We start from the raw sequence: 72,089 nt of genomic DNA on the forward strand, positions 1-72,089 counted from the left end.
TGGGGCACATTAATTGTACTCCAAACTATGTAGAACTCTGGTTTTATCCATAAATTAACTAGACTCTTCTCTGTGAAATAATGTTTTAAAAACATTTCACATACATTATCTTATTTTCAAAACAGTCCTTTAAGGTAAACAATCGTGGCAAAGACTGTTACTTGTCCTCTAACGTGAATTTTTCTCTTTTCCTCAATATAATCCCCAAAATGTCAGGCTGCTCAAAATAAAGACTACAACATGTTAATGTTTCATTAATTTTTGTTACTCCACGTTTATTACAAAATTCACGTATATTTCTTTAGGCTTGGGTCTTATATAATTCTTCCCTGCTATACACTTACGTGTTTTAAGCTGAATCATTTTCCAAGCATAAATTAGTCCTTTGAATTTTTCCTGTCATCATAGGCTTTCATAACACCTAATGTCCTTTGCAAATTTAATTAAGATGCTATGCACTTCCTCTCACAGGTCATTAAGATGTCAAATATAACAATGCTGTTTATAAGCCACTGTAGCAGATTTATTTTATTTTGTATTATTCTCAAGGAAGGTTTCTGTCTGTAGGCTATTTTATAGAGATTAGACTGAATTTTTATGTCAAACTTTGCGTGATTACTCCAATTCTACGGGGGTAAAAATACACCCGAAGTTACTAAATTTGTCTGGCAGGAGTTGTTTGCGGCCATTGTTTGCTGATAAAAATTCTACCATATGAACTGCTTAATTTTTTCGTGATCCCACCAAACCATTGTTTGCTGATAAAAATTCTACCATATGAACTGCTTAATTTTTTCGTGATCCCAATTAAATCTTAAATCTCTTTATTAAATGTAGAAGAAAGTAACAGTTCTCATTTTAGATATGTGTGCCACATAATTTTGTATTGTCATGGATCTGACAGTCTGCCATGTAAATTGATCTAAGGTCTACTGATTTTCATACCAGATCATTGGTCCACATTCTGTCACCACAAATATGCATTTAGATTATCTATTGCAATATGGACCACTACCTCCCCAACTAATCCCATATCTACACTGAGTTTAGGGGACTTTTTATTTCATTCTTAAAATATTTTCTATTATCACATTCTTACTCACCATCTCTTCTAAATATCAGAGTTGTGATGAAGCAAGTTCAAAGCTGCCCACAGAAAGTCCCTAGACATATACACAAAAGTCCTAAATTCCTGTAATGCATAACCTGTAGCACAAGGACAGAAAAAGTGACCACATAAGTAAAGTGCACAATGATTTTCAAGAAGCAGAACCAAAAATTAGGGCCGAGTGACTTGCTGAGTAACAGAATTATTACTTTATATAATAGCATAAAGTGTTTCTCTTCTAACCACTTCTCAGAATAAAAGCTTGGCACTCCTTTATTTGGGTTCCTGAGATGGGCAAACATCTTCATGACTTGGAGGTAGGCAAAAGTTTCTTATGACACAGAAAATAATAACTATAAAATAAAATACTGGGAAATTAGACTTCTTCAAAATTAAAAACTTCTGCTCATTAAAAGACATCACTATGAGTAGGTAAGCCACAGATTATAAATATGTGCAAAATACATATTTGACAAAGAATCAATATCCACAATATATAAAGAACTCCTACAACTTAATAATAAAGAGACAAATACAACAAAATATGGGCAAAAGGTCTGAACAGACACTTCACAAATGGCCAATAAGCACACCAAAAAAAGACATTAATCATCAGGGAAATGTAAATTAAAACCATAAAACCCACAAACCACCCACTGCAAATGGACAAAATTTAAGTGTTTGACAACGCTAATCCTTGGTAAGGATGTAGAGCAACTGCAACTCTCATACATTGTTGTGGAGTATAAAATGGTACAACCACTGTGGAAAAAAGGCCTAGCAGTTTTTATAAAACTAAACGTAATTCTATTCCTAGGTATTTGCCCAAAAGAAATAAAAACATGCTCACCAAAAGACTTGTACAAAAATGTTCACGGTAGCTTATTCAGAACATCCCAGGCTAGAAACAGCCTTGATGTGCAATACGATAAACAAAATCTGTCATATTTATATAGCAGAATGCTACTAAGCAATTAAAAAGATGCAACATAAATGCAACAAGATGAATGAATTTCAAAACATTATGCTGAGTTTGAGAGAAGTCTTATGCAAAAGAGAATATATTGCATGATTCTATTTATATTCAATTTCGGGGGGAAAGGGTGGATTAAGTGGAAAAAAACTTCCTAAGGTGCTGGTAATGTTCTTTATATTGATAGGAGTTTGTTTAGGCTATATTGTTTTATGTATTTGTCAAAACTTTTTAAATGTACACTTACAATTTATGCACTGCATTGTATGCAGATTTTACCTCAAAAGAGAAAAAAAATTGTAAAAAAAAAAATAAATTCTATTAAAGAAACATGTCTGTTAAAAACTACAAGAGTGAAATTGTACTTATAAGAAAAATAAATCCAAAAATTTTTGAAAAAAATATATAATCTAACCCAAGTATATGAAGAAACAGCATGACCCTTGCACTTATCCAGATGTCTGCCTGGCCTGCTCCCTCACATCCTCAGGTCTCTGCTAAAATACAATTTTAACAGAAAGCCTTCTCTAACAATCCTATTTTAACAAACACCCTCTTACTTTCTATCCATGAGTCCTGCTTAATATTTATTCATAACCTTTAGTATCACAAGAACAAATTTTATTAATGTCTCTCCACCAGCGGAATGTAAACTCCAAGAGAGCAGTAGGAGGAGGGAAAGCATTCTTGAACACATTATTCCATTTCCAACATATCACTCAATTGCAATCAACTTGTGCTTTGAGGTAGATTTTAATGGAATGGTGTCTGGCCTTAAAGGAACAGAAAAAAAATACAATAAAGAGACGATAATGTCTCCCCTCTTCTCTCATCTCTCCACTTTTTGGTCTCTGCCTACAGGGAAGCTGGAATTTCCACTGAAATCTACCACTCCACTTATCTGGTCCCTCTCCAACCCTTACTCCTTCAGTAAGGAAGAGTGACTAATCTGAAAAATCAGAGTTTGATATTTATTTGGCCACATTTTACTAGAGGGTGAGATCACTGAGTCAAGCCAGCCCATGTTCTTGCCAGCTTCTTGTCTCCTTCTACTTAAGGAGATCTATCAGGTCTTGACTCTCTCAGTGCCACTTATGACTGTGTGAAGCAGGCCCACAGGCCTCCTTCATGCTACATGTTGGGTGAGGACAATCTGCTTCGCAAATCTAGTAGTCTGTAGGCAGCATGTGTAGATTCAGGGTGGGAGGTTCAAGTCTAAGCCGTGTTCTCCAGTAGAGCTTTTTCCTAAGAACCTTGAATTGAAGGTTATAGGATGCTTGCTTAGATTAATAAAGTTTGTACCAGTGTCCAATCTGAACAGTAATCATTGGATATCTATCAGTCAAAATGCCAAAATAGAAAAGAAAAATCATTAAAATAATGTAACACTCCATTGGTGCTAAATAACTTATTTTAATAAATTTGTCTTTAATACAAGTGTAAAACAAGACTCCTATCATTTCAACTATAGTTAAACCCAAACTTCAAAACCAAGTCAATAATTAGTAACATGTAAATTTTGACAGGTTTTTAACCACAAGAGTATCAAATATAATACAGAACTCTTAAATATTTAACACTTTTTGTCACAATATTAAAAATAAACTTCTTAGCATCCCGAGGCTATCAAAGGTCCTCCCCACCAAAATCTCTTTTCTTTTAACAAGTAAAAGTATAGTACCTGCTGGTGTTTGTATTTGTTAAAAATTTTTAAAAACCAAAAACTTCTAACTTGAATGTGATTTGAGTACTTCTAAGCCATCCCAAAACGCCTGAAACATAACTAACTCTTTGCAGGTAGCAGGTTTATGGTCTTGGTAGAAGAAATCATGTCAGTCACAGCGTTTTAAAACTAAAACTGGACTTTTAAACTATAAAATAAACCAAGAAAAATTAACATTATTTAGTACCTCTTTGTTTTTTTGTGTTTTTTTGCCAATAAGGAATCAGATTTAATGTCATCATTCTTCATTCAAATGGACTACCATATGAGATTTTAGTTTCTGTTTCTTCTTGGTTAGCTGGTTACTATCGAATGCCGAAGGACAATTCTCATCAGAGCTGAGCATTTTCATAAGGGTAATTAGTTTCAATTTAAAATAAAATTAGTAACATATGTACACATAGATTAAAATATAACATAAACATATGCAAACTAGCAAGAGACATTCAACTAGAGAATGAAGGAATTCAATTAGAAAGGAGACATAGAGGGGAAGTTTTTAAATTGAAATAACACTTTTGTTGAATCCTTAAGATGATACTACCATCAATGTATCCAGATCATCTAAGATCACAAAGAAGTTAAGAACATATGAAATGCTGAGAAGAATAATTTCTCCTAGAGTCAAAATGAATGTGTTTTAAGAAGAGACAAAAAAATAAGCTCCTAAAATGAAAACTTACAAAGCAAAACATGGGTTTAGGGATTTATTAAAAATTACACCCCTGATATTCTTTTGAGAAAAAAGAAACAGTATAAACAAAGACATGAAATAGACTTCAGATTGAGACTTACACTAATATTCTGTTCTCATTGAAAAACACTACTAAAAAAATTTTAAATAAAATTTCAGATATTTTCCATTTAATGTGGGTAAAAAATACAATGTTTATATCTGAAATATAAACTAGTAATTTATTTTCACTCATAATGTAAAGTGATTTAGGTTAAGTTTACTTTTCCCAGTGCTCAAAATTAAATAGGAATTGTTTTCCATATCTAGGAACTATAAGGGTAATGTGAAGTAAAAGTTTAATTTTGCTGAACTAAAGCTCAAATAGATTTAAATAAAAAATATGTATGAAAATACCTGAAGAAAACAAAAAAGCTTTAATTTTTGTTATTTTACAATGATAGTAAGTTTACTTTTTCTAACATTAACAAGTATCTAGCCTTTTATCAATCTAAAACTATTAATCGCAATAGAATCTTTTATATATAACTTAGAAAAACAATTTCACATGATACACTCATAACACTCAAGAATTACAATCCAGAATGGGGTAGTCTCCCTGAAACAGAAACAAGTTTTCTTTTTGTCACCTCCATTCCTTATATACAATCTTTATTTCATATCATTTACATAGAAATATTTATCACAATCTGAAAGGCAGATAATAAGAAAAACTTTTTTTGCCTTCTAGAGCTCATCAAGTAAATTTACTCAGTCTTCTTAATATGTTTCTTTTTAATTTTATCTGAAGCATCAGCTATAGGTTTTGAGGTCGATGAACCAGTACCATTAAAAGATGATTTTGTTTCACTTTTCTTTTCACATGATGAAAACTGCTGCTGCCAGCCAAACAGCATCCGACTCAATGTATCCTCAAAAGGAGCAAAAGACACAGTAGGAGTCTCTGTAATCATCATGGTTATCTGGAAAAAAAAAAGTTTAATTTTGAATTTAAATACAAATGTTTTCTGTTTCTCAAAACTGAGAGGAGAAAGTAAATAAAACAAGAAAAAGATTCAAAATGCATTCTTTTTTCCCCACTTTTTTTAAATTAAAAAAATATATATTTTTATTGAGGTACAATTGACATATAACATTATATTAGTTTCAGGTGTACAACACAATGATTCAATATTTGTATATATTGCAAAATGATCACCACAATAGGTCACGATACATAGTTATAAATTTTTTTTTCCTGTGATGAGAACTTTTAAGAACTATTCTCTTAGCAACTTTCAAATACACAATACACTATTAACTATAGTCATCGTGCTGTACATTACATCCCAATGACTTTATTTTACGACTGGAAGTTTATACCTTTTGACTCTTCATCCATTACCCCACCCCCCACCCAACCCTTCACCCCCACCTCTGGCAACCACCAATCTGTTCTCTGTATCTATGAACTTAGTTCTTTGTTTGTTTGTTTTGGATTCCACATACATGTGAAATCATATGGTATTTGCCTTTCTCCATCTGACTTATTTCGCTTAGCATAATGCCTCCAAGCTCTGTCCATGTTGTCACAAACGGCAAGATTTCATTCTTTTCATGGCTAAATAATATTCCATTGGATAGATGATAGACAGATAGACAGATAGATAGATAACCACATGTTTATCCACTCATCCATCAATGGACACTTAGGTTGTTTCCATATCTTAGCTATTGTAAATGATGATGCTGCAATGAACATAGGGGTGCATATACCTTTTCGAGTTAGTGTTTTCATTTTTTTCAGATAAATACCTAGAAGTGGAATTGCTGGGTAATATGGTAGTTCTATTTTTAATTTTTTGAGGAATTCCATAGTGTTTTCCACAGTGGTTGCACCAATTTACATTCCCACCAACAGCACAGAAGGGTTCCCTTTCTCCACATGCTTGTCAAAACTTATTTCTTGTCTTTTTGATAATAGCCATTCTGACAGATATAAGGTGATATCGCATTGTGGTTTTTTTGTGTGTGTGTGTGTGTGTGAGGAAGATCAGCCCTGAGCTAACATCCATGCCAATCCTCCTCTATTTTGCTGAGGAAGACTGGCTCTGGGCTAACATCTGTGCCCGTCTTCCTCTACTTTATATGGGATGCCTCCACAGCATGGCCCGACAAGCGGTGCATCGGTGCGTGCCCGGGATCCAAACCCGGGCTGCCAGCAGCGGAGCACGCACACTTAACCGCTACGCCACAGGGCCGGCCCCTCATTGTGGTTTTGATTTGTGTGGTCTCTGATGATTAGTGATGTCGAACATCTTTTCATGTACCTGTTGGCCATCTGTACATCTTCTTTGGAAAAATGTCTATTCAGATCTGCTCATTTTTTAATCAGATTGTTTTGTGCTATTGAGTTGTATGAGTTCTTTATATATTTTGAACTCATCAGATATATGATTTGCAAATATTTTCTCCCATTCAGTAGGTTGCATTTTCCTTTGCTGTTCAGAGCTTTTTAGTTTGATGTAGTCCCACTTGTTCATTTTTGCTTTTGTTGCCTGTGCTTTTGGTATCAGATCCAAAAAATCCTCACCAAGACATTACCACAATGTTTTCTTCTAGGAGTTTTATGGTTTCAGGTCTTACATTCACGTCTTTAATCCACTTAGAGTTAATTTTTGTGTATGATGTAAGATAGTGGTCCATTTTCATTCTTTTGCATGTGGCTGTCCAGTTTTCCCAACACAATTTATTGAAGAGACTACCCCTTCTCATTGTATATTCTTGGGTCCTTTGTAGTAAATTAATTTTACCATATATGTATGGGTTTATTTCTGGGCTAAAATGCATTCTTAATTTGATCTTCAGGAGAAGCAAACTAAGCTAGGATCTAGGAAATCTCTGTTCTCTACAAGCTTATACTTAATTAATGGAAAAGAACATAACTCATTAACAATAATAATGGTACAAGGTACCATATTTTTGGGTGCCAAATGAGCAGTATAACCACAAAAATACATTTAGTATTCAAAGGCAATAGAAAGATAAAATATCATCTACAGTCTGCACCAAACAACCAATAACAGCTATTACTATGCACTTAACATACACCAGAACTGTGTTAAGTGTTCTACATCACCTTATTGTTTTTAACTTTAATCCAACAGCTACTCTATTATTACTCTCATCACAGAGATGAGGAAACGAGGCTCTGACAGGTTAAGTAACTTGCCTAAAGTCACAGAGCTAATAAGTGGAAAAATAGTTTAGAACACCCAGATTTTGAGTCCAGTCACTAAATACACTGCATTCTATCATTATCTGGTCACAGACTTTCAGGGAATTACAGAATACTGCCCCTAGGAGGGACTGTAGAAAATCTCTATCATCTCATTTTTTCCATATGTATATTTATATACAAGGAACTGAGACACTAAGAGGTGGAATGGGGAGTGCTACCAAATCTTTATCTGGCAAAATGCACAGTGTTCAGAGATGTTTAGATTTGCTCAAGAAATTAGACTGACGCCAAAACAGATGTGGGGGGAGAGCTTTAAGGACCAGAATGGTTCCAAAAGCCCATGATTTTCAAAGAGTCGATTCCTCCAGCAGATCTCAGATAATAAATCAAACTAGAAATTTTGGGAATCAAATTTCCATAAGAGGCCCCTACCTAATCCACTTGTTTGAGGAAAATGAAATCAAGAATAAATTTTTATTAACTGCAACATAGTCTAGGTAGTGGAGAGTTGGAGAGAAAGTAGTGTCCATTACAAGAAGAACGGATAAGTGAAATGCATACTGTGCAGCTATTAAAAGTAATAAATACAAAAGTAATACGGAAAAATTCTTAAAACATACTGTTAGGTGAAAATGAGACAAAGAACAAGAGCTATAGTGTACTATCATTTAAATAACTTAAAAATGTGATGCACACACAACATTGTGAATGTACTAAATGCCACTGAATTGTATACTTTGAATAGTTGATTTTGTTATGTGAATTTGACCTCAATAAAAATAAACAAACAAAATAACAAACTTTTTTTTAAATGCATGCATACAGGCTTCAGGCCAGCCATGATTAAATACCTTATATCAGATTCAGTCTCTCACCAAAATCAATATAAAAGACAGAAATACATAAAACAACTGTTAAAAAGCACTGGAGAACAACCGATACAGACAGAACTTGATGGCAGAAACTTACGATCCCTAAGAGAAAGGAAACTGAACAAGGTGAGCTCCACATTCACCCTGGCTTTTTCTTTTAATGATAAATGTCAATTCACAGCATAGGGGAACAGCAAGCAACCAAATGGGCTAAGGAGACAGAGGCTGCATTCTGAGCATGTCAAAGCATCTAGGACTTGAGGGCAATACAGCTCAAAGACGAGGCAACCACATGGAAGTGAGCCCAAAAATCCATGCATAACCTGCCCTGGAGGAGTTTACCAGCCCTCAATGGGGCAAATATAGAAAGAGATTTCAAAAACCTAGCAGAGAGCAACAGCCGGGAAGCCAAGAGCTGAGTAGACACTTCAGCAGCCAGCTGCTTGGTGCTGGGAAGAGAGGTTGGAGTTCAAGGCCAGCCAAGGTAGAACTGCCCAGGAATATACCTCAGGCTTAAATTGAAACCCCAAAAGGGTCACATTCTAGAAAAGCAAACCTGAAATAGAACATCACTAACAAAACCTAAAACCAAGCATCAACAGAATTAAAATAATCTGCTTGTGCATTACATCTGGCTGCCAGAAGAATGCCGAATGCCGTCCCTGCCCTCAAGGACCTTACAAACTAGTCAGAGACAGGCAAGTAAATCAGTAATTACAGAACAGTAAAGAGTATATGCAGTAACAGAGGTTTGCCCAGAAACCTCTGTAAGGGATATAGATTTGGAAGTCATTACCACATAAGTAAAAGGTAAAGGCATGAATATGAATGTGGTCACCTGGAGAGAGAATATAGAGTGAGAAGAGTCTAAATATAGTGTTAACCTCCAAGTTTATGCCATTATTAGGTACAATCTAAGAAGAACTTCCTTATATTAAATTACTCTTTAAAATAAATAGTTACAATGAAATGTACTAGCATAATTATCTCGGTCATAGCTTGAATTCATAGACTGCCAATAAAAGATAAAAGAATTCAGATAAAAACAATGGTCCACTGTCAGGGAAACAGCAATGTCTTTCTACAAAATCCAAAAGAGAAGACTGTCAGGATCTAAAGTATTTCCTGAGAACGTGAACTATAGTATTTTTCAAAGTCAAGAATTTTAATAGAATCTCCACTCCCAGTAGACTCATCACTCAGCTGAGGAGTATTGCTGGCATCAGAAATTACTGCTGAGATAGACTTACGAGGTTCAAGGACGGACTTCTGTGAATTCAGCCTCTTATCAGGCCTTGATTCAGCAAGGTGACACAAATATAATGGTGACAAATGGAATGAAGCCTTATTCTTTTACAAATAAAATATAAAACTGTCTCTTTATTTAGCAAACTATTAAAAGAAAAAGTATATTACCTAAATTAAATAGCATTTGACTTACTGGTCTCTTGCATAAAAAGGGAAGGAAACAAAAGAAAGTAGAAGCCCTAAGGATAATCTCATATTTAAAACATATCCTAAAATATAAATTTATTCAGCTAAAGAAATTTCTTGAAGCTCTGCCATATTATTTATATAATATCTCATGTTATACCATTTCAAAAATACTCAGAAAAATGTGACTTACAATATAAGTTCTTTAAGTGCACAAATAGTACTTATGAACTTTAATATCCTCAATAGTGCCTAGTATTGAATAAATATAACTTCTACCTCACATGAATAATTCAAAGACTAATACAATATATCTATATAAGCAAAATCTACATAATTAATCTCTCCACCCAGAACATACTTCTTCCTGAATCTACCTGCCCAAATCCACACAATCCTTTGCAGCGCAACTCAAGTATGTACTCAATCAAGCCTTCCTCAATGCCCTCCAATGAAAGTCACTTTGCCCTATAATGAAGTCCTGACGGCACATGGCATATTCAACCAGGCTTTCTAGTCATCTACGCTTTCTTCATTGGTGATATCATTCACTCAGACATCAATAATTATTAACCTGAATGACTGTCAAATAAATTAACATCTTAAGATTTCCATTTTTATAAATGTCCTTTTCAATAAACTAGGTAAATGAATTGTTCATTTCTGGTAGCAAAGCCTTAGATAAATAAATATGGGAGAATTAAACACAGAGAGCCCTATGAAAGAGCATTTTGGTCATTTATCAGTCAGTCAACAAACATATATTAAAAATCTACTACACACACCAGATATAATGCTAGGGATGGAGTGATGCATAAAACAAACCTAGTCCCTATCCTCATAAAGTTTAAAAGTATAGTGTACATGTCTCATATTTCTTTTTAGACAATAACATCTTGAAGACAGAGTTTGGGTCTTATTCAAACTTTATATGCCCAGTTGTATCGCTCAAAGAGCCTAATAACATTGTCCTTCATTCACGTATTCAACAATATACTATCTGAATACACCTCTCAACGGCATTCAGCACAAATGACCAGCCCGTCCTTCTTAAAACCACCTCCTGGTTTTCCTCTTACTTCATCAGCCACTTCTTTCCAGTTTCCCATTCTGAAATCATCTTTCTCTAAACATTAGAGAATCTCATGGCTTTGTCCTCAGTCCTGTCTCACTCTATGCTTTCCTTCCTATGTAATATAACTGCCTAAGTTAATTTATAAATGTAACAAAATCTCAATAAAAATAACATGTTTCTTATGGAGTTAGACAAATTGCTATTAAATTTCATATCAATATCCAAAAATAGCTGGGAAAGAAACTGAAAAGAAAAACAAACATGCAAGCATATCCAGAAAACACGGAAAACGAAAAATTGCAAGTGTCTGGATCTCCACAGCCTCATAAACAGAATATATAGCCAGACTTTTCATTTTTGCCAGACTGATAAGAAATAGTATCTGAGTGTTATTTTAAATAATATTTCTCAAATTATGAGTTTCACGTTTTTTCACGTTTGTGGGACATCATATCTTTTCTGTGTGAATTGTCTGTTAATAAGTTTCTTTTAATTTTTCTATCAAGTTTTTGGTCCTTTATCCCTTAATTTTTAAGAGGTTGTTATATATCAGGACTATAAGCCCTTTGTGATACATGTTGCAAATATTTTATCACAGTTTGACAGACAAGTTTTTACTTTGCCCATGATGTTTTTTGCCATGCAACTTGAAAAAAAATGTCATGGAGTCAAACTTACCAATCTTTTCTTTATAGAAAAAGAATAAAGTAAGCCTAAAGTAAGTATAAGGAAGGACATAATGTAGACCTAAAATTAGTGAAACAGAAAACAGAAAACAATGAAACCAAAGGCTGGGTCTTTCAAACCTACTGATGAAACTGATAAACATCTAGCTAGACAGATTTAAAAAGAGGGAAAGAGAAGATAGAAATGACCAATACCAGGAATGAAAGTGGAGACATCACTACAAATTCTATAAACATTAAAAGTGTAACAAAGAATATTATGAACAGTTTCATGCCAACAAAATTGAAAACTTAAATGAAATGGCAAATTTCTTGAAAAATACAACTTACCAAAATGAACACAAATAAATTAGAAAATCTGAACAGTCCTATAACAAACATTTAACTAAGAAATAATATCAAACCTACATAAACTCTTTCAGAGAGTAGAGAATCAAACACTTCTCAACGTATTTAACGAGCTCAGTGTTATGCTGACACAAAAACCAGACAAAGAAATTACAAAGAAAACCACAAACCAATATTCTTCATAAACACACTGGAAAAAAAATCCTTGAAAAATACTAGCAAATTGAATCTAGGAATATAAGATAAGGATACATCACGACTAAGTGAGGTTTATCACAGAAATGAAAGACTGATATAACATTTAAAAAAATCAATCAATGTAATCCACTATTTTAACAGAATATAGGAGAAAAACCACATGATCATCTCAACCAATGCAGAACAAAGCATTTAACAAAATTCCACACCAATGCACTATAAAAATTCTCAGCAAACTAGGAATAGAAGGGAATTTCCTCAACCTGATAAAGGGCATCTATAAGACACTTACAGCTAACATCACATAATGTTTTCCCACTAAGGTTAGGAATAAGACAAAGATGTCCACTCTTGCCATTTCTATTCATCATTGTACTGGAGGTTCTAGCCAGGAAAATAAGGCAAAAAAATAAAAATAAATAGCATCCATATTAAAAAGGAAAAAGTAAAACCATCTTTATTATTTATTATAGACAAAAAGATCATGTATGTAGACAATGCTAAAAAATCTAGACAAAAGATACAAGAAACAATAGGTAAATTTAGCAAGGCCACAGGACACAAGAACAGTATACAAGAATCAACAGTAAATCTACATATAAGCAATGTAAAATTCAAAACTGAAAATTTTTAAATTACTATTTATAAAGGCATCCAAAAATATTAACTATAATAAACTGAAATTTAACAAAATCTATGTAAAACAATGAAAATTGCAACACATTACTATGAGAAATTTTAAAAGACCTAAATAAAGAGAGAGACATAACACATTCATGGATTGGTAGGCTCAGTATTTTTAAGATGTCATTTCTCCCAAATGGATCTATAGATACAATACAATCTCAATCACAATCCCAGAAGCCTATTTTTTGGTAGAAAGTTAACACTTTGATTATAATATTTTAATAGAAATGTAAAAGACCTAGAATATCCAAAGAAATCTTGAAAAAGAACAAAGTTGAAATACTTATGCTATTAGATTTCAAGACTTACTATAGAGTTATAGTTATAAAGACAGTTTGGTATTGGCTAAGGATAGACACATAAATCAATGGAACAGAATATAGTTCAGAAATAGACGCACACATGTAAGGTCAATAGATTTTCAACAAAAGTGCCAAGATAATTCAATGAGGGAAAGGATAATCTTTTCAACAAATAGTGCTAGAATAACTTCATTTGAGGGAGAAGTCAAGATGGCAGCATAGGCAGACTCTGAACTCACCGCCTCCTCCCGCGGACACAGACAATTTACAACTACTCGTGGAAAAATTAACCCTGAGACAGAACTGAAAACTGGGTAAGAGGAACTCCTGCAACAAAGGACAATCCTAGTTGAGGTGGAAGAGGGAGAAACTCCCTTCTGGAGAGGAAAAACGCCGCCTTCACAAGCCGCCAGCTTCACGACCACCCGAGAGCAGCCCACAGGTACGCAGCCCTCCCTGGAGGCACGGGGCCCTGAGCCGGGGAGCGCTCCTGCTGTGGGCATTTTGTGGACCCAGCACAATCGAGACAAGTGGCATAATATCTGACTTTGCCTGCTACTAAAACATTGGGGAGTACCCCCAGAAAAGCTGGTTCACAAAGACATTAAAATCGGGTCTTAAAGAGCCCAGGCGCAAACTCACCCATTTGAGAAAGCAACCTAAAATCACCAGAAAGAAAGGTGCACAGTGCTTTGGTGAAAAGAGACTCACCCAATAGGCCCTGTGTGCATCTCGGTGAGAGGTGAGACCTCTCCAGGGACTGGGACATCGGTGGCGGCCACTGTTGTGGCCTGGTGTGGGTGTGCTGACACAGACGCCATTGGAGTTCTCCCTGGGGCCTGGTAGCCCAGGGTCTGCCCCACCCGCTAGAACACCGATTTAATCCAACTCAGCCAGGGCAGGTAGCCCAACCTAGAGACTGGCCCAACACAACAACAAGCCCTCAGGCAACTTGTGGGCCTGCATAGATAGATTGGTGACTGGATTCTCTGCAGCCTGGCAACTGAGCCCACTTCTGTGGGGCAGGGTGTGCACAAGGGGCGGGTGGAGAGTGTGGGGCAGTGGTGGAGTGTGTGGGGCTCCCGCCGTGGAGACACTGGGTCCGCTTCGGGAGGTCGGGGTGCGCACACGGGGCAGGACTGTGTTGACTGTGTATGTGGACCTGTAGGCAGCAGGGCTTGTCAGCTGCAAAAGACTTGTGCTTCTCAAAGACCCACATAGGGGGTTTGCCCCACCTTCCAAAGCCTGAAACAATTGGGTGCTCCCGTGCCTTAGGCCAGACCCACCCAGCTGCAATCCTTAGAGAGCTGACAAGAGACTTAAAGGCTGGAGGCTTCTAGCAATTGTAAGGCCCTGAGCCTAACAACCTGCCACGCTGGGGGCCTACTCACTTAAAAGAAATACTGCAACACAAATGTGGTATTAGATCTTGCAGCCAACTGTGCTGGGGCTCCCCACACCTGATAAAGAGACTGAAGGGCCCACAACTACAAGCAGCTGAGCATTACAACAGCTGGCCAGGAGCATAACTCGGCCTCCCTGGGCACCTACAGGGAGAGCAAACAGGCCACAACAGAAGGACACGCGTAGACCACATAGGGGTCACCCCTGGAACATTGAGAACTGAGGGAAGCACACTGCAGGACTCCTTAGCCATCACTTACATAAGGTCACCTACCCAAGAGCAGGAGACGTAGCTGACCTACCTAATATGTAGTCACAAGAACCGGGAAAGAGGCAAAATGAGGAGGCAAAGGAATACATTCCAAGTAAGGGAACAGGACAAAACCCCAGAAAAGGAACTAAGTGAAACATAATGAGCAACCTACCTGACAGAGAGTTCAAACTAAGAGTGTTAAGGATGCTCACTGATCTGGGGAGAAGAATAGATGAACTCAGTGAGAATGTCAACAAAGAAATGGAAGATATAAAAAAGAACCAGTCAGAAATGAAGAATACAATACTGGAAATGAAAAATTCACTAGAGAGACTCAAAAGGAGAGTAGAGGATACAGAAGAACGGATCTGTGAGCTGGAAGAAAGACGAGAAGAAATTACCCAAGCTGAACAGGTAAAAGAGAAAAGAATTAAAAACAGTGAGGACAGTCTAAGGGACCTCTGGGACAACATCAAGCACACTAACATCCGTATTATGGGTGTCCCGGAAGGAGAAGAGTGAGACAAAGGGGCAGAGAATCTATTTCAAGAAATAATAGATGAAAACTTCCCTAACCTAAGGAAGAAAGCAGACATCCAGGTAGAGGAAGCACAGAGAGCCCCAAACAAGATAAACCCAAAGAGGCCCACACCAAGACACATCATAATCAAAATGTCCAGAATTAAAGATAAAGAGCGAATCCTAAAAGCCGCAAGAGAAAGTCAAGTTACATACAAAGGAAACCCCATAAGGCTATCAGCTGACTTCTCAGCAGAAACCTTACAGGCTAGAAGAGAATGGCATGATATATTTAAAGTGCTAAAAGGAAAAAACTTAGAGCCAGGAATACTCTACCCAGCAAGGTTATCATTCAAAACAGAAGGAGAGATCAAAAATTTCCCAGACAAGCAAAAATTAAGGGAGTTTGTCACCAAGAAACCAGTGCTACAAGAAATGTTAAAGGGACTGATTTAAGGGGAAAAGAGAAGACCACAAATAGGAAAAATTATCTATTTCCATGATAAGAGGGTAATGGATACAAATGCACAAAAAAGAGGTTAGATATGATATCAAAAACATAAAAGGAGGGAGGAGGGGAGTTAAAGAGTAGAGCTTTCAAACAGAGGTCAAACTAAAGAGACCATCAATTCTGTATAGAAGAAGGAAGGAACAGAGAAGGACTACTAAAACACTGAGAAAAAAAAGTTAAAAAATGGCAGTAAGTACATACATATCAATAGCTACTTTAAACGTCAATGGACTAAATGCTCCAATTAAAAGGCATAGGGTGGCTGATTAGATTAAAAAACAAGACCCATATATATGCTGCATACAAGAGACACACTTCAGACCTAAAGACACTCACAAACTGAAAGTGAAGGGATGGAAAAAGATACTCCATGCAAATGGCAATGAAAAGAAAGCTGGGGTAGCAGTACTCATATCAGACAAAATAGACTTTAAAACAAAAACTGTCGGGCCGGCCCCGTGGCTTAGCGGTTCGGTGCGCGCGCCCCGCTACTGGCGGCCCGGGTTCGGATCCCGGGCACGCACAGACGCACTGCTTCTCCGGCCATGCTGAGGCCGTGTCCCACATACAGCAACTAGAAGGATGTGCAGCTATGACATACAACTAGCTACTGGGGCTTTGGGGGTAAAAAATTAATAAATAAAACAAAAACTGGAAAAAGAGACAAAGAAGGTCATTACATAATGATCAAGGGAACAATCCAACAAGAGGATATAACACTTGTAAATATCTACGCACCCAATGTAGGTGCACCTAAATAAATAAAGCAATTATTAACAGACATAAAAACAGAAATAGACAGTAACACAATAATAGTAGGGGACTTTAACACTCCACTTACACCAACGGATAGATCGTCCAAACAGAAGATCAATAAGGAAACATTAGCTTTAAATGATACACTAGAACAGATGAACCTAGTAGATATATACAGAGCATTCCATCCAAAAACCGAAGAATACACGTTCTTCTCAAATGCACATGGAACATTCTCCAGGATTGATCACATATTAGGCCACTAAACAAGTCTCCATAAATTTAAGACGACTGAAATAATACCAAGCATCTTTTCTGACCACAACAGTATGAAACTAGAAATCAACTATAGGAAGAAAATCAGAAAACCCACAAATACATGGAGATTAAACAAAATGCTACTGAACAACGACTGGGTCAACGAAGAAATCAAAAAATGCCTGGAGACAAATGAAAATGAAAATACGACATGCCAGAATTTATGGGATACAGCAAAAGCGGTTCTAAGAGGGAAGTTTATAGCAATACAGGCCTATCTCAACAAACAAGAAAAATCTCAAATAAACAATCTAACAATGCACCTAAAGGAACTGGAAACAGAACAAACAAAGCCCAAAATCCGTAGAACAAGGGAAATAATAAAAATCAAAGCAGAAATAAATGAAATAGAGACCAAAAAAAAATAGAAAAAATTAATAAAACCAAGAGCTGGTTCTTTGAAAAGATAAACAAAATTGACAAACCTTTAGCTAGACTCACCAAAAAAAAAAGAGAGAAGGCACAAATAAGTAAAATCAGAAATGAAAGAGGAGAAATTACAACAGATGCCTCAGGAATACAAAAGATTATAAGAAAATACTATGAAAAGCTATATGCCAACCAATTCGACAATCTGGAAGAAATGGATAAATTCTTAGAATCACACAACCTTCCAAAACTGGATCAAGAAGAAGTAGAGAATTTGAATAAACCAATCACAAGTAAGGAGATCAAAACAGTAATCAAAAACCTCCCCAAAAATAAAAGTCCAGGACCAGACGGCTTCCCTGGTGAATTCTACCAAACATGCAAAGAAGACTTAATACCTATCCTTCTCAAACTTCCAAATAATTGAGGAGAGGGGGAAGCTCCCTAACTTATTCTATGAAGCCGACATTACCCTTATACCAAAACCAGACAAGGACAACACAAAAAAAACTACAGGCCAATATCACTGATGAACATCGATGCAAAAATCCTCAACAAAATACTAGCAAATCACATACAACAATACGTTAAAAAGATTATACACCATGATCAAGTGGGATTTATTCCAGGTATGCAGGGATGGTTTAACATTCGCAAATCAATCAACGTGATACACCACATTAATAAAATGAAGAATAAAAATCACATGATCATCTCAATAGATGCAGAGAAAGCATTTGACAAGATACAGCATCCATTTATGATAAAAACTCTGAATAAAATGGGTATAGAAGGAAAGTACCTCAACATAATAAAGACCATATATGAGAAACCCACGGCTAATATTATCTTCAATGGTGAAAAACTGAAAGCTACCCCTCTAAGAACAGGAACCAGAGACGGATGCTCACTCTCACCACTCCTATTTAACATAGTACTGGAAGTCCTAGCCAGAGCAATCAGGCAAGAGAAAGAAAGAAAAGGGATCCAAATTGGAAAGGAAGAAGTGAAACTGTCACTATTTGCAGATAACATGATTTTATATATAGAAAACCCTAAACAATCCACCAGAAAACTTTTAGAAGTAATAAACGAGTATGGTAAAGTTGCAGGATACAAAATCAACATACAAAAATCAGTTGCCTTTCTATACACTAACAACCAAGTAGCAGAAAGAGAAATTAAGAATACCATCCCATTTACAATTGCAACAAAAAGAATAAAATACCTAGGAATAAACTTAACCAAAGAGGTGAAAGATCTGTACACCGAAAACTATAAAACATTGCTGAAAGAAAGTGAAGAAGACACAAAGAAATGGAAAGATATTCAGTGCTCTTCGATTGGAAGAATTAACATAGTTAAGATGTCCATACTCTCTAAAGCCATCTATAGATTCAATGCAATCCCTATCAAAGTTCCAACAACATTTTTCACAGAAATAGAACAAAGAATCCTAAAATTTACTTGGAACAACAAAAGACCCCAAATAAGTAAAGGAATCCTGAGAAAAAAGAACAAAGCTGGAGGTATCACACTCCCTGATTTCAAAATATACTGCAAAGCTATAGTAATCAAAACAGCATGGTACTGGCACAAAAACAGACACACAGATCAATGGAATAGAATCGAAAGCCCAGAAATAAACCCACACATCTATGGACAGCTAATCTTTGACAAAGGAGCCAAGAACATACAATGGAGAAAAGAAAGTCTCTTCAACAAATGGTGTTGGGAAAACTGGATAGCCACATGCAAAAGAATGAAAGTAGACCCTTACCTTACACCATACACAAAAATTAACTCCAAATGGATTAAAGACTTGAATGTAAGACCTGAAACTATGAAACTTCTAGAGGAAAACATAGGCAGTACGCTCTTCGACATCGGTCTTAGCAACATATTTTCAAGCACCACGTCTGACCGGGCAAGAGAAACAATAGAAAAAATAAACAAATCGGACTACACCTAACTAAAAAGCTTTTGCACAGCAAAGGAAACCATCAACAAAACAAAAGGAGAACCTAACAACTGGGAGAAGATATTTGCAAACCATACATCTGATAAGGGCTTAATCTCCAAAATATACAAAGAACTCATGCATCTCAACAACAAAAAAACTACCAACCCAATTAAAAAATGGGCAAAAGACCTGAACAGACATTTTTCCAAAGAAGATATACAGATGGCCAACAGGCACATGAAAAGATGTTCAAAATCATTAACTATCAGGGAAATGCAAATCAAAACTACAATGAGATATCACCTCACGCCCGTCAGAATGGCTATAATTAACAAGACAGGAAACAACAGGTGTTGGAGAGGATGTGGAGAGAAGGGAACTCTCATACACTGCTGGTGGGAGTGCAAACTGGTGCAGCCACTATGGAAAACAGTATGGAGATTCCTCAAAAAATCAAGGATAGAACTACCATATGATCCAGCTATTCCACTGCTGGGTATTTATCCAAAGAACTTGAAAACACCAATGCATAAAGATACGTGCACTCCTGTGTTCATTGCAGCATTATTCACAATAGCCAAGACTTGGAAGCAACCTAAGAGCCCATGAAGGGACGAATGGATAAAGAAGATGTGGTATATATACACAATGGAATACTACTCAGCCATAAGAAACGATGAAATCCAGCCATTTGTGACAACATGGATGGACATTGAGGGTATTATGCAAAGTGAAATTTGACCTCTCCTCAGAGGGAGAAGGTCAAATACCATATGATTTCCTTCATTAAGTAGTAGATAACAACAACAATAAACAAACACGTAGAGACAGAGATTGGATTGGTGGTTACCAGAAGGGAAGGGGGGAGGGAGGAGGGCGAAAGGGATAATTCGGCACGTGTGTGGTGATGGGTTGTAATTGGTATTTGAGTGGTGAACACGATGTAATCTATGCAGAAATAGAAGTATAATGATATACACCTGAAATTTATACAATGTTATAAACCAATGTTATTGCAATAAACAAAAAATTTAAAAATAATAATAATTTTTCTTTTTTTTTTTTTTTTGTGAGGAAGATCAGCCCTGAGCTAACATCCATGCTAATCTTCCTCTTTTTGCTGAGGAAAACTGGCTCTGAGCTAACATCTATTGCCAATCCTCCTCCTTTTTTTTTTCCCCCACAGCCCCAGTAGATAGTTGTATGTCATAGTTGCACATCCTTCTAGTTGCTGTATGTGGGACGCGGCCTCAGCATGGCCGAAGAAGCGGTGCGTCGGTGTGCGCCCGGGATCCAAACCCGGGCCGCCAGTAGCCGCGCGCATGCACTTAACTGCTAAGCCACGGGGCCAGCCCCTAACTTCATTTTCTTACTTCATTTTCAAACTGAAAAAATAAACCTGACCATTACCTCATTACCAATCACAAAAAATTTGAAATGGATCATAGACTTAAATGTAAAAGCAAAAACTATAAGTGGAAAATACAGGTAAAAATCTTCACAACCGTGGGGTATAGAAGAATTTCTTAGATAGGACACAAAAAGCAGAACCATAAATGGAAAATCTGATAAACCGAACTTCATCAAAACTAAAAACTTCAGCTCTTCTAAAGACATTAAGGAAATAAGAAGGAAAGCCAAAGACTGGGAGAAAAATATTTGCAATACATATATCTCACAAAGGATTGGTGTCCCGAATATATAGAGAACTGTTACAACTCACTAACAAGAAGACAAACAATCCAATTTTTTTAAATGGGCAAAAGATTTGAACAGACACTGCCCAAAGATGACATATAAATGGCCAGAAAGCACATTAAAAGATACTCAAATCTCTAATCATCAGAGAAACACAAAATAAAACTACAATGAGATACACCACTACAGATAGATACCTATCTATTACAGGTAGATACCACTACCTATAAAATGGCTCAGGTTAAACAGACTGACAATACCAAACATTAGCAAGGATGTAGGATACCTGGAACTCTCATACATTGCTGGTGGGAATGCTGGTGGGTACAATCATTTTGGAAAACAGCATGTCGGTTTCTTAAAAGTTAAACATATGCTTTCCACATGACCCAGCAATTCCACTCCTAGTTATTTATCCAAGAAAAATGAAAATATATGTCCACACAAAGTATATGTGTTCATGGCAGCTTTATTCATAATACCCTTATTTAAATAATTAAAAGCTGGAAACAATCCAAAATCCATCAACAGGTAATTGGATAAACAAATTGTGGTATATAATGGTACTTAGCAATAAAAAGGAATATGCAGGGACTGGCCCGGCGGCATGGTGATTAAGTTCACGTGCTCTGCTTCAGTGGCCCTGGGTTTGCAGGTTCGGATCCCGGGTGTGGACCTACACACCACTTATCAAGCCATGCTGCGGCAGTGTCCCATATACAAAATAGAGGAAGACTGGCACAGATGTTAGCTCAGTGACAACCTTCCTCACGAAAAAAAAGGAATATGCAACAACATGGGTAAATCTCAAAAATATTATGCTGAGCGAAAGAAACCAGACACAGAAGATACATACTATATAATTCCACTTACATGAAACTTGAGAAAAGATTAATCTGTAGTGGTAGAAAGTGGCTAAGCACTACCCTGGAGCTATGGGTGGTATTTGTGATTTACTGGAGTAATGCACAAGGAACTTTTTGAAATAATGAAAACGTTCCATATGTTGATTGTGGTAGTGGTTACACAGGTGTACAAATTTGTCAAAATTCATCAAAATGTACTCTTAGAATGAGCGTATCTTATTGTACGTAAATTATACTTCAATAAAGTTGATTTTTAAAAAGTTTTGAAGGAGTTCGTTCCTAAGTTTTTTGTAAAGGAATATTAAATGCTACTTTGCTAAAACATTTTTTAAAAGAGATCCTGATGGAGTTGAGCTCTGTATCACACCTTGGGAGATTGTTATAGGTTATACCTAGAAATGGAATTACTAGGTCACAAGATATGAGAATCTTCAACTTTGTCAAATATTGCCAAACTGCTCTCCCAAGTTGTTTCTATTTATTTTCTCTCCAAATCCCTTTAAAATAGTTTATACTCTGTCTTCACTTCCTCATATTCACCTCAGTCTATTACCACCATTTTTCTATTCTCTACCAGTCTACTGAAACTGCTTCTACCAAGGTCACCAAATACCTCTTCATTTCAAAATCCAACAGCCTCTTTTCAGTTTTAATCATTCTTGACCACTCAAGTCTCCCTCTGCTTTATTTAACAATAACTCCTTACAATGAGGAGCCAAAAAATAATTCGTGCTCCTCAAAACTTTTCTCAAATCATCTCTGATGAAAGAAAGTGAATTTGGCATAGCCCCAGTCAAAGACATGTCAAATATAAAATGTCATATTTTATCTTATCTTTTAAAAATGTGAATTTTGAATTCTATCCTATAATATGTTCCTGTTTAACTTTAAAATGTTTCTAACTAATTAACATCAAGATCAACCAATAGTATATAATGCATCACACTTATAATGTGACTTCATATAGCCAGTGCCAAAAGCCATATATCCCTTGGGATACAGATAACTCTAGTTTGAGAAACATAAACGACTTGCTCAAAATTGTGAAGCCTAGATTTCAACATCTGATTCCAAAGCCCATGTGCTTTCCCCTATATCAAGTCTTATTGGAACATAATTCTTTCCTCCAAGACTTGGGTTTTAACAATCACACAGGACTTGTGAGAAGTGGAAAAGTAGAACTGAGTCCTTCTTGAATGAAACTGGGACCCCACAAGGGCTGAACATTCAGTGAATGTTCAGCTTGCCTGAGCTCTGGAAGAACAAAAGAAAAGAAAGGAGGATAAGAGGAAAGGAGGGAAGAAAAGAGATAAGAAGAAGAGGAGGATACTTCTCTCAGGAAGGAGAAAATAGATTAGATAAGGAAAAAATTAGTATGCTATATTTGAAACATAATGAACAAGCATATATGTAGATATATGTAGACTCTCTATACCTCCAAAATAATGAATATATTTATTTTCACACATACAAATAATAATTACAAAGTCTCATTAATACTAGTACAGAAATGAAGTCTCAACAAACACCAAAGAATAACATACAGACCACATAATTGTTCAAAATGCAGTTAAAGTAGAAAGCATTTTTAAAAAAGATTTTTTATAATTTTATTTGTTTATTTATTTTCCCCCAAAGCCCCAGTAGATAGTTGTATGTCATAGCTGCACATCCTTCTAGTTGCTGTATGTGGGACGCGGCCTCAGCGTGGCCAGAGAAGCGGTGCGTCGGTGCACACCCGGGATCCGAACCCGGGCCGCCAGCAGCGGAGCGCGTGCACTTAACCGCTAAGCCATGGGGCCGGCCCTAAAAAAGATTTTTTAAATGCTTGAAATTTTAAAACACACTTATAAACATTTCTATGTCAAAGAAGAAACTGTAACATAAATTAGGAGGAATTTAAACTGAATGACAATAAAAACATACACATCAAAACATGTGATGTGTGACAAAGCAATGTGAACAATATGATTGAGAGAAACAACAAAACCAAAAGTTGGTCCTCTGAAAAGATTAACTACACACCAATAAACCTCTGACAAGATTGCTCAAGAAAGAATACAGGAACTTCTTCCTTGGCTATAACAGAATAACTGCCTCTGGACTAGCACTCCAGGCATAAAAACCATAAATTTGACAAAATACATTAGGCAACTATTTTCAGATATTAGACAACAGATAACGTAAGACTGATCCACAAGAAAAGGGGAACCGATGAAGTGATCCCCACATTTACCCTCATTTTTGCCTTAGAACAATTTCTCAAGCAGAGAACAGAGAGCTAGAACTGAAACCGAGGGGGCAGAGATTGACATCAGGTGCAGCTAAACTGCAGCTAAACTGGAATCTGCAGGGCAGGGTATCAGAAAGGAGGAAGCTAGGCAGGTGTGGGGGGCGGGGGAGGAGACTCCAAATGTCTATATGTGATGGTGCCACAAGTCCTTGGCTTAGGGCTAGGCTGCACATGTCAAGAGTGAGACTATCTGAGGCTTACCATGGAGCAGATTCTAGTCGGTTGAGATGACAAGAGATACTAGAGGTCGAACAACGCTAGGGGGCATTTACTTTCTGTTTCTTTTATAGAATTCACTATCTTTATGCTTGTATTATAGTTATCCGTGTGCTCGTCTTACTTTGGGGGAGATACTCTCTTTGAAAAAAGAAATATTATTAGCATCTTTATATATGCCAAAACATTGGATTATTATCCAAAACAAACACACAATGCAAATTTCCTGACTATATAAACAATACAGAAAATGAAAGAGCAAAGTAAAAAAAAAAATAATTACTGCCAAATCTTTCTCTGCATATTCTGTCAATTCACTTTTTTATATCTAAGAAATGAAAAACTACAGTGGCTATTCAGAAACAAATGACAAGTGGCTTAAAAATCAGTACAGGGGGCCGGCCCAGTGATGTAGTGGTTAAGTTCACGCACTCCACTTCGGTGGCCTGGGGTTCATAGGTTCAGATCCTGGGCACGGACATCCACACTGCTTATCACACCATGCTGTGGCAGGTGTCCCGCACATAAAGTAGAGGAAGATGGGCACGGATGTTAGCCCAGGGCCAATCTTTCTCAGCAAAAGGAGGAGGATTGGCAACAGATGTTAGATCAGGGCTAATCTTCCTCACCAAAAAAAAAAAAAAAAAAAATCAGTATAAATCTAAAGGAAATTTGAGCAAACAAATGAGTTAAAAATAAATATTCTATTTAGAAGTTGGTGGATAATTAGGAAAATGTTGGGGAACATGATTAGAAAAGTTCAATATTGTATGTTATTATCACATTGCGATATGGTGTTTAAGTTTAGGTGTTATAATAAAGAACTATATGTCCAGCAATAATTGTAAGAAAAATTATCATTTTTATTCCACAAATTAGGCCTTAAACAAAAACTGATCCTTCTAATTCAAAAATTTAACAGATACCTGTACTACGTATTCTTACTAAACCCACAATACATGTTCATTTTCTTTAAAGATAGAAACTTATACAGCTCTCAACACTCCCTCATGATAAAAATACTCAAAAAACTAAGAGTAGAAGGGAACTAACTTCCTCAATCTGACAAAGGACATCTATGAAAGACCTACACTTACTGTCATACTTAATAGTGAAAGACTGAGTGCCTTCTCCCTAAGATCAGGAAGAAGACAAGGACGTTCAGTCTATTTACTTGACATTGTACTGGATGTTCTAGAGAGGGCACTTGGGCAAGAAAATTAGATAAAAGACATGCAGATTGGAAAGGAAGAAGTAAAACTACCTCTATTTGCAGATGACATGATCTTAAATACAGAAAATCCTAAGGAATCCACACACATACACAAAAATCTATTAGAGATAATAAACAAGTTCAGAAAGGTTACAGTATACAAGATCAATGTACAAAAATCAATTTTGTATCTACATATTTGCAATGTACAACCTGAAAACGAAATTAAAAAGCAATTCCATTTACTATAGCATCAAAAAGAATAAAATACTTAGGAATAAATTTAACAAAAGAAGTGTAAGACTTGTACACGGAAAACATTGTTAATAAAATATTAAAGACGACCTAAATAAATGGAAAGACATCTATGTTGATGGATTGCAAGTTTTAATATTGTTAGGATGACAATACTCCCAAACTGATCTGCAGATTCAATGCAATCCCTATGAAAATATGAACTGGACTTCTGTGAAGAAATTGTCGCGTTAAACCTAAAATTCATACGGAAATTCAAGTGACCCAGAATGGTGAAAACAATCCTTAGAAAGAAGCACAAACTCAGAGGACTCACATTTCTCAACTTCAAAACTAACTACAAAGCTAAAATAATTAAGACAGTGTAGTACGAGCATAAGAATAAGCATATAGATGAATGGAATAAAAGTGAGAATCCAGGGGCCGCCCCCGTGGCCTAGCAGTTAAGTGCGCATGCTCTGCTGCTGGCAGCCCAGGTTTGGATCCCTGGCGCGCACCGATGCACTGCTTGTCAGGCCACGCTGTGGCGGCGTCCCATATAAAGTGGAGGAAGATGGGCACAGATGTTAGCCCAGGGCCAGTCTTCCTCAGCAAAAAGAGGATTGGTATGGATGTTAGCTCAGGGCTGATCTCCCTCACAAAAAAAAAAAAAAAAAGAAAGAAAATTAAAATATCATTAAAAAAAAAAAAAGTAAGAATCCAGAAAAAAACCCCTCACATTTACAGTCGACTGATTTTCGACAAGGGTACCAAGACAGTTAAATGAGGTAAAGAATAGTCTTTTCAATAAATAATGCTAGGACAACTAGATATCCACATGTAAAAGAATGACGTTCAACCCTTCCTCATACCATACACAAAAATCGACTCAAAACAGATCATACAGCTAAATAAAAGAGCTAAAACTATAAAACTCTTAGAAAAAAACCATAGAGGTAATCTGTTTGACCCTGGATTTGGCCATGATTTCTTAGATATGACACCAAAAGCATACACAACAAAGGAGAAAATAGGTAAATTGGACTTTACCAAAATTTAAAAATTTTGTGCTTCCAAAGACACTACCAAGAAAGTGAAAAGATGACCCACAGAATGGGAAAAAACATTTGCAAATCAGAAAACTAATAAGGGTCTAGTATCCAGAATATATAAAGAATTCTTACAACTCAACATTAAAAAGACAAATGACACAATTAAAAATGGGCAAATGATCTGAATAGACATTTCTCCAAAGATTACAAATGGCCAACGAGCATATGAAAAGATGCTCCAAAATCATTAGTCATTAGGGAAATGTAAATCAAAATGACGAGATGACACTTCACACACACTAGGATGGCTCTAATAAAAAAGACAAGCCTTGGTGATGGTGTGGTGAAATGAGAATTCTTATACATTGCTGGTGGAAATGCAAAATGATGAAGCCACTTTGGAAAACAGTCTGCTAGCCCCTCAAAAAGTTAAACATAGAATTACTATATGATCTAGTAATTCCATTCCCATATGATATACTCAAGAGAAATGAAACATACATCCACAAAAAAAACTTGTACGTGAATGTTCATAGCTCATTATTCATATTAGCCAAAAAGTAAAACAACCCAAATATTCATCAACCAATGGATAAGTAAAATGTGGTATACCCATACAATGTAAAATTATTTGGCAATAAAAAGGAATAACTTACTGATACATACTACAACAGGGATGAACCTCAAAAACATTATACTAAGTGAAATAAAGGCCCCCAAATTTATCTTTTTGGACTATAATAACAACAAAAAATAAATGTTCCTATTACTTGCCTAGTAAGCAGAATTCTGGTTATACAGAACTTGTAATACTGATTTATAGCTACTTTGAACTCTTACCTTTGTGGCCACAAGAAACATGGTATAAACGAACATAAGATTATGCCTTGATATTGCCAGATGCTTGGTGTGCTGGAATGTGAAGATAACTGATCCCAGCAGGGTTACCTTGGCAGGGCTGAAAATAGAACACATTTTAAGTTAGCAAGTAATAAACATGATCTATCTCTATATACCTCAAAGATCACTCTGCAAAATATTAATTTAACAAGATATTAATAGACAAAAATGAGTTCTATGAATATACTTATAAAGTTTTAGAAGTGCTAAGTTATATAAAGTTAAATATCTTTCTTTACAGCATAAAGTATCAGAGACTTTAGAATGTTCATATATATTGTGACTCTCCGATAAAGAGTACATTTCTATATGCAATATTTCTGAAATGTATGTGACCATATAATACTTTTTCACAAAGGATTTGGAAGTCCCATGTTCCACAGCATGATTTAGAAAAAGCAGATTAGTCCTGAGAAACTTTACAGTACTAAATAAGCTCCTTGGGTGGGGTGGGAGAAGGAAAAGAAAGCCCTGACTTGTAGCATTTTCCCATATCCATCACGTAAATACTCCCATCACAGCCAATCTCAGGCTGCTGTATGGAATGGAGAAGAGATACACAAAATCAGCTCTCATAAAACAGTATGAGCCAGCTCCAGCATATTACTTAGCTAACTCCAGCACAGAATATTAGCAATAGCTAGTATCTTAATAAATTAATGCTGAAATTTTAAAGTCTATAATAAGATATTAATCTACAAATAAGAAGTATTATTTTTATACTATATATTTGCCACATAATTAAAGTATATCTCAGTAACAGATCATTATCTAGCTCTTTATGCTTACAACTAGAAAAAAAAAATGATAAAGTCTTAGAATGCCACATTGCAAAATATGACAAAATCTAAAAGCCCAGATAAGCCATTTTATGAAAATTAAGTTATTTATTTAATTATTGCAAGGTAAGGATTGAGTTCAAAACAGAGTTAGTTTTGGGCAACGGGGTTTGGACCTCACTTAACAATAAGATTGGGCAATATTCATGTTTTGGAACAGCGGTATCTAAACTTTTTGACTGCACATCCTTATTGGTAAAAAAGACACTCCCTAATATGTGTTTATCAATTAGTTTATAAATTATATACATGCACAACTGTATTATAAAATGTACACCAAATTGACATTTTAAAAGGATGAGATAAAAAAACAAATGTATTAGGTTTGTCTTAATGTCATTTTGCTACTCTTTGTTTCTAATAGAGTTTGGTTTCTGCACAATAGTGCCTCATCATGGGCATCTTCTTAGCATACTCATATTCCTTTTTGGATTGCATTTTCTTCAAACATAAATTCAGAAGCACTGAATCTGAGGAGCAAAGATTTTGTAGACAATAAATTGGAGCAGGGCATTTCTAGTTTCCTGTGAAACTAGAAAATAAGTTTATGTGCTTCCAAAATGCAACAGTGGAATAGGCATAGGATAACAGTTGCAGACATTCCCATTCCAAACAGGAGAAATGGAAGGAAGTAAGGGGTCACTGATCCTATGCAATTTCAAAATCCAGCAGGGCAAATTCCATTAGGTTTCAAGACCTGGGAATAATCCTCTGTGGCTTCAGGCTCCATCCTCTGAGTCTGCAGCTCCAATAACTGCACTCACGGCTCTGGCCTTTGCACCTGCGACTCCAGCCTGTGGGCCCGGCCTCAGGCCACTAGGCCCGTGGCTCCCAGCTGAAAGTCATTCTTCCTTTTCCTTGAAAGGTAGTTACTCGTTTGCAGTGGAGCAGTTCTATCAGCCTGTTTCCTGCCTATAGAATTTTGGGAGTCTGACAGCCTTCTTTTATTTCATCTTGTCTCTGTCCCTTTCAGTCCAAGCCAGTAGTGTTTCTGCTGATATAACATTTTCAAAAACCTTGTGGGCCTCCTGTGTATGACACAGGGATCCATGCCATTAGTCAATATGGTTCTCCACATATCTTCCCGGTATAATCTCATCTCTATTCCTGGCGTCTGCTGTGATTGCTGAATGGATCCATGAGTCATACACCTAATCTGTTTAACACTAGCAAAAGTTGCCCAGCCACACCCTTGACCTTCTCTCCATAGCAGGTTTTCCTAAAAATGAATCTCCTAATTTTATCATCTTTTGCAATCTAGATAAGCTGAGAATTTCCCAAATCAAGTCTTTGTTTCTTTGCTTAGCAGTTATTTGCTAAATTCAACTCTTGCCTCTCACACTTTACTATAAGCAACAAGAAACCAGTCCAGATCCTCAACACTTTGCTCCAAAATCTCCTCAGCTAAAAATCCAAGTTTATTGCTTACAAGTTATGCTTTCCACATAACTGTAGCACACAATTCAGCTAAGTTTTCTGCCACTATATATCACCTCTTCTCCAGTTTCCAATATCATGTTTCTCATTTCCTTCTGAGCACTCACCAGAACCTTTAATGTTCATATTTCTACCAATATTCTGTTTATCATAATATACATATTCTCTAAGACCATACAGGCTTTCTCTACTATGCAGAAGTATTTGGTAATAAGTAAATGAAAACTTACATATATACACACATACACAAACTATCATAATGTACCAATGATCTATCTTGCCTGACCAATTGTTGATCATTCATTCATTCATCTAATATGTATCAGGTGTCTAATATATGGTAGGTGCTTGGGATACAAGAGCAATCAAAAAAGACAATAATCCTTATCCTTGGCATCTTGTATTCTTTGAAGGGTGGGGCAAAGCCAAGAGGAGAAGAAAATAAACCTAATGAATAAGTAAATTATAGAATACGATAAATGCTGTGGGGGAAAAAAAGAAAAATAGAGGGAAGTGTTGCAATTTTAAGCAGAGTAGTCCTCATTAACAAGGTAAGCTTTGAGAAAATACTTTGAGCAAAGGATGTAAGGCAGTTGCCACCTGAGGAAAAAGATTCTAGGCAGAGAGAAAAGCTACTGTTAAACCAGACCACACCGGGCTTGTTCAAAGATAGCAGTGAGCAAGGGAGAGAATAGTAAGAGATGAAGTCATAGCAAATAGGGTGTGACGGAGAGGCAGATCTTGGAGGGTCTTATAGACCATCTCGGGGAGTTACTGCAAGGTTTTAAACAGAGGAGAAACACAATTTGAGTTTGGTTATAAAAGCCCCAAGAAATGTTTTATGGAATATACATTTCAAGGTATACACTCAAAATGAGAAAAATTTTCCTTGAATATCACTAATGCTTTATTTATAACTTATTATCAGTCAAAGCCTTCTGTGTTCTATTTCTAAACTACCTCATTCAAGCTTTAAGGCATACTTTCCAAGTTAAATATCCTGGAATTTGTTAGTTCACACAAACATATACTTCACCATTCATACTGCTTCTCAACCTTCATTTTTAATCCATTCTAATAAACTTATTTTCACGTAAGGTCTTTCCTCACCTTGCTTATGGCCACTGTTCTCTAAGTCCTTTCCTTCTTTAATTGTGGAAATCGTAACTCTATTTCTCTATTTCATTTTCAGGTGCATCAGGGATACATTTGTGACTTATTTAAGATTGAGTCAGTGTCTTTAAAGAACATCTAATGATCAGATTCTCTTAAATGGATGCAAAAGGTAGTCTGCATTGTACAAGTACACAGTGAGTTATTTCCTCTAAACTTTTTCTTATTTTTATATGTAATTAAGCTCAACTCTCATTTTTGAAGCAACTAACAGGGCTTTATAATAATGTATTGATTTGTTCCCATAAGCTTGACATTTTACCACCAGAGCTATGTATAATTTGAAATCTGCGTGATGTAGTCATTAAGAAAAATTTCAAGAGCCTATAACTACTTCATTTCCATCCAGAGCAGTCTGTTCCTATGTAGTTCTCTCTCCGTAAATACACTCTTCCCACAATTCTACGACAATCCAGAAGTTTTCGTTTGGTTTTATTTTCTAAGAGAAGAAACCCAAAGAGAAAGAAGTCAATATTTATTTGAAAAACTACATTTGAGAGAGGACACTTTTTGAAAGAATAAGTTTCCTGGTTCTCTTCCCATTGTCATTACTATTTATTTTTCCAGCTATATTTCATTCACACTTGAGTCCCCAAAATGTTCTTAAAAAGAAATTTGGTAAGATCTCGGGATAAAAAGCTTGGATCTCAGTATAGTTTATACCAACTCACTAGGACATCTTCAGCCACTGATCAGCTTCTGGTTTCCAACTTCCTTTTACCAACTGCTCAAAACTCGTGATAACGCTACCACCTGCACCTAAAAATAAGATAATAAAACAAGAATATTTATTCAAATTTTCTAGAGAAAATATTTTAAACGAAGCCAAAATTCTATCTCCTGACTTAAAATGTCAAAGAAGATCCCCAAAATGTAACTCTTGGGAAGAAGAAAAAAGTTGCCTCATACATTTACGATACTGAAACAATTGCAATTCTTCCCTTTCACCAGCATGGCAACTGTCTATTATACCTTAATTAAGGTTAAAATTGGAACCTCAGGCACAGAGATGTGGCTAGACGTTTCATAGCCAAAAAATAAAATCCTCTATTTTATCATTTCCTTCCCTGGTATTAGTTTTAGGTGCAGTATACTATAACAAGAGATTAGAGAAATTTGTTCAATTTACATACAAAAGAACATACAAAAGAACTCAACAATAAACGTAAGTGATAGAGAGTGAACATGAACCCATAATCAATCATATTTATTATTTCTAGTTATTCAGGATGACAAAAACACAGAAGAAAACAGAGCAATGTTTTTTTATTTATATACACCACATAATTTCTTATGTAAACTTGTTTTATCTATAGTGGCACTACACCTCAATAAACAATGAAACCCTCTGGTTCTAGGGCTGCTGATCAAGCCAATCGTAAAAATTTTATATTATAAGACAGTCAGGCTCAAAATAATGGCTGATGACTAATACTAATGAAAAGTGCTAGTTGTTTCTTCTTTGTTTTTTTTTGTTAAATTAATCTTTTTTGTTTTGAGGAAGATTGGCCCTGAGCTAACATCTGTTGCCAATCTTCCTCCTTTTTTCCTTTTTTCTCTCTAAAGCCCCAGGAGATAGACGTATGTCATAGTTGTACATCTATGTTGCTCTATGTGGGATGCCGCATCAGCATGGTTGATGAGCGGTGTGTAGGTCCATGCCCAGGATCCGAACCAGCAAACTTAACCACTACACCACCGGGCCGGCCCCTGAAAAGTGCTAGTTTTGAATTAACTTTACCAGCCAACAGAAACAAGGCTTCCATTTTCCAAAAAGACTCTATCATTAAAGTATGCAGTCTCCAGTAATGTAATTAGAGAATTGTTTGGTAGTCGCAGTACACCAGTAACAGAATATTTATGAATATATATTGTTCACATTACCTCGGGCCCATCCAACAGCTATCATGACTATCCAGCCATTTTTGTAATAGCTATCAGCATGTGTGACTCCACCTACTATTTTCCAAGTTCTGGTCACTTCCTTCATTCCAGCAGCCAAGAGTTCAACAGGTAGGAAAGAATAGCCCTGGGAAACTAGGTCATATGGGCAAAAAAATATAATATACCTGAAATTAAAATTTAAATATTTTAATATAAAAATGAAATCAGAAAAACAAAAATAAAAATCCAGCATATCAGCAATCACAATTTGGCAAACACAACAAATGGAATTATCCATATAAATATGAAATTTGACTTCAAGAAGACTACAGATTGGGTCAATTTTTTTAAATCTTGTGAAGCACATAAAAGTCATGATCAAAGGCGAATGTAAATTTTGAACTTCTGAACACTCTATATATGCAAAAAGTATTTACTGAGTTCCTAATTTGTGCCTATACTGTTCTAAAAGCTAAGTGCTGAACCCACTAACAAAATAAAGCAAAATATATAATCACTTCCAAGGTAGGGACGTCTCTAGCTAGAGTGTCTTTGTCCTCTGGGAAAAGGAATTAGAAAAGGGCCCTTGATAGCTGAGCAAGAGCTGCATTTCAACCCCACTTACATCTTCATCTGTGCCCCTTTGTGCAGCACATAAACTGCAACCTATACAAAGGTCATAGCTCTCAAGGAGACAGATTGTGTTAAGGAAAAACATATTTTCATACAGCTGAAAGAATATGAAGCTTGTTTTTCAATTTAGTTGAGTAAGCTTAAGTTTTACCCAATTAAATTGTGATATTAGTTTAATAATAATTCACTCCTCAGCTGAATTATTTTTTGAAGCCTCATTTGTTCTAAGCATCTGTTCAAAGAGTTTAACAGTAGTGTTAATTGGAAAATACACTACTTTTTCTTCCCCATTCCTAAAATACTCTCTGGCAGACAATTTTGTGCTTAAAGCAGAATATATTTTCTTCCTAATGGAAGTGATATGGAATACACTGCATGAAAGAAATATTACATCTCTTCTAAAAGAAGTTGTTAATCTTATTGCAATTCATGATTCATAAAGTCAGAACTCCCAAAAGTATTCATGGAATACGAAATCTATTTGCCAAAATAGCGCTTCAGAGACCCAATACAAGCTGCAATGGTTTGTTTAGCCTGAAGCACTCTTTCTTCTTCATCTCCACTTACCAATTCCCTCCTATTCTTCAAGGTCCCACTCAAATACTACCATATACATTGACTTTGGGAGTTTTGTTTTAGTCAATATTCTCAGTTCACACTGAATTCTGATGGCTCTGTGCAACTAAAACAATTGGTTCTTATGCCCCAACATAGCTCTTTATACATTTTTCTTTATAATATATAAAGGCTGCAATGCTCATAATAAATTTTAATAGTCCTTAGATGGTAGGAACCATTCATCTTGTTACCCCTTCACCTAAAACTCAGCATGATGAGAAGTAGCCCTGAATTAAATGATTTATTAGCAGTTAATCTGGAGGCAAATTGCAAAATATACCAAATCAAAGAATCAGTTGATGGGGCCAGCCCGGTGGTGCAAGCGGTGAAGTGCGCACACTCCGCTGCAGCGGCCCGGGGTTCGCCAGTTCGGATCCCGGCGCACACTGACGCACCACTTGGCAAGCCATGCTGTGGCAGCATCCCATATAAAGTGGAGGAAGATGGGCATGGATGTTAGCCCAGGGCCAGTCTTCCTCAGCAAAAAAAAGAGGAGGATTGGCAGATGTTAGCACAGGGCTGATCTTCCTCACACACACACAAAAAAAGAATCAGTTGATAATTAAAGAGTTCGAGAGAAAAAATAAATTATCTGAGGGGCCAGCCCGGTGGCGTAGTGGTTAAGTTTGCATGCTCCGCTTTGGCAGACCGGGGGTCACAGGTTCGGATCCTGGGTGTGGACTGTCACATAGCTTGTCAAGCCATGCTGTGGTGGCATCCCATATAAAGTAGAGGAAGATGGGCACAGACGTTAGCCCAGGGCCAATCTTCCTCAGCAAAAAAGAGGAGGATTGGCAACAGATGTTAGCTCAAGGCTAATCTTCCTCAAAAAAAAAGAAATAAATAATAAATAAGTAATCTGAGAGTAGTAAAAAGCTTTTTGAAAACGACTGGTATGATTTAAAAATTTTACATGTTCACATAATATTTTGAAAACCTCTATACGCTTCTCTCTTTAAATATACACCAAATTTCCAGGAAGTCAATTAGGTATTGGGGAAAAAAAGAGTTACACTTAAATAAGTAATTTTAAAATGTATTTTAAATAAAATAAAAACATTTCAGTATCCACTGGAGATTAGATTAAAAAAGGAAGATTTGGTTTCACTCGAGCAGTAATGAATGCTCAAAAGCAAAAATACTCAAAGAAACAACAAAAACAAAAACAAATGATCCCATTTTCATTCTCTACACCGAGACTATCTTCAACATGAGTTAAAAACTTATACCAGTACAAGAGCAATCTTAGACTTTTTATATTCAACTATGTGACATTACGGCATACAGTGTAAAGTTTGTAATTATTGCTATTTTTCAATAATTAAGTCTTTATTCTATTAAATCAGAAATTTTTTTTTTTTTTTTAACGCAGGAAGCCTGGCTCCATATCCACTTTTTTTTTTTATGCTACTTTCTGTAGTGTTATTTTTTTTTTTTTAGATTTTATTTATTTATTTTTTCCCCCCAAAGCCCCCGTAGACAGTTGTATGTCATAGCTGCACATTCTTCTAGTTGCTGTATGTGGGACGCGGCCTCAGCATGGCGGGAGAAGCGGTGCATCGGTGCGCGCCCGGGATCCGAACCCGGGCCGCCAGCAGCGGAGCGCGCGCACTTAACCGCTAAGCCACGGGGCTGGCCCTAATTAGAAATTTCTAAAGCATACCTATAATAAGCAAACATTTTAAACAGAAAACAGTTCTTGGTTCAAGTGTTAAATAGTCACAGGGCAAAAGAATAATTGTTTATTGTGCTCAGTAAACTTACAAGTAAACATATCAGACCATAACAACCATTCCTGCTTATAACACAAGTTAGCTTTTTTAAACTCCTTTAAGGAATCATCATTAAGCAATCATCATGTCCTTCCTCCTGTAAAGACTAGAATTTCACCTTTAACTAAAATTGCCACTCCTAAGGAACTTTTAACTTACAAAATGCTTAAAGAAAACATATCAGAAAAGAAGAAGAAATGAGACATATTGGACAAGAAATGGAATGAGAAGACGATTTCTTATACATTTTTAAGTCAGTTAGGTTAATGGAGAGAAAAAAATGACAGAGAATAGTGCAAAATACTAGAAGTTAATCTAAAACAAGATACAAACAGGATGCTAGGCCACTGACAAATGAAAGCTAAACCAGTTTAAGTAGGAAAGATGAAAGTAGAATTTAGGTTAATATCAAGAGTTGAGCAGAGAGAAGCTTCCTACGGTTAGTCACTGAGAACTCTGTTTTCACTCTACTATTAATTCTACTCCTCTATCAAAGATAGTATTACTTAACTAAGCCAAAACAGAACAATAAACTAAATATAGTTCATATTAGTCCAATATGACAGCTTTGCTCTTACTCTTATTACTCTAACAAATTAATAAATTTACGTATCTGCTTTGAAAAAGACTATTGCAGAATGACAGACCTATAAAACTATAGCTTTTCTTGTATTTTTCCTCATAAAAATACAGTCTTTTTTGCATTTTTGCAAAAAATGTATTTTGCATAAGTCACTTATGCAAATGTGCAATAAATAATAATTGCTACTTGGAAGTTTAAGGAAAACAAACTGGCACACAAAAATCAATACATAGAAAAATTACAAAATATTTATCTCCCCCAAAACAGTTTTCAAAAAGAAAAATCTTATGAAAGTGTATGCTGTCTTCCAAACAATACTATACCATGATATATACCAAGTTACTGTTTCCCTTTGCCAGTAGATGGTGCTAATCTCCAGATGTGAGCACTATGAACTATTGCACTCAAGATGACCTTTCCAATAAGTGCATTCACAGAATCCCTTAGTTTAGCTTGCTAGAGATTAAAGTACATTCCAAACATCATTTTATCTCTCAAATTAAAATCAAATAAAGCAAAGATTACAAATTTGTTCTCAACATTAAAACCTTGAAAAGGAATATAGTAAAATATATATGTCTTTAAGCAAGCATTTTTTATACTTAAGGGTCTGTGAGAACAGAGACAATGTTTGTATTTCCAGAGTCCAAAACAATACACTGCATAAGAGCAGACTAAAGGATTAGATAGCCTAGGTTTGAATCCTGGCTCCAACCACCAGATATCTGTGATACCGTGGGGAAGATATTTAACCCTTCTTGCCTCGGTGACATCATCTGTTAAACGAGAATAAAATAGCATCTACCTTACAGGGTTCTTGTGAGGTTTAAGTGAAATAATATATGTAAAGCACTTAGAAAAGTGTCTGGAACACAGTAAATACTACATCAGTGCTATTGTTGTTGTTTTATAATGCCCAACAAAACAACTAGAACCAGTAAAAATGCTCATCAACAGAAGGATAAATAAAATATAGATATTAATATAATGGATTATATAGCAGTGAGAAGGAATGTACTATAGCTACATGCAAAAACACGGATGAATCTTATTAACATTATGTTGAGTGAAAAAAACAAGTCCCAGAGAACAATATACAGTATGATACCCATTTTAAAATAGGGCTCAAAACTAAATATATATTATTTAGACATTCATATGCATGATACACCTTTTTTTAAAAGGTAAGATAAACACAAACAGGATAGAGGTTATCTGTGGGAAAAGTGCAGAGAGATGCGATGGGGAAGAGATATATGAGCATAGGTTAATTAATGGTAAAGTCGAGTTTTTAGGCTGGATGCAATGCAGTGAAAACGTAAATTAGTACAATCACTTTGGAAGTGATTTGGCATTATCTAGTAGAGTTTAAAAATCACTTTCCCTGTAACTCAATAAATCTACTCTTAAGCATATACCAAGAGAAAATCTTGCTCATGTACACCAGTAAATATATATAAGAATGTTCTTAGCAACACTGTTTGTAACAGGAAAAAAACTAGAAACAACTCTCTGTCAACAGAGGAATGGATGAACAAATTACAACAATTAATTATGGTATGCTATACAGCAGTAAAAATTAACAAATTACAAGCATACACAACTATACCGAATCTCAGGAACAGAGATCGAACAAAAAACAGCAAATCACTGAAAAATACACACATATGATTCCATTTACAAAACTTTCAAAAACTATATTATATATGGATATAAACATATGCTAAAACTAAACATATGCTAAAACTAAATAGAAAGTAAAAGAATGGCAAGTACAAAATTAAGGGTAATGGTTACTTCTGAGTAAGAAAGAAAGGAAATCAGATCGGGCAGGGTGGGGGCAGTGTTGCATACAGGGAACATCAAAACTAATGGCAAGGGTTCTGAGAAGATGGTAGCAGCAGTGGCTGCACAGATTTTGAGCTCTTCAAATCCCCATACAAAAACAGACAAGGCAGGGGCCAGCCCAGTGGTGCAAGCAGTTTAAGTGCGCGCGCTCCACTTTGGCGGCCCGGGGTTCGCAGGTTTAGATCCCGGGAGCGCACTGACGCACCACTTGTCAAGCCATGCTGTGGCAGCATCCCATATAAAGTAGAGGAAGATGGGCACGGATGTTAGCTCAGGGCCAATCTTCCTCAGCAAAAAAAAAAAAAAAAAAAAAAAAGAGGAGGATTGGCATTGGATGTCAGCTCAGGGCTGATCTTCCTCACAGAAAAAAAAAAAAAAAACAGACAAGGCAACTAGCTGGCAAAACCAAAATCCCATCCACAACGCTTACAACAAAACTACACATGTGACAAGGTATCCCTTCAAATCCCAAAATGCAAGTGGGCAGAGACAATTTACCAACAACCACAAGACCTGCTCTGCTTGGCAGGAAGAGGAAGGCAATAAGGTGGCAACTAATGGACCTAAGAACAAAACTCCAAAATAGCTAATGAGTATTCACTAGAAAGCACAGCAGGCCAATTAGGGAAAAACAACAATAACAACAGCTGAAACTGGGAGGGATTCTGGCATCTCTATACTAGGTGACACAAAGGGTCCATGATAAGAAGGCCTGAAGGGGTCAGATCAATTTAGTCCCCATGAACTGATCCACCTGGGCAATCTTCTAGAACAAGCCCCACATGAGAAGAATCTAAACTGAGAGGATAGAACAACAGAAAAAAGGGAAGATCCAAACCAAACTGGGGAAAGGGAGAAGACCCAGGAAATCTTAGAAAGCAAGTCATCATCTTTTGAACACTATATAAAAACAAACAGAAGCAGGAGCTCTATGAAATCAGAAAAATTTTCCTCAATTCCACCTTATCCAAAAAGTTCAAGAAACCCAATTCCACAAAAAAATGACCAACAGAAAAGTATCAACGTCAAATCCTATAAAATTTATTATAAGAAAAAAAATCAAAATAAATCCCAAAAGACAATGAAAGACTCAGGAAAATGTGTCCACAAAACAAATTAAAACTGCAACCCACTATTTCAAAACAAGCTAAAGACATTAAGAAAGTGATACAACACATAAAAGAACAATCTACAACAGAATTAGAAAAATTGAGAACTGAAGATAAAATACTCAGGAAAAAATAAGAAAAAAAAGGGGAAAAAAATCATTTCAGTAATGAAGACCAAACTAGAAGGAAAACAAAGAGAAATAAACATAACAGTGCCTTGAAAAAAATAGAAAGGGAAAAGGGAAAACATTTTAAATTTTAAAAAAGACAGATAAAAAGGTTCATTGAAGAAAGGCAAAGAGCCAATATACCAATAATAGGAATTCCTAAAGAAAATCAAAGCAAGGGAAGAGTTCAAATCCTAAAATAGCTTCCTCAATTTAAAAAAAAAAATGTGTAACTACTAAAAAGAATATGCTAGGTACCAAAGAATACTGACCCAGAATGCTTTATGACACAAGAAAACGGAATAACATATTTAAAATACTCAAAAGATAGAAAGTATGATTCAATGATTTTACATCCAGTAAAACTGACTTACAAGTACAAAAGACAAACTTAACAACATGGGAGAATTCAGGGACTACTGTTCTGATGAATCTACTAGAGAACAAGCTCATACAACCAAAATTACTAGAGACAAAGACATAAAGACTGGTGATAAGCATGAAATATACAGCTAGCTGTAAAACTAAGACTGATTAAGACTAAGAAGGATTGGGGCCGGCCCCGTGGCTTAGTGGTTAAGTGAGCGCGCTCCACTGCTGGCGACCCGGGTTCGGATCCCGGGTGCACACCGACGCACTGCTTCTCCGGCCATGCTGAGGCCGCGTCCCACATACAGCAACTAGAAGGAAGTGCAGCTATGACACACAACTATCTACTGGGGCTTTGGGGGGAAAAAATAAATAAAAATAAAATCTTTAAAAAAAAAAAAAAAAAGACTAAGAAGGATTAAGAAGGGAAGCACATGGTATGTAATAGCTATAACTATGATAGTGTAGAATAGTACATCTATTTTAAAAATGAGAAGCATATTTGCAAAAAAATTAATGTTTTCAGTAATCATATGGGTAGTAGTATTAGTACTATTATTCTAAAACTATTGTGTATTGTGTGCATAATACAGAATAAAATAAGTGAGTAATGTTGGAATATTCTAATTCTATCATGTCTTGTGCCCTTAAGAACTAAAATTTTTAGTGTGGAAAAAAGGAGATACATATGTAACATAGAAAGGTTAAATAAAAGCTCTGTGGTCTTGAATTTGAATTACAAATATCAATATGAATTCATGAGTTATTTTGTCCTTATTTTTTCCTAGCTCTGTCCACTAAAAAGGCCTAGAAACAATAATCAATCCACTAATAATGAACACCTATAGCGCTCAGATTGTGGTCCTGAAATGCTACGTCTCACTAAAAGAAACCAGAGCTTCTTAGAGAAAGGAGTGATTCCAGAAGAAAAGCACAAGATGAATCCTACATTAAGTAGCAAGGAAGCTAATCAAAATCACAGGAGCCAACCTGAAGAAGCTCCCACCGGCCAAAAATGAAACAATTTGAGCTTCAATAATGACAACAATTGCAATTTATTGAAACCCATGAAACATGCTTAAATCCATGAGTTCATAATTATAAAAAAAAAAAAACCAAAACTGGTCACCTTTGGAGGATGACGGGACCAATTCTTATCCTAAAAATTGCTAAGTAAAAGGGAAAGAATGAAGTATTTACCCTGCCTTTCCTATATGAATTGTGTAACTGGGTAACCAAATAATAGATGATTAGTGAGAAGTATCTATTTATAATACTATTCTAACTAATACATAAGAAGACAGAATTAGACTATTAACATTTTGCAATTTTCAATTAACTGATATAGTCATTAAGTGTAAAAGAGGGCTAACGTGAACAAAAAAAGAGCTAATCAGCCATTTGGGGCCTCTTACGGTCTTGCTAAAGGGATCTAACCTGAATCTGATTTGGATTCTGGATCAATCTGCCAATTTTCAGGAAACACAGAGAACTGAGGAATATAATGATCTGCGCTAGGAGGGAGCGATCAGCAAACTCCAGACTACGGGAAACTCTACATGTCAAATGGCTCTGGTTCTTCAAGAGATAAATTATAAGGAAAAAAAATGAATGGAGGGGGAACCTATAAATAAAAAAGACTTAAGAGACATCAAATTTTTTAATGGGCATGACTAAATTATAGTGTCTAGGGATGAACATTTGGATGATAAAATTACAAAAATATGCGAGGAAGTGATTACCATACAAGTCAAGATAATGGTGTGTTATTGTAATGGTTATTTAAGGTAGGAAGAGGGTTGTGTTTGGAATGGAACACACAGAAGGGATTTCTAAGATGGATGGCAAAGCTATATTTCTTGACTTGGGTAGTGGTTTCAAGGATATACTTTACAATAATTCATTAGGCCATACATTTGTTTTTTGTGGTTTTTCTGAATTTTCACTTTATAATAAAAAGATTTTTTTAAAGCAGCAATTTTTTTCTTAATCTAAATGATGGATATACAAGTTGTTATTGTACCACAATTCTTTATACTTTGCATATATTTTATAAATATTCTTTTGCACCTGTTCAATACAAACCAAAATTTTTTTTAAGAGACCATGACTCTTTTTTTTTTTTTTTTTTTGCTGAGGGAGATTCGCCCTGAGCTAACATCTGTTGCCAATCTTCCTCTTTTTGTATGTGGGCCGCTGCCATAGCATGGCCACAGACAGATGAGTGGTGTAGGTCCATGCTCAGGAACCGAACCCAGACAGCCAAAGCAGAGTATGCTGAACTGAACCACTAGGCCACCGGGGCTGGCCCTAAACTAAAATTTTTAAATTAAAAAAATATTGTTCTTAATGAAAACTCTTCTCAGTTAAGATCACCGTGCTGAGTTGAAATCCAGACCCTGCCATTTACCAACTCTCTAAGCCTTAATTTCCTCTTATGTAAAATGGGGATAATAAAAGATCTGAGGTTAATAAAAATTAAATACTAATACTACTTATTCACTATATAAAAATGCATTTCTTATTTTCCACTTCTAACAAACATTTTAGTTTAAGCCAAGAAAGCATATATTTATAGACAAGCAATTTTATTTCATTTAAGGAATCAACTAATCAAGATTTGTAATTCCTTGCTACTCAATTACAGAAATCCCTTATAATATAACAATACATAGCAGTCCTTTCCTTTAGCAACGTATTTACTGAACCTAGAACAGTACTTGGCACATGGTTAACAAAACAAAGTCCCTGCTCTGATAGGTTGTCATTCTAGTGGAGTGAGACAGATCAACATAAAAAGAAATAAACAGATAATATGCCAGGTAGTAATAAGTCTAAGAAGAAAAATAAAAATGATGTGATAGTCATGGGAGAGGAGGTGCTATTTCAGTCAGGGAAGACCTCTCTAAAAAAAGAAAATATTATCCTCTGGGAAAAGGACATTATAGAGAAAGGAAAGCAAGCACAAAGGCCCTAAGGTAGAAGAACGCCTTATGTGTTCAAGAAGTGGCAAAGCCAATGTGACTATAGCAGACTGAACAGGAGTAGAGTGGAAAGACAGTACATTGAAGAGAGTGGAAAGGAAGATTTTCTAGAGTTTTATAGGCCATGGTAAGAGTTTTGTATTTTGTTCTTAATAAGATAAGAAACTACTGAGCATAGGAATATTATGTTCTAACTTATTTTAAAATAATCACTTTGTCTGCTACATGAAGAACAGACTCGGGTGGATAATGAAAGAAGCAGCTAGACCACTTAGGAAACTACTGCAATTGTCACGTAAGAAATAGTGGTGGTTGGTCTACAGGAGTAGAAGTAGAAGTAATGGAAACTGCCAGATTCTGGATATCCTACTTTTTATATAGTTTTAGCATCTACACACATACATAAAAAAATTCTCCAAAATGCTAAAATATTTTAAAAATATTGTTACAAAAATAAAAGTCCTTAAGAAAGTCTTTTAAAACACATAGCACCTGGAAGAATATACTTTAAGAGATGGTTAAAGAAATCTACGAGAGAAGTGGCTGTTAAGTATCAAGGCTGCAAAGTCAAACTTCTTGGTTTTGATCCTAGCTCAATCACTTACTAAACATGAAAATTTCAGAAAAGTTTCTCTATGCCTCAGTTTTGTCATTAGTCAAATGGGAATAATAATAATACCTATCTCATGAGACTCTTGTGATTAAATACGAAAAATGAATGTAAAGAATTTAGCTGACAGGGCCAGCCCTGTGGCTTAGCAGTTAAGTGCGCGTGCTCCGCTGCTGGCAGCCCGGGTTCGGATCCCGGGCGTGCACGGAGGCACCACTTCTCCAGCCATGCTGAGGCCACGTCCCACATACAGCAACTAGAAGGATGTGCAGCTATGACATACAACAATCTACTGGGGCTTTGGAGGGAAAAAATAAATAAAAAAATAAAAAAATAAAAGAATTTAGCTGACATATGGTAACAACTCAATAAATATTAGCTATCAAATTTATTATTCTACTCCTAGTAGTTTCCACTGCCACAGGTTCCCACTATTTTTTCCATTGCTACTACTATTTATAATACTCCCTTTTATGACTGGTTACATATTCATTTATAAATTATCACAGTAAAAATGAACTTTAAGTGTTTGTAACATGTTATATATTTCACTGATATAGTTTTTAATCAAAAGCATAGTTTTTGCTTTAGATATAAAAAGTACTCTGATTTGTATTATACTTTTTTTTTAACTTGATGGATCAATCCTCAAGGATACCTGAACTTAGATTTGCAAAAATCCAAAGCAATTCCTAACATTTTTTCTTCACTTCAAAACTAAATTCAAAACAAAATTAATATTAAATCTCATAAGGTTCTGAAAAATCCAAAAAAGAGTATGACAAGAATAATTATTGTATAGGAATCATAATCACTTGGACTTTGTGTAGTTGGTTATGTTCTTGATTTTATCCTGTTGTATATCTGCATGTATGGGTTAGGTGCACAAGATAAACTGTTTGGGGCCAAATATTTGATGCCCTTTCATATTTGAATGCTTCCACTAAAGATACATTAGATAATAATAACAATAACTGCCTCTGGGAGAGGACAAGGGAGAAGGGTTAGAAAGAGACATACTTTGCACCTAAAACCTTTGGCATGTGGGTTCCTTCCCTTGCACATGCATTAACTTTTCAAGAACATAAAATATTTTTCTAAAGAAAAAAGTTCCATTTACTAATAATTTACAAAATAATTTTTTAAATGTCTCATAGTTCACCATAATGGCAGCTTACCAGATTGAAGATGCCAGTAATACATTAGTGCTGTTTGCAAGAAACCTCAATAGAGGCTCTGACAGCAGTACACAGGATAAAATCCCTCCACCAAAGCAGTGGAGCATAGCAGTAAACCAGCTTGAAAGAGGATTCTTCCGCGCCTCCGCCGCTGCTCCTGAAATGGTGAAGTAAAAATGTGGTCTGAGATAGTTGTATATTAAACAAGTCTGAGGTACCAGTGGCACTAAAGAAATAAACTTCTTAATTTCATAATTTTCAAGAACTTACCATTACTCATAGGCGTGACATCACAATCATCATAAACCATGTCTTTTGTTCTTTAAATCAAGACTAGATACATTTTGTTAAGACACGGGTGATTTGGGGCACCTTTAAAATACTCTGTTCAGGTTCTTATGGCCAGTTTCTTAGTGGTAGATTATCATAAACAATCTCCCCATCTACTGTCTCCTTTCATTCCCAATCCTACTGTTAAGTACTTCCAGTCAATATGTCAAAGCAATATATTAAGAAAAATTTATAATCTTAAGTACTTTAGAAAATAAAAGCTGAAATAAATAAAATAAGCTTTCAACATGACAGGCTAGAAATAGAATAATAAAATAAACCCAGAGGTGAAAGGTTGATGAGGAACAGACATTTACATCATCTCAAAATGTCTCCTAAGAAATTACTTATTAATTACAGAGGGAAATAATAACTTTAGAGTGGAGAAATCTTGCAAATGTCACTGTAAACAAACAACATCAGGTGACTCTTGATATGACGCACTAAGAACATATCATCACTTCTGTGGTATTTCTACCAAAAATGTATAACCTGAACTAATCTAAGCAGACACACCCAAATTGAGGGCTATTCTGGAAAAAAAAAAAAAAGCCTGGCCTATACTTTAACAAGGTAAAGGTCAAGAAACATAAAAAAAGGCTGATGAAATGTTCCAGATTGAATGACATTAAAGAGACAACTAAATGCAACGCATATCCCAGATCATATCCTGGAGTGGAAAGAATATTTATAAAGGAACGTTCTGGACAACTGATGAAATCTAAATATGGATTGTGGCTTAGATAACAGTATTGTATCACTGTTAAATTTCCTGATTTTGATAACTGTACTGTGGTTCTTAAAATTAGCACACTTAAGTAATCAGAAGTAACTGGGTAAAATGCCTCCAATTTACACTCAAGTGGTTCTGAAAAAGTAACACGCACAAATAAAAACGTTCAGAGAGAAAATGCTAAAGGACAAACTTCCAGTTATAAGAATAATAAGTTCTGGGGATCTAATGTACAGCATAGTGACTACAGTTAATAATACTGTATTGTATACTTGGAATTTGCTAAGAGTAGATCTTAAATGTTATCAATCCCCCCCCCACAAAAAAAGGTAACTGTGTAGGTGATGGATATGCTAATTAACTTGATTGTGGTAACCACTTCACTATGTATATGTATATCAAATCATCACACTGTACACTTTAAATATATACAATTTTGTCAATTATGTCTCATTAAAGTTGGAAAAAAAATAAAATAAATGGGGCAAAAACCTAAGTAGTTGGTGACTCTGGGTAGAGAAATAGGAGTTCCTTGACCTACTCTGGCAACTTTTCTCTAAGTTTGAAATTATCAAAGGAAAAAGTACACAAAAATAAACTCAGTCAGAGAATAGAAGCAATTTATAAAAATAAAAGTAGAAACTAATTAAATTGATGCTAAAAAAAAAAAAGGGAGATAGAGATGGGCAATCAATAAAGCCAACCCAAAGGTGTTCTTGGAAAAAACCAATAAAACAGATCATTGCTCAGGAAGTCTGAGAAAGGGGTGGGGGGTGGGGGGGAAGGAAAATAATGCATAACATTAGAAGGAAATTATTTTAGTTGGAGAGTTTTTTTAATTATAGGAAAACAACATGTAATGTGAAGATGTAGTTGAAATGGCCAATTTTATGAGAAACTATAAATTAGCAAAATTCTCTTAAGAACAGATAGAAACCTGAACATACAAATAACTATGGAAAAAAGCTACAGGGCAGTCAAAGATCTATCCTAAGAAAGCTGCTAGATCAGATAAATTAATGGAAACATTTACCAAATAGTTTTGGATTACTCAGTTTTATGCTATATAACCATTATAGAATTTAGCAAAGAAGAAAAATTTAAATCATTCTATGAAACACATAACCCCAAAATCAAAAATTATAAAGAAAAGAAAAAAGAGAGAGAAAGAATGAGAGAGGAAGAAGGGAAAGAGACAAGGAGGGAGGGAGGAAGAAAGAGAAAAAGAAAGACGATACATACTATAATTCTAACTTATGAGTATAATGCACAAATACATTAATAACAAATTGAAATCAGTGGTTTTTTGAAAGGATAATAAATCATAACCAAGTAGATTTTATCCAAAGAATTTAAGGAAGGTTCAATATTTAGAAATTCATTAAAATCATTCACTATACTAACAAATTATTATGACCACTCCTTTGGTCAGACAGTAAGAGGTCACTTCATAAAAATTCCACATTCTGGATTTTTTAAAAAAAATCTAACAATCTAAGAACAGAAAGATAAGTACTTAACCTGAATAAAGCCATGAAGGAAAAGATTTACAAATCTGACTTCACCAAAATTGAAAACTTCTATATGACCAAGGACTGGGATAGAATGTTTTTCAACCTACATAAGGCAAATTCCAACAAATCAACAGAAAAAGACAATAAACACAACAGAAAAATGGGTAAGTCACAAAGCAGGAACTATAAATGACTAATAAACATACCAAAAAAAGGAAAGTCCTCAACTCATCAGTAATCAAAGAAAAACAAAATAAAATGAGATGCTATTTCACACACATCCAATTGGAAAAGAAAAAAACTACAGCTTAATATTAATAAATTGGCAAAGGTGTGAAGAAATTCATATACTCTTGTGACAGTATAAACAGGTAAAACCATTTTGAAGAACAATTTGGTAATGTCAATTAAAATATAAAATTTTAAATTGACTCAAGTGCCCAAGGAGTTTCATACAAGAATATTAAAGCAGAGTTGTTTATAATGCTGGGAAAAATGAAAAAAATCTAAATGACCAATATCAGAGGAACAGTTAAACAAACCATGATCATTTGTACTATGGAATACTATACAGGAGCAACTCAAGAGTGTGGCAGATCAACATTAACATGGGAAGATCCCCAAAACATGCTGTTGAGTAAAAACAAAGAACTAAATACAATCATGTTGAACAACAATATTACAGCATGAAATCAATGACAGGCGAAAATGCAAACACCATACATTTCTACGGGTACATACATATATATGGAATGCATAGAAAAGGGCCTGCAATACACCAAAATGTTAACTGTTACTATCTCTTGAGAGAAGCCTGGGATTAGGGAAGATGGTCAAAGGAGCTTTAAATTTATTTAATTATAATAATTATAATATTTAATTATATTTAAATTCTTTAAAATAAAATGTTCATTTATTAATTATGTAATTAAACAACATCTTAACAAATTAGGTCACATCCAGTCTGAGGAATACAATGCATTTACTCAAAAACATGTGGCAGCTTTACATGCACTGACATGACATAAAGACAACCATATGTATATAAAAAAAATGAGAGTAAAAAATCATTTACAGGGGAAAAACAGAAAACTAGATATTTCTTTAGGTACATATACACGCAGATAACACATAAAATAAGGTCTGCAAGAATATACAACCAAACTGTTAACTGTTGTTACCTTGTAGGGAGAGGCCATTTACGCAAAAACAACAACAAAAAACTATGCAAATGTATGTGTGAGTTCAGTAGAATAACACCATCATACTTGTATTAACATGGGAATTCATCTATATGTGCTCAGGGAAAAAAAAAAAAGAGGGAGGTAAAAATTCAAATAGCGCAACCCACCATTCCACACAACAAAATGTGCCCAGGAGTGAACATGAGTTGGCAGAGGTGAATTTTCTGTGGTGTACACAGCCTGTCAAGTGAAGTGATGCCAAGGTTTAATGATAAGCTTCTGGTGATAACTCAAGAAATGGTGACCTGTTCCAATCTGGAAAAAAGATTAGTTATGAGAAACTTACTAAAAGACAGGATGTCAATATCCAGTGTAGCAAGTTCCCCTAAATCGAAGAATTTTCAAGTTATTCTGATGATACATGGTCATGCTATGACAGAGCCAAATCTCTATGTAAGATGGATACCGTTATGTCTCTAATACATATATATTGTTATCTATCTAAATCTGTGTATAGGCTCTGTTCACTACTGCCTCGTACAGTGCACACTCCCCACAGGTGACTGATTATAACATTGGTCAGTCAGCACAGTAAATGAGTATGATCTTTTTTTGGTCAGTGGACACTAGCTGCCATAGTGAGCCATCCTCATGTTGAAAGGCAACATAGAGTGCTTAAGCGTATGGACTCTAGAGCTTAACTGCCCAGGTATAAATCCTGGCTCCAGCACTTTGCTTTCCCACATCTTTAAAATACACATATATAGATATAGACATATAGATGTAGATATATGGATATAGATACAGATAGAGAGAGAGACAGATAAAAGAAGAAAAGGAAAAAAATAACCTACCTCATAGGGTTGTTGTAAGGACTGACTATAAGTGGGTACATTTAAAGCACACAGAAAGGGGGCCTGGCATATAGTAAGCAATAAGTATTAGCTATCATTATTATTACAGAAGTGAATAGAAATAAAAAGCAAAATTACCCTTTCCTCTCTACTTCTACCATTCAATCACACTCCTCTCCTGAGGGGTGACAACTTTCAGAATTTTTTTTCTATGCTTATTTACACATACACATTCCTTTTCTCCCTCGCCCTTCCTCTCCCCCAACCCCACTCCACGTGTGTGTGTCTCCCTCTCTCTCTCACAGGCATACCCTGGTTAGCTCTGGGGACACATTCCGGAAATGGGAGCTCTAACTGAATGAGAGCTATAACGGGCCCATCACAGCACAGTCACTATGAAGACACATTCCAAGGTAACTGATTACTTCTGATAAACATACAATTAGGGGGCCAGCTCCAGCGGCCTAGTGGTTAAGTTCTGCACAGTCCGCTTCAGTGGCCCAGGTTCGGTTCCTGGGCACGGACATACACCACTCATCTGTGGCCATGCTGTGGTGGTGGCTCACATACAAAAAAGAGCTAGACTGGCAACAGATGTTAGCTCAGGGAGAATCTTCCTCAGCAAAAAAAAAAAAGAAATATATATATATACACACACACACACACACAATTAGGGAATATTGGCTCGTGTTTCTATCCTCTATATTCCTTAATATTGTTCTAATGGAAGATTAGCATTACTTTCATCTGATTAGCAGACATTTGGTCCCATCCAAAATGTCTATAAGACACCTGGTCCACACCAAAAGGTCTTTGACATTTGGTCCTGTCCAAAATGTCCATAAGCCATTCAGTCCCTGCCAAAAAGTCCTTCATATTTGGTCCTGTCCAAAACCATTTGGTAAAACTCCTGGACATTTTGGACAGAACCAAAGGTCCTGCAAGGCTTACATCCATCTGACACTCACCACTCACTGGCCTAGCCAAATTCAAATAAGCCCAGGTTTTCCTTGACCACTAACACAATTCCAATCAAATTTACTAAATGCTTTCACACAAATTATTCACTCACGTAATATTCATTTCTGATTAAAAGTCTGTCTAAATAACTTTCCTCTTCCCTCAACTTTCTCATTATCTTATTCTTTCCTCTTAAGGCATATCACATTCCAGATTTTGTTCACAAGTATTAGCTCCACTATAAGATTGTTACCCCTTGAGACTCAAAGAGACTTTCATATAAACTAGGTGCTCTATAAATGTTTATCATATGTCAGAAAAATACGTGAAATATTTCAGGAGTTTAAGTATTACAATTTTACTTCCACTAATTTCCCTTAGTATTGCCACAAGTCAGAGAGGCAATTGTGATTGCATACCAATTTTGTGACCTCTTTGTAGGACCTCTAACCTCTCTTGGCTTAAATTTCAATTTTCATAAAATGGGAATTAAATTATACATAACTTATAAGGATGTAAAATGAGAGAATATACATAAAAACACATGGCACACACTAGTACATGGTAGACAATCTGTTGATTTATCTGCTGAATGGATTGATCATTGATAGCAGAGAAAATAAACAGGCAAAATGCAACCCTTGGGTTGCTTCTGACTCAATTCTCTGAGCCCAAGACATAACTCTTTTGAGTTCTTATTGCGAGGCTGGGATGAGAACAACACATCATGGCACTGAAAAAGCACTCATAACCCCAACAGTCTTAAATCAAAGAAACTATGATTTTATTAAAAAAAAAAAAAAGAAGAAGAGTTAAAGGAAGAGTCTCCCTTACATCAGTCCTTTTTGCTTAATTTTCAAAATTATGTCAGCCAGAAAAGTTTCTCTAATTCAAATAGGCCTTTCTATAAAGCTCTCTTCAGTACACACACTATGGTAACACATTTCACAGTACGTGGCAATCTCATGACAAAGTTCTTTGGGTGTTATGTTCCTCTGTATGTATCATGCTAGTACCAGAATTAGTTTAATGTGAAGGTAAACTATGAAAATATATGAAGTTAACCAGAAACAGCTGGTATATCTTCAGGGAATATAAATAATTTTCAGTTGGAAAAAAATAGTTAACATATCTTTAATTTCTTCTCAATTTTAAAACAAAGATGTATTCCTTTTAGCTAAGGGACAAGCTGTGTTATTAATTAGGATACATTATTTTATTTTTAATATACTAACATTTAAAAGAGAAAAAAATATTCTCTATCCTACCTAAAGTTAAGATGTTTGTGATATGCTATCAACAGAATTATTTTCCCCAAAACTCTTACAAAATTTGCCACATTGAGACCTAAATCTAAGTCAAAGTATAAGATGTTTAAAGTACATATAATCACCTACGGACTTTAACATGAAAATATTTTCATTATGAAATGAAAGCTAAAAAGAAGTCACATTCTACCCCCATAAATTCACTTAAAATCACATCTACAAAATGATCCCACATGGGGCCGGTCCCACAGCGTAGTGGTTAAGTGCACGTGCTCCGCTGCTGGCGGCCTGGGTTCAGATCCCGGGCACACACCAACGCACCGCTTGTCAGGCCATGCTGTGGCAGTGTCCCATATAAAGTGGAGGAAGAAAGGCACAGATGTTAGCCCAGGGCCAGTCTTCCTCAGCAAAAAGAGGATTGGCATGGATGTTAACTCAGGGCTGATCTTCCTCACACACACACACACAAAAAAATGATCCCACACTCTGGCCAAAATGAATCATTAAACTATGTTCAAATTTGTTGTGCTGACTTGGTTATAACAAAGCTTGGAAAGATATTTTTTAACGTACTGCATACATGACTTCTTTATTTTGACTTAATTTATTTTAGCTCTACAGTGTGTCCCTATCTTTAAGAACTACTTGCACTGTAGCTATTTTCAAAACAGTTAACATTCAGCTTGCTGGTGGTTGATATGACTTCCAGAAAGCAGCAGAGGAATGTTCTAGCCTTCTTAAAGCCTCAACTCCAAATGTTAAGTATTTTTAAACTGCATACAGTGATGCATCGTTAACAATGGGAATACATTCTGAGAAATGTGTCATCAGGTGATTTTGCTGTTGTGCTAACATCATAGAGTGTACTTACACAAACCTAGATGGTATAGCCTACTACACACCTAGGCTATATGGTCCTAATCTTATAGGACCACCAACATATATGCGGTCTGTTGTTGACCTCAATGTCATTATGTAGCACATGACTGCATTAGTAAAATTTTGCTTTAGTCTTTCCCCTTTATAGATTTATCTCCTTAAAAAGAAAAAGAGAAAAATTAACAACATATCTTTTATGCCTCAAGTATGCTTTTTCATAAAAATTATTAAAAAATAATCATATAGGCATCAGAAGCTTAGAGACTATCTATGACATAACTCAATTTTGGATCAAGTGTGAATCATAGTGGGCCAAGTAAATCCAAGACTCACCCTATGGTTATTTCCCCAGCTTCTTAATGTATAACTGGAATAGAAACTTTTGACAACTGGCACAATACCCTTATTGATTCTCTGATCCATGGAGTAAAGAAAGGTCCATTATGCTAGGAACGGTCAAGTAGAAGCCCCTAGAGTTTCTTCTCCTCACCAAGATATTTTTAAAAAGCAATACCACAAAGATGGGTGCCATAACCAAAAACATGAAAGATGAAAAGGTGGTGATAGTTATCACATCCCATTTAACTTGCCTGTTTGGTCTATACATAAGGCAGATGGATCCTGGAGACTGTGGATTATCATAAATGTAGACTGGTAGTGACTCTAACTACAGCTGGTATTCAAGATGCAGTATTTTTACTGGAACAAATCAACATAACCCCTGTAACTTGGTAAGCAAATGCTTTTTTTCTGCATATTAATTTGCAAAGAATCCCAGAAACACTCGATCTTACCTGGCAAGGTTAACAGTATACTATCACAGTCTTGCCTCAGGTCTATGTCAATTCTCCTACTCTCCAACAAAGTCCACAGAGATTTTGATCATATTGAGAGTCCACACAAGATCACACTGGCCCACTACACTGGAGACATACTGACTGGATCTACGGGCAGGAAGTAGCCAGTGCTTTATATATCTTAACATGACACATGCAAACTAGAAAGTGGGAAGTTAAATCCCACTTGCAGGTTTCTGTACAAGTCAGAGTCCACTCAGGAAACAGAAAATACATATTTTAATAGATAGAATTTAATATAAAGAAGTAAATAGGTATAAAATTGTTATTTTTGGAAAGGTAAAAACAAAATACTATGGTATCACAGAGGTGTCAACTGAAGAAAGCAATTACCACTACTGGAGGAACAAAAGATAGGGTGAAATTATTAAAACTTAGAAGCTTGGAGGAAGAGCTCTTTAGAGCCAAATCGGAGACTCCTGAGGAGGGGAGACTGCTCAGCTGGTGTGCTAGTCCAGCTCACTCACTGCACAAATAAAATATTGAGATTTAAGTTCTTATCCTAAGCTACCCAGGTAGTGGTAGTGTTTGAACTAAACAGTGGTCTCCTGACTTTATGAGCTCTTTCTATCACACCACACTCTCTGACCAATATTTTATGTCAGGTCACTCAATATACTAACTTTCCTTTCACTTAAAAAAATATTAGAGCCAGCCCTGATGGCCTGGTGGTTACAGTTCAGCATGCTCCGCTTCGGTGGCCTGGGTTCAGTTCCCAGAACGGAACCACACCACTCATCTGTCAGTAGCCGTGCTGTGGCAGTGGCTCACATAGAAGAACTAGACGACTTACAACTAGAATATACAACTATGTACTGGGGCTTTGGGGAGGAAATATATATATATATTATATATATATAATATATATATTATATATATTATATATATATAATATAAAAGATATTTAAGTAAGATTCTCTAAACTGACAGAAGTAAATTATGGACTGTCATTTCTTAGACATCTTTTTCCATCTCACACTGGGCAGAACCTCTCTCTGGGTTTTTAAAGCATCATATAACAAAGGGGGCTTTGGGGGTATCATGAATGTTCTATTTTTATCCAGATGTCAATTACATACACATGTTCATTCTGAAAGTTTATTGAGCTGTACATTTACAATTTTTGGACATTTCCATATGATTTTATGTGGGGATTCATAAAGACAGCAAAACTATGCTGCCACCTTTCCAGAATCCCTAAAACTGATAAATTCTTGATTTACTCATCCTTTCATCTCCCACAAATTAGAGGAAGGAATAACGACAAACTTTATTCCCGGATTAATTCCTGAAAGCAAAGAAGAAACCGATATGTGATGTGGAAATGACAGAAATACTGGGAGAAAATAACCATGTCAAACGACAACTTATTGAGAACTTGCTAAATATTGAGAAACTAAGAACATTAAATGGACCTGCAAAGAGAGAGCACAGAATAGCTGAGAACTCTGCAATTAACCCACGAACTTGCTTCATAATTTACTAAACTATGTGACTTAAGAAAGGTTATTTTATTCCCGTAAGACTATTCCTTATCTGTAAAATGAGTTCAATAACACCTACCTTAAAGGGATTTGTGAGGATCAGAATTAAGATACTGATGCACATATCTGAAATGTATCTGAAATGAATGAATATTATTATTGTGTAGGAAAGGTAGTGCAACCTGATGCGACACTACCACAAAAAACACAGTTGAGTTTCTTTAGGACTATAACAGTATCTTTCACCTTGGTATCATTGGCATCTAATATAATGCCTGATACACAGTAGAGTTTCAATGAATATTTTATTAATTGAACCATGTATGACTTGAGAGAGGTTAGCAAAATAGCAGTGAGAGAATTAAGAGTAAAATAATAGATTTTGTGTGTAAAAATCAAGCAGAAATAATTGTAGATTAAATTTTCAAGAAGTTTTACAGAAAATAGCAATTGGATATGAATGTAGGATTGAAGAAATGTGTTTATTTTAATGAAGATTTAAATAGAAAAGAGACAAAGACTGACTTAAAATGTTAAGATAAGAGAGATTAAAATTGATGATGTAAACTTTCTGTTAAAATGGTTTCTATTTTTTTTTATTTTTTATTTATTTATTTTTTGTGTGTGAGGAAGATCAGTCCTGAGCTAACATCTGAGCTAATCCCCCTCTTTTTGCTAAGGAAGACCGGCTCTGAGCTAACATCTATTGCCAATCCTCCTCCTTTTTTTTCCCCAAAGCCCCAGTAGATAGCTGTATGTCATAGTTGCACATCATTCCAGTTGCTGTATGTGGGACATGGCCTCAGCATGGCCAGAGAAGCGGTGCGTAGGTGTGCGCCTGGGATCCAAACCAGGGCTGCCAGTAGCCAAGCGGCGCACTTAACCGCTAAGCCACGGGGCCGGCCCCTGAAATGGTTTCTAACGGCTCTGCAAGAAGCATGTCCCAACTTCCTAATAAAATGCCCAGGAAAATAGAAAAAATACCTATACTACTAGCCAATTAAAAACTATAGACAATCAGATGCCAGGGTTCAGGAGGAACTAAAGCTAATTATGAGACAAATAGAGGTAAACTAAGAAATAAAAAACAATCCACTTATTAAATGCCCTGATGCCTTTGCTTATGAAAAACAAGTCACATGGAAAAGGAAAGGGGCGGGGGGACCATCATTCCTTGGATTTGAAGGCCTACAACCTAAACCAAACAAAAAAGGGATGCTATCTTTATCTAGACCAAAGATAGAAAGAAAAGAGTCAACCTCCTTTACCCTCTTGCCTCCACCAGCATTTTTTAAGATCTAGACAAAGATCACAAATCACAAGATGTAAATCGTGGGAGAGTGGGGAGTGAGGTACTGGCAGTGGCAGAGTACATTCCAAAAGTCAGAGTCTCAAGGAGCAACATGTTTGAAAGGAAAAAATAAGAACCATGGATGGCCAGCCTGGTGGCATAGTGGTTAAGTTCGCATGCTCCGCTTCGGTGGTCCGGGGTTCGCAGGTTTGGCTCCCGGACAGCGACCTACGCACGGCTTACCAAGCCATGCTGTGGCAGCATCCCATATAAAGTAGAGGAAGATGGGCACAGATGCTAGCCCAGGGCTACTCTTCCTCAGCAAAAAGAGGAGGATTGGCAACAGATGTTAGCTCAGGGCTAATCTTCCTCACCAAAAAAAACAAAAAACAAAAAAAAAAGAAGAACCTTGGTCACAGTACACAAATGAATTGTAGTTTTATTGTAAAACTTACAGGTCTAAGTTTTAGAGAATCAGTCACTGGGGGATAGGAAAAAGTTGCCAATTAAGTAAAAATGTATATAAAGTATTGGCAAATCAGAATTCCTAATGATTTAAAATAATACATCAAACAAGTAGTTTATTCCAAGAATATAAGGATGGTTCATCATTTTAAAAAATGTATTACATTTTAAATAGGAAAAACAATGTGATCAACTCAACAGATTTATAGAAGTAGAAATACAAATGGCCAATAAACTTAAGAAGCACAAACTCATTAGTAACCATGACAGATGCAAATAAAAACTATGTTTTCTGATCATTAGAATGACAAGAGATTTAAGACTGATAACAGCCAATAATGTCCAAGGAAACAGGGAGTCTAACACACTTGTGGTAAAAGCTGAAATAGGTACACTCTTTCATGTAAATTCTATCATTTTTACCTGTTTACAAGTACTGGTACCGGAATATAAAATATTTTTCACATCACGTGTATTAGCATTCAATTAGTCCAGTGGTTCTCAAATTTTCTGGTCTCAGGACTCCTCTGCACCCCTAAAAATCAGTGAGCAGATGAATGGTTGCTTGGGGCTGGGGGAGGGCTATCTACAAAGGGGCAAGAGGGAATCTGGAGTGCGGGATAAAATTGTTCCATATCTTGATTGTGGTGGTAGTTACACGACTGCATGTGTTTGTCCAAAATCACAGAACTTTACATTTAAAAAGGGTGAATATAATGTATGTAAATTAAATCTTTAAAAAGCCTGACAAAAAACCTCTTGACTCTAAAGAGTTTTTATGTGGGGAACATGTATCAATACTTAGCATATTAGAAATTATAACTGAGGGCCGGCCCCGTGGCTTAGCGGTTAAGTGCTCGCGCTCCGCTGCTGGCGGCCCGGGTTCGGATCCCGGGCGAGCACCGACGCACCGCTTCTCCGGCCATGCTGAGGCCGCGTCCCACATACAGCAACTAGAATGGATGTGCAACTACGACATACAACTATCTACTGGGGCTTTGGAGGAAAAATAAATAAATAAAATCTTTAAAAAAAAAAAAAAAAGAAATTATAACTGAGAAAATTTTAAAATAATTATTTATGTATTCATTTTAAAAATAATAAATGCACTAAATGTTAACAAAAATAATATATTTTTTATGAAAAGTAACTATTTTCCAAAGCAAAAAACATTTAGTGAGAAAAGTCACACCGTTTTATATTTTAGCAACTCTCTTTCATGTCTGGCTTCAAATAGAAAACCGCTGGATTCTCATATCTGCTTCTGCATTCGATCTGTTACAGTATCACAGGTCAGGCAGCCTTTGGAAAACTCCGCTGTACACTTGTGAGAAAATGAGTGTGAAAAAGAGAAATAACATCTGCATATTATTTTGCAAATAATTTTGACCTAAAAGTGTCAGGAACCCCAGGGGTTCCTGGACCACACTTTGAGAACATCTGATTGAGCTTACACAAAAAAATATCAAATACTGAATATGGCATAACAATATAACGGACCTGTTTTCAGATCAAGGAAGCTGTATCTTATGCAGATTATCTATGCAGATCTAATACAATAACATTCTCCCTATCCAGGTCGAAACTTCTACCAAACCATGATTTAGACTGAGCTACAAATTTGAACGTAAATGAAAAATATTTCTGAGGTCCAAGGGTTTTATAGACCAGTAGTCCACAGAGGTACAGCATGGTCCTCCAGCCGTCACTCATCAACTCGCTGTAGGGACCAGGCAGAGTAAAGGCAGCCCCGGCACACAGAAAGCAGACAAAGAAAGTGCCTAACCTCAAAGAAAGAGGAGATCCGTGAAACGAAAGGCAGGTAAAAAGCAAAGCAATATAGGAGCAAACACATCCTGCACGTAAAATACAAGAACATGCAAGTCTTGCTGCTTGATGGCATCGATAAAGAACCCACAATGCTGCGTTACGACGACATCCCCAGCCACAGAGAGTGAAACTGCCAGACGACTCTTACTTGTGCAGTGTCACTCGTGTGACCGAAAACGGGAAGTCACTCTCTTCTCAACTATCATCTGTCTACCGTGCTAAGCAAGGTGACAGAACACCGCGTTACGGGGAAGACTGGTGGGACTACCTGAGGCTTTGTGTTTAATAAGAGTTTACACAATTTTCATAACTGGACGGCAGTCCAGGACTGTTCACGACTCCCAGCGCCGAAGTCAAACTTGCCGTCCCCGGGAGCTCCGTTCCCAGGTGACTTTTAATACTTTCCCAGGAAGCGGTGGCACCGCCGGGAGACCGCGCAAACCCTGGCGGGCACCGGCCTCCTGTCCCCTGTCCCGGGGGTCCTTCCCGTGGCTATAGGGCCAGCCCCTCACCCCCTGAGGCGGCGTCGCGGACCCCAAGTCGCGCCTCCTTCGACGAGTGCCCAGGCCACCTCCCTTCCCGGCCTCGGTTTCCCCATCTGTACTCGAGGGGTCGGACCAGCCGGCTCTGGGCGCCTCTCCAGCTCGGCGGTCACCCGGCTGAGCCGTCCTCGCCCCGAGGGGACCCTGAGGGGGCCAGCCCGCGGCGCCGCACTCACCCGGCTGACGCTTCAGCGCCATCACCGACACCAGGTAATGGGCGATGTCAAAAAAAGGGAACATAGACGTGCGAGAAAAGGCCAGGGTCAGCTTATCCCACTCAGAGTCCATGACGACGACCCACCACAGCGGCCGCAGCAGCCGCCACTACGGTTGCCCGGCGTGCGCGGCAAGCGGTGGGGGAGGGGGCAACAGCGGCCGCGCGCCCTTCGGCGCGGCCTGGAGGAGCCCTGCGCGTGCGCCCAGGCTCCCGGCGCCGGCGCGCGGAGGGGCGGGGCCGCGTGTCCGGAGAGCCGCCGGCGCGCGGGCGATTGGCGGGGAGGCGGGCGAGCGGGCTCCGGGCTGTTCCCTGGTTCTCCTAAAAAGGGTGCAGCGTTTCCTCCCTGCTGGGGGCTGTGCCAGACCCCGGAGAATGGGCAGATGAAGGAAACATAAATAAATGAATAAAAAATACATTATTTATGGTAACATTTAGTGCATTTATTTTTAAAACGAATACATAAAGAACTATTTTAAATTTTTCTGTTATAATTTTTAATATGCTAAGTATTGATACATGTAACCCACATGAAGTCTTGAGGACTTTTTGGGGGTCCTCAAGAAATTTTTTTAAGTCGGATTTTTTAAAGGTTTAATTTCCATACATTTTATTCACCTTTTTAATATAAAGTTCTATGATGTTGGATAAACACATTCAGTCTGGAAGGGGAGACTCTCAGAGTCGGATTTATTTCTGTAAATTGATGTCATTCTCCTAGCATTTCTCGAGCAACCACAGTGTGCAAATCACACCGTGACTTACTGAAGATATAAAAGAGAATACGATAATATCCTGCACTCAAGAAACTTGTGTTATCCCAAGAGAGATTAAAATCTTTTTTAAAAGGACATACATAGTTTGTACAAAGCAGGTAGTGAGCAGTGTAGGCGCCGAGCCAAGGCAGTTCCGAGGAGAGGAAAACTATTTCTGGGAACTGGTAAGGTGAACTGGCCTTTAAAAGCCAAGTGAGACCTTACACCCGTCAGAATGGATATAATTACCAAGATAAAAAATAACAAATGTTGGAGAGGATGTGGAGAAAAGGAAACTCTCATACACTGCTGGTGGGAATGCAAACTGGTACAGCCACTATGGAAAACAGTATCGAGATTCCTCAAAAAATTAAAAATAGAAATACCATACGATCCAGCTGTCCCACTACTGGGTATTTATCCAAAGAACTTGAAGTCAACAATCCAAAGAGGCTTATGTACCCCTATGTTCATTGCAGCATTATTCACAATAGCCAAGACATGGAAGCAACCCAAGTGCCCATCAACTGATGAATGGATAAAGAAGATGTGGTGTATATATATATATACATATATACACTGTGTGTGTGTGTGTGTGTATACATACAATGGTATACTACTATACTATAAAAAAGACAAAAGCGTCCCATTTGCAACAACATAAATGGGCCTCAAGGGTATTATGCTAAGCGAAATAAGCCAGACAGAGAAAGACAAACAGCGCATGATCTCACTCACATGTGGAAGATAAACACACGGGAGGAGAGAACAGATTAGTGGTCACTAGAGGGGAAGGAGGTTCGGGGGTGGGCTAAAGGGGTAAAGGGACACATATATATGGTGACAGATAAAAATTAGACTATTGGTAGTGAGCACGATGCAGTGTATACAGAAACTGATGATAATGTACACCTGAAATCTCACAATGTTATAAAATCTTATGACTTCAATAAAATAAAAAAATTTTTTTAAAAAGCTAGGACAGAGATGGAGGGAGGTATTTGGGCTAGACTACAAAGTGAGAAATAGGTTGGAAAAGTCTTTGAATGGCAGACCATAAACCAGGCGGTTTGGCTCCAGAAGCGAAGCTCTTGATCACTACGGGATGCTCAGGCAAATCAGAACCAGAATCCAGTCTCTTAACCATTCATTATGCTAAACTGGGTTTTTTTGGGGGGGAGGGGCGGGATTTGAGGGGAGCAACAAGATTAAGAACAGATTGGTGAGAAGAGACTAGAGACAGGGAAAATCGGAGAGTATTCGCTGGTCCAAGCACAAGGTAGGCTGAGGACAGTAGGAGCAGGGACCTGGGTGGGGAAAGATGCAAGAGGAGCAGAACAGGCTGCTTGTCAACTCCTCCCATCAAAGGAGGATATGGGGAATGGATGAGAGGAGGATTACAGTTGCGTTCAGAGAAGCAGGAAACAAGAAAGAGAAGCAGGTTTGGGTAGGAAAAACACAAGTTTAGTTTGGTACATTTTTTATTTGATGTGTCAATAGATCATGCTGGCACCAGGAAATCAGAAATACATAATGAGTTGCTAGATAGGTAAGAGCCACATGGGAGTACACACTGCAAAGGAAGACTTCTACTGATTTTTTTATCTGAATATTTATCTGTGGCTTTTAATTCAGTCAACAAATGTTTTTTGGGTGCCTGCTATGTAGCAGACGTTTTGCTGGATGGCAGAGGCCCCACTCTAAACACTGAGTGTTCAAAAGGTGGGAAAATTGTAGTAAATCTCCACATTTCATTACTTATCAAGAAAGAATAGACTTGTTAAAATACTTTTCATATGTGGTTTTCTAAGTAAGCACTTCCTATTGGAGAAAGGGTTTTAGACCTCTGGCAAAACTACAGAAAAAAAGCAACACCTGTGATTATTTATACTTTCATGTTTCAGTTGGTTCTTTTCATACTTTTTAAACATTCCCTTATCTTTGGAATTATAGAGTTGTGAATTTAGAGGCAGAACTTGTATATTATTTCCCAAAAGGTTTTACCTTTCAACCGTCTTAAATTCCACAAAACATATGTTTTGTCCTTGGACTTAAAAAAAAATACTAAATATGAATAGTTCTTACCACATCTCTAAGTCATATGTCTATGCCAGTATCATTCTGGGGTATAATTAAATTTATTATTAACAACAATAGGGCAACAGTGAAAATCATCAGAGATTTTTTTTAAAAGATAAATCAAACATTTTACTTAACCTAAACAGATTAATTCCAGAGAAAGGAATTAATCATTTCAGACTCTGTAAGTAATCTGAAATTTGTTTCATTTCAAATCTGTAAGAATAAGCTGGGTCCCCATCTGCTGAGACCATAAAGAAATTTCAAAAAAAGATCTAAGGGAAATGAAATAGTAATCTCACCAGAAAACAAGTCTTATCTAAATTTTAAATGTGCTCACTGTATTTGCTTCTAGTCAGTGCTTCAGTTATTTAGTGTAATGAAATGGGACAAAAAGAAGGAAATGGTGAATGAAAGGAGGGAAGGCTTTGAACTGGCAACAGGGAAAAGCAAGATTTGGGGAAATTATGTGTGAAAATTAAAACTTTTCCTGACTTTTGGAAGCTGTCTGCAAAGTTACATAATTATTACGAATAAAATGAATCCAAAGTATTGTTTATCCTTTAGAAAGCAAAACTGGTCTAATTGTATGAACATCTGAAAAAGAGTTTTAACTAAACATATTCAAAGCATTGAGTTCAAAAACATGTAAAGCTAATTTTTATAAACCAGGTTTCTCAGCAGCAATACTATTGACATTTTGGGCTGGACGATTCTTTACTGTGGGCAATGGGGTTTTATGCATCATAGGACATTTAGCAGCATCCCTGGACTCTACCCATTAGATGCAGTAGCACGTGCATGCGTACGCACCTGTGCACATGCACATACACACACACCAATTGTGACAACCAAAAATGTCTCCAGACATTGCCAAATGTCCCCTGGGAGGGGCAAAAACAGTCTTGGTTCAAAACTACTGTCATAAATGAATAAATTATTTTTTCGGCATCATATGCCTCTATTTGTACAAACATTGTGGTCATGCCGCTAATATTAATCATCAGGTTAATTCTAAAACAACTCACATAACCCTTCTTAGTCTCAGCTTGTTCATCCATCCCCTGGCTCAAGTTGGCAACATCCCGAAACCCAGTATCACAAATGCAGTGCTAGCTATTTCTTCTCTGCAATACTGCTTTCGATCCACTGAGTGGCCTGCCTTCCGCTTTGGGAAATCAATAACAGTAACATTTTAAAGGACCATAAAGAGTCTATGATTAGGAAGTTTCACTTTAAAAGGATCAATTACACCTCTAAGCTTTAGTATTCTCATTAGGTATTTTCATTCTAAGTTTATTTTGATAGGTATTTGATAACTACATCATATCAAATTATAGCTTAACAATGTATGACATTTAAGACAAAATGTGTTTAATTTGAATTCAACTTTTTTAATGTTCAGCTATATCAGACAGAATTAACTAGAGAGCACTAATTGCCCTCAAAAAGCCCACCGAATTCCATCAGTACAATGAGCTGCTGATGCATGAGATTTAAGTGATAAACAAATTCAAGTATACACTCAACTCTTTAGACTCAGTGGATATCTAATAATAGTGCCTTGGATATGGTGACTTGGAAAATCTGACCTGACTCACTTATTTCTTGCACTGGAAACTAAACTCCTTTTCTATAAACATCACTTATACCTCTAATATAAACTATTAGACCAAAAATGTTCTCCATGTGTAACAAGCGCAAGTTTAGCTAATTAAAAAAACTGATGTTATTAATGGGAATATCTCTAGTATTCATCCGTGTAAGGATGGCCAAAACTGCCGTCACTCACCAGTGCCATAGCTGCCAGGTGTCTGTGGTTACCAGCATTCAAGGTTACAATTCATCTTTATTCAAGAGTAACAGGTACCATTAAATCAAAGAATAATAGAATTGTGGTCATTGAATGGACCCTTTTAAAAAAAAGTACCTTCGATTGCAAGTCATAGAAAACAGTTCTGGGCAGCTTAAACAATGTGAGGGACTTACTGAAAGGCTCTCAGGGAATCTCATGAAAGCCAAGGTAGAGTTGAGCCATCAAGCTCCAAGAAGAGCAAGAGGCTGGGCATTTCTGGGGCCAGCAGCAGCAGGTGGGTGTGGGCTGTTCTCAGTCACTAATGACAGTGAGTGTCAACATTGTTCAGTCTCTGTGTCCCCCAATTCACTATGGCCAGGAAAGAGAGCCTGCCCTGGTCTGGGACAGATGTCCTCTCCTGGTTAATCAGCTCTGGGACTCACAGCATCCCTTGTTATTGGAGGCAATGTCCTGAGAAAGGAAGGAACCAGGCAGCCATCACAAGAAGTGTCTGTTACAATCATTTTCTTTAGCCTGTTTTTCAGAGTAGGAAACTCAGGGCTAGAGACAGATCACAAACGCAGTCAGTGACAGATCAGGATTTGTTATTATCCTGTTACAATCAAACTCCCCTAAGTGCTCCTACTGGGCTTTCTCATGTCCCACAGACCCCAAATACTTCTAAAGTTGTCCTTTACTGACAAATCCAGCATCTCTACAGCAATGAAAAGGCCACCAGATGAGAGCTGGGAAGACCCACTAGGAGTCAGGCCTGTGGGTCAACAGTCAGGATTAAAGGAGTTTGTAGTTTCCAGTATAACCAGTTTGTTGAAGGGGCTGAACTCAGTGAGATACAATCAGGAAGTGGATTTATCTTCCTTTAGACAAAACCTCCACCCATGATCCTACGTCAGATCTCCCCATCCCATCCTTTAACATTATCTCAGCAGATCCCATTTAAGATCCCATCAGCTTCCTTGTCGTTTAAGATACCAAAAAATAAAATAAAATAAAAAATTAAAAGTCCAGTTCAGTTAAAATGTCAATTTTACATCTAATTCAGAGCTTCTCCTCTTTCATTAATTCAGATCCGCCTGGTCCAGAGACTTACAATGGGGGAAAGGGGAATGGCATGGCCTTTCAACCTTTCCTCACCTTCTGCCCCTTCCATCTTCTACATCCTCGAGGGTCAAAGTAGTAGGTAGGGGAATTAGAAAAAAGGAACGAAAGGCCTTCTAGTTAGCAAGCGTTGGTTATAGTTTCTGTTTTTGTTTTGACTATTGATATTCTTTGTTATGGCAAGCTCCCAGTGCTGACTCATTCACAGGGTACATTTGTGGGTCCCATGATGATGCCATGGACCTCTGTATAGCATCGTTCCCCACACCTACAGTTATGGCAGACACCATCAGATGGCTAACCCAACAGGGATATCCAACTCTGCATGTTGAGTTAAAACACTAAATATGGTTTTTCCAGCCTCTCAACAAGGGGTGGCTATGTGTTAGAATATTGGCAAATGAAACTGAAGAAGTCTGTTGACATGTTTCTGAAAACAAAGTGAAGAAGAACAAAGTTGGAGGACTGACACTACTCGACCTCAAGACTTACTATACAACTACGTTAATCAAGACAGTGTGGTATTGGTAAAAGATCAGACAAATAGATCAATGAAAACAATGTGTCTTCCCTGATAAAAGGGAAAGGCCTTGAGATGGGCCCTTCTCCTTTTCTTTCTGCCTTGAGCTGGGGCAGCCATTTTGTGACCATGGGAGAAAGGTCAACAAAAGAGCAGATAACTGAAGGTATCAGCTGTCTCTCTCAGACTTCCTGTTAGGCGAGAAAAAATCATCCTTTACCTGTTTAAATAGAGTCTGAATTGGCTTGGGGGAGGGAAGCACCTCCTTTCTCATAGAGGAGTAGAAAAGCAAAGCATTCTCTTTGAATTCCTTTCTATGAATTTCCTTTCAAATTTGTGACCTCTTAGGACGAGAGTGAAGGTCTCTGGACCCGTTGTTATCTTTAATGAAGTCCTACTTAGACAGTCTAGCTCCTTTCTTTAGAATTTGGAGGTAATATCTTTTGTCTTATGAGGTCTAGCTGGAATTCCAAGATAATAAGTCCCAATTAACATCTTGTTACATCAGAAGACAGGCAAAGGAGAGAGATTAGAAAATGAGGTTGATGAGTGAGGTTTGAAAGAAAACGCACGTAGCTAAGGCTAGGAGCTCACAAAATGTCAGTGATCTGTGTAGATGGGTTGATTAAACCAAAACATTAGCAACAAGAACACAGTGTGCAGCTGATCCTTGAGCAAACAAAAGGAATCCTACCTAGGGATCCATAAATGTGTCCAAATAACAGATGAGTCCATGAGTACAAAGAGAGGGCAAACGCAGGTGCAAGTGGGTTCTGACCTGTAACCATTACGAAGGCAAATCATTCCAATGTAAAGCTGTCCTTATATGATGATTGACAATACAGACATACTCCATCGCTTGAGCCCAAAGTTGTCTAGCTTTCTTTTTTTTTTTTTTCTGAGGAAGATCAGCCCTGAGCTAACATCCATGCTAATCCTCCTCTTTTTGCTGAGGAAGACTGGCTCTGAGCTAACATCTATTGCCAATCCTCCTCCTTTTATTCCTCAAAGCCCCAGTAGATAGTTGTATGTCATAGTTGCACATCCTTCTAGTTGCTGTATGTAGGATGCGGCCTCAGCATGGCCAGAGAAGCGGTGCGTTGGTGCACGCCTGGGATCTGAACCCGGGCCGCCAGTAGTGGAGTGCACGCACTTAACCGCTAAGCCACGGGGCCGGCCCCTAAAGTTGTCTAGCTTTCATACAGAATGTGTCTATGTTACATATCTCCCGGCTCTATTTTTAAAGTTAATGTTCAGTTAGTGGAATTGTATATGTATGTATAGCTAGAATGTATATTCCAGGGACTGCTCCAATCACTGTATGTTCTTCAAATATCTGTAAATCTGTATAAGTCATGTAAGATGTAAAATCTGTAAAATGTAAAAATCTTTTAGCATTTATTATCCATGATGCTGGGTAATCGTATAGTTTTTCATACAAAAATTAGTAATAAGTTTCCTTAGTCTGAAAAAACAAAAAGCTAAAGAGAATGTTTTTAATAACAGCCCAACTTCTTATAGGCATTTTGATTATCTAGGAAGGGATAATTTCCCAAAGTTATTTAACCATGGAAATCTATTTTTTCCCCCTCCAAGCAGTTCACGAAACTGGAAATCCAGCTTAGAGAACTGTGTATAAAACTTTTCCTACCTCCACTATAGTCAGTTGGACTATCAGGTTTTATATGGTTTGCTAAAGGTTATATCAGGTTTGCTATTTATAATGTTCATTCACTCAATAAATATGTATCTCATCTTTCAGGTGGGGCCCATCAGATCATAATAGCAAAGTCTTTCCCTCCACTTCTTCAGCTACCCCTCTCTGTTAGGTTTAGCCAGCCAGTAGCAGCATATCAAACTACATTCTTGACTTTATACCAAGGAGTTCACTTGGGAAACTTTCTCATCTTGGGAGACAGTATGGCATAGTGGTAACATAGAACACACAGTCTCTAGAGTCAGTCTTGTAACCTTATAAAAAGTAGTTGCTAAATCTCTATAAGCATGTGTTTTCGTCTTTAACCTAGGAATAACAGCACTTACTTCACAGTGTTGTTTTCAAAATTAAGACAGCATGCATATCAATTGCTTAGCGTAGTACCTGACACATGATACCTGCTTGATAAATCTTAGTTATTGCTCTTCTCCTGTGATATTCAAAGGAATATCATAGGAGGGATTTAGAAGTTCCTTTCCTACTGCTTTCTTAACCACTAAAGTTATTTAGATTATACCACTTTTAGAGGCATAGTGGTTAAGTACAGATGCTGAAGCCAAATGTCGTGCATCAAATCTTGGCTCTGCCCCTTGCTGGCTGAATTACCTTGGGCAAGTCTCTCTGTGCCTCAGTTTTCTCATTTCTAAAATGGTGAAAATAATACTCTGGACCTCATGGGTTTTTGTGAACATTAAATATGTTAATACTGTAAAGAACACACAAAGGGCATAGAGAAAGCCCTCATTATTGTTATATATATTGCCCTCATTTATACGTCAGTTATTATTCAGAATTTACTTACCCAACGTTATAAGGACTTTAATAATTTTCTCTCATCAAGAATAGAATTCAACTTGGACCTAATTTCATAGAAAATGCCTACTACATAAAAGCACTCAAATGTGTGTTCTAGTGTATTGACCTAAATAAGGAACAGAATGATCAGTGTGCAGTAAAAAAGGATGCTGAGGTGAGAGACTTTAGGAAGTTCAGTGAAACTGCCTTTAGCATTCCAAGAAAAGGTATAGGCATTCTCCTTTATTTTCCTCCCTTTTGGTTTTATCCTTTGTTTTTTCATTATTTTCTTCTCTTTAGTGTTATACTTAGTGATAGTAATGTGTGCCCAAATAGAAATGACAATGATGCTCCCTTAATATATGAAGATGATGCTATTGCTTTAACTAAAGGCATGTGTTTGAGTGTTTCTAGGAGTTCTCTTATCACATTCTGTCAGTTGGAAGTCATCCACATTGAAATCTACTAGTTCAGTTTGGAAAAGTCTAGCAGGGGCCTCCAATCCTCTAAATTCACCTAAGTTTGAGATGCCAAAGTAAAAGAACGGTTAGCCAGGACGTATTCTAAAGGAGAGATGGGAACATTCCCAATTAGACTGAGGTCAGGACAACTGGGCCAACAGTTGTTGCAAATCCATAACCAGGAGAGAGGCTGAGATAAAATTAGATGTTGAGAGTAGCTAATTAGAATGGATAATTGGCAAGTTTGGTCAGTCATATCATAGCTGAGACTAAGAAATCCAACCTGAGGACCAGATGAGGTCTAGTAGCTGACTTAAGCAAAAGCAAAGTCAAACCCTACCAGGCCAAAAATGTTAGGTGAAAAAAGTCAGGACAATGAAGCAAGAAACACCTCAGTGACAAGGGGTGGATGACGAGCCATAGTAAAACTACCGATGCTAACACTTGGCAGGAGGAGGATTTCTCCTAGACAGGTGAAGAGTTGCACTGAAAAAGATTTACTATTCAAACGACACCTTTTACAAAAAGCTCTAACCATAAAAGAAAAAATTTATAGGATTACATTAAAATTAAAAACTTCCAATTATCAAAAGCCACTATTGAAAGAATAAAAAGGTTGGGCTGGCCCCATGGCGTAGTGGTTAAGATCGTGCACTCTGCTTCAGTGGCCTGGGGTTCACAGGTTCAGATCCTGAGCGCAGACCTATACATCGCTCATTGAGCCATGCTGTGGCAGCATCCCACATACAAAATAGAGGAAGATTGGCACAGATGTTAGCTCAGGGACAATCTTCCTCACCAAAAACAACAAGAGTGAGAGAATAAAAAGGCAAGCACAAAGTGGAAGAAGATATTTGCCATATGTATATATCTCCAACAAAGGAATCTTACCCAGAAAAATATAAAGAACTCACATAAATTAGTAAGTAAAAGACAACCAGTTTTGTTTTTTTTTCAATTCAATACAAAACTAAGCAAAACTTGAATAGGTAATTCACAAAAGAGGATATCCAAATAACCAATAAACATATGAAGAGGTGCTCAACTTCAGTAGTCATCATGGAAATGCAAATTAAAATTACAATTAGATACTACTACGTGATCATTAAAATGGCTAAAATGAAAAGGAGAGACAATACCAAGTGCTGATAAGGATGTGAAGCAACTTGAACACCCTTACACTGCTGGTAAGAGTACAAATTGATAGAACCTTTGTGGAAAACTGGTGGTATCTGCTAACAGTGAACATAGAGATATCCTCAGACCCAGCAATTCCAATCCTAAGACATCAAAAGACATGTACACAAATGGTCAGAGCAGCATTGTTTATAATAGCCCAAAACCGAAAACAACCCAAATGTTCATCCAAAGTAACATGGATGAACAAATTGTGGTATACACTTGCAATATGTTTACAATATTCTATAAAGCAACGAGAATGAATGATATACCACTACCTGCATCAAGATCAATAAATCTGAAACATAACATTGAGAGAAAGAAGCCAGAGATTTAAAAAAAAAAAAAAAAAAGAGTACCTTCTGCATGATTCCATTTATATGGAGTTCAAAACCAGGCAAAACTAATATATGAAGTTAGAAGTCAGAACAGTCGTTGCTCTTGGAGACAGGAGGAGGGGGGTTCTGGAGTTTGGGTGTTGTTTTGTGATGCTGGTGTGTTTACTTCATGAAAATTCATAGAGTTGCACTTTTATGATTTGTGCACTTTTTGATATATATTTTATACTTCAAAAAATTTCAGTTAAAGATGAGGAATGACATCTAACAAACTTACTAGGCAGCTTGGGGCTGGGTAGGCAGTCTGGCCCTGTCTAGGTTTTCTGTTTCTCCAGAAGAAGCCCAGTCTCTGTGGGAGGAGCAAGGTATAAAAGTCTGTCCTGATTCATGTTTAAGTTTCTGTAGTCCAAGCAAAGGCATTGTTATGTTATCAGCTCAGCCAGAGGTTTCTTCTGGAACCCTGAGACACAATAGCTAAACTACATGCAATTTCCTTTGTTCCATACTTTCCTAGAGTCTGTTTCCTAAAGAATTCCCTCCAGAGCAGATGGAGTTAATAATAATCCATCCTGGAGGTAATCTTTAGGTGCCAGTAATCTTGGGTCTTAAAAATGATTGGCTCTTTATATCATTTACTGTTGTTTTATTTTTAGAGGCAGAGATGCTTAAAAAGTAGGGGGAGAGGGATCAGACGCCAAGTCCACTGTGGTGCCCCTCAATTACATGCATCTGCATATTGCAAGGGCTCTCTTCTCCTTCCTGAAAAGGAAGTAATTTCAGCTAAGTTGGGGTAAGATTCTTGTCTTGTGTTGTTGCTTGAACAAACATATACTTTGGGCTCCAGACATGCACATTTTATTGGAAACTTTGAACTCAGAGCTGAGTGGCAAGGGTACTTGAAGTCAGGCTCAAAATTCATTAAGCAGCTATTCTCCATTGGGCTGCTAGATCATGAGAGCCAGTGAGGGTGGGGATGAGAACACATCAACTCCCCTAAAGACTGCCATTCAGAAGTGGGATGGTGAACGGTTCAATAGCTATATGAAAAATGACCACCACTATCACTGCCTACATTAGACTCTTGTGAGATACTTGTGAGAAAATTCCAACAGGCTGGTTCACGCATCTAATCAACTTTATGTGTAGATGAAGAACACCTCCAGGCTCTTGGGAGCCTTGCTCTAGTGGCTCACAGACAAATGAACAAAGATTGTCTAGCATGATAAGTACTATAAGAGCAGGAAGCACAAGGTACTATGAGAGCCCTTGGAGGATGAGCTCCTAACCCAAACTCGAGAGGTTAAGGAAGTCTGGGAAATAGCTGTTTAGCAAACGCACTAGAGTCATAACCCCATTTTGTACACCACAGTGTTTTGCCTGCCATCTCTGGCTGTGAAGCAGGGCTTTTCTTTCAGCAGGCTCCTAGCCAATCACATGGCAGCAAATTAGGCCACTGAATAGCAGACATTCTCCCAGATCTTAATTCACAGTGTGTCCAGCTTCCAACTAAAACAAGAGACTTGGAACTTGACCAGGACTCTGGTCTACAAGTCTAAAATTTGTAACAGCTGTCTCCTAGAAGCCCAAATACAAGTCCATGAACTGATACAACAATTTCTGTTTAAAGTAGGCAGAAGAACAGTTGTCTTGCAGGCAAGTCAGCCACTATTTATTTGATGGACTATTTGTAGAACAACCTACTTCTCATGCTCCTGTTTATATATCCAACCACAGAAGCATGGGCCAAGCATTCCATATATGCCCCCTCACCCGGGCATCATCTTACGTGCTCTCTAAGGCCCACTGCTATGTCTACTGGTACCTCAGGTGGCCCCTG

The 72,089-nt window shown here is 36.8% G+C and overlaps 1 protein-coding gene across 2 annotated transcripts; it reads right to left on the reverse strand.

The window, feature by feature from the left end:
• Positions 1–3,474: 3,474 nt before the first annotated feature.
• TMEM38B (transmembrane protein 38B) lies at positions 3,475–59,637 on the reverse strand. Of its 2 annotated transcripts, none has more exons than XM_004423296.2 (6): positions 59,457–59,634; positions 45,090–45,246; positions 33,219–33,403; positions 32,006–32,093; positions 27,826–27,943; positions 3,475–5,460 (listed from the first exon to the last, which is right to left on the reverse strand). In XM_004423296.2, exons 1-6 carry the CDS (start codon positions 59,566–59,568, stop codon positions 5,245–5,247), a joined length of 876 nt encoding a protein of 291 aa, XP_004423353.1. In that variant the 5' UTR covers positions 59,569–59,634; the 3' UTR covers positions 3,475–5,244. The 2 variants fall into 2 exon arrangements, with proteins under 2 accessions (XP_004423353.1, XP_087275478.1); XM_087419352.1 differs by lacking the exon at positions 3,475–5,460 and adding an exon at positions 23,575–23,783 and having other exon boundaries at positions 59,457–59,637.
• Positions 59,638–72,089: the final 12,452 nt, after the last annotated feature.

The sequence above is a fragment of the Ceratotherium simum genome, chromosome 29, assembly GCF_057802395.1.
Source record: "Ceratotherium simum simum isolate JZ-2026a chromosome 29, ASM5780239v1, whole genome shotgun sequence".
Classification (NCBI taxonomy): Eukaryota; Metazoa; Chordata; class Mammalia; order Perissodactyla; family Rhinocerotidae; genus Ceratotherium; species Ceratotherium simum.

Bases quoted from the DNA above. Each gene is read 5' to 3' on its own strand.
- TMEM38B (XM_004423296.2), bottom strand. From the start codon at position 59,568: ATGGACTCTGAGTGGGATAAGCTGACCCTGGCCTTTTCTCGCACGTCT. The intron at 45,247-59,456 runs GTGAGTGCGGCG...TCACCATTTCAG, and splicing joins GGCGCTGAAGCGTCAGCCGG to GAGCAGCGGCGGAGGCGCGG. The intron at 27,944-32,005 runs GTGAGTTGGTAT...TTCTATTTTCAG, and splicing joins CAGTGGCTGAAGATGTCCTA to CCCTGCCAAGGTAACCCTGC.